Source organism: Camelus dromedarius, chromosome 11 (assembly GCF_036321535.1).
Source record: "Camelus dromedarius isolate mCamDro1 chromosome 11, mCamDro1.pat, whole genome shotgun sequence".
Classification (NCBI taxonomy): domain Eukaryota; kingdom Metazoa; phylum Chordata; class Mammalia; order Artiodactyla; family Camelidae; genus Camelus; species Camelus dromedarius.
Genome location: NC_087446.1, coordinates 69,291,161 through 69,356,599, shown reverse-complemented (window position 1 = coordinate 69,356,599; position 65,439 = coordinate 69,291,161). Strand labels below are relative to the sequence as shown.

Below are 65,439 nucleotides of genomic sequence, written 5' to 3'. Positions count from 1 at the left end.
GAAGATGATTTGTATTTGAGGATTAAAAAAAGAATATTGTGGATGTATCTAACAATTTAAATAGAAATAAGAAATGTACCTTTGGGAAAGCTATGCATAGAGAATGTTGGAGGAAATACACTGAATATAGGCAAGTGAGCAAGCTCCCTTGAGTCTGGGAAAGTGAGTGCAGCACATTCAGAGAGTCTATGAAGTTATTACAAGTCACAGAAAGGTATGCAATTAAAGTGTCTTCCTAAGCAAAATATTCTTCTTCAGGAATTTTTATCTTGATATTTCTATGGTCTGTGTGGTCACAGGAAGTCAAAGTTATGGTGGTGGCTTAGAAGTTCTTTTCTCTCTGTGTGTAATTTACAGGGCAATGCTACAGATGGGGCAGCAGAGATCTGTGGTAAGCTGTTCCATAGGGTGGGGGAGCGGTTAGAAATGATAAGGTCAGAGATCTAAAAGACTTTTAGACCCTCCCCTCCTAACTGGCAGACCTTTAAAGTAAACTAGCACAGGTATGTAACTAAGACAGTGGATGAGAGGCAAATTTATAGTCCCTTTAGTGTTACTGCTCAGTCAAGGGGTAGGGACCACTCTGGCCAGGAACGGCAAGACAGTGAATGGGGTGGATGGGTAGGAGGAGCTGACATTTGCTTCTGACCTGAGAGGCAGGCGTGTGTTGCAGAAAAGCCGACAGTGCTGGAAAGATGCAGTAGGTCCACAGCCCAAAAGGAGCTGTCATATTCAGGGAGGTCAGAGAGAAAGAACCAGAGTTAGTGACACCACAGGGTCAGCAGCGTGGCAGCATTGATGTCAGTATCTGTGTCCATAACCCACCTAACCCTACATGAGCTCATCTGCCTACGGGGGCAGGTAAGTAGCAGAAATGCTTGGAGTGGGTGCAGCCACTGGCAAATTGGCAAGTGGACATCCTAAGGAAACGCAATGCTCACCATCACCATATTGGAAATAGGGCCTCACAGTGTCAGATCTCCTTCTTATTCAAGAGAAGCCAGAAATTAAGAGTTTATTAGCAATCAACCCAGATCAAAACCCAGAAAAGATATCATTTGATAATGACAAAGCAGGCACAGCCTATTCAGAAATAAATTAATGAAAAATATTAAGAAGATTCTGATAAATGATTTAAAAAAAGAAAAAAAAAAGATGATTGAATGAACAGTAGAATGCACCACCCTCTTCAGTGGGCAGACTCAAATTTGGGGGACATAGAACATTTTTTCTCCAAAATAAATTTAGTATCTGAATGCAAATTTAGTTAATATTCCCAAATGGATTTAAGAAAAAAATCTGAAAAGTGATCCTAAATGTATTCCAGAAATATACCTATATATACAAATAAAGTAATGAGGAGGGATGTTTGAATTTGTAGTATTAGGGATATTCTGGAAAAGGATAAAACAGGACCAACTCTAGGAGGTATTAATCTATGTTCATGGAAACAGTATAGAAATAGTGCACTGAGAGTATGAATGAAATACATTACATTTCAAGAATAGACGTGGATATTTGTGAGATTTTAGTAATATTATAAAACTGACACTTCAAATCAGTGGATTCAAGTTCTGCAGTAATTAGCTAAATCATTGGAAGGCCTGGTAGACTGTCCTCATTTATGACATTAAAATAAATTCCAGATAATTTTTTAATTAAAAAATAAAACACCAGAAATAACCCAACATGATTAAATGTGTTCAGATTTTCAAGCGAGAAGAACTTTCTAAAAAGCTTTTGGAACAAAGACCAAAAAGAGCAAAGGCCTAGCAACTCAGCAAGGCCAGAAACACCCACTGTAAAACAAAACGAACCCTGGCCCAACCCTCTCTCACGGCCCTGTATTGCTCTCTGATATGTTCTACACTTTCTTCTTCCCTTTAAAGTCCAGTTTCTTGGAGAAGTACCTGCGCTGAAGACTCCTCAGGGCTCAGAGCCCTGCATCCCCCACGGCCCTCATCGCAGCACTGAGACAGGAATTGTACTGCCGGTGGCTGCGTGTTTCAAACTAGTCAGCATTTTCAGCTCGTGTTTATTTGATTACCAGTTAGCTTTTTCCGTGGACAAATATTTTCCTCTCAGGGGGATGTTTTCCCCCCTTAATTTTTGTTTTATTAAATAAACTTAAAAAGCCCAGACAGAAAAGTTTGTGTGCACATATGCACACACACAGATACACACAGATCTGTTTTTTAAAGTCTACCTAAGTATAGTCCTCCTCCTCCTTTTCCCCAGGCTTGGCAATTAAAGGTGGGCTTTAGCTCTTTCTTTATTGCCCCACACACCCCCCCCTTTCTCACTATGCTCCTTTTAGTCAGTGTTCAAATCCCTCTTAAGCCAGGTTACAGCCTTCTCTGTGTTGCCTCAACTAGTTTCTCCCAACAGCTCTGCTATTCTTCTTTCTCTTGGTGGATTTCTCTTCTCCCATGTGCCATGTACATGGCCATTTTCCCCAGGGCCTCGTCCTCAATCCTCCACTTGGCAGGAATGAATCGCCCCCACGGCCTCACCCACAGCTCCTCTGAGCTCCTGACTGTTGAATCCAGCTTAACAACGGGCATCACTCCTCAGATGTCCCATAGACATTTTGAAATCAAAATGCCACACACAGAACCATCTCCTCGAATGCATCTCCTCCCCTTACACTCCCACTGCAGATCCACTCTCCAGATGGGTCACTGGAAAGTCACCTCAGCAGCTCTGCAGCCCGCCGCCCCGGCCCTGTAGTCCCCTCTGCAGCAGTCACCACTTCTGCCACCCACGACTCTCTCCCTCTGCCCAGGGCCTCTCTGCAGGCGTGTGCCACTTGTCTGGATTACCTGGGGTGGCCCCCGAAATATCCTTTCCCCCCAAAATATGGGCCTCCCCCCAAAAATGTTATTATCCATTCTGCTGCCAGTATAACCAGATCTAATTTAACATAATCATTATACAATTCTCTTGCTTACATATATTCCAATATAGCCCTGTTTCTTTAAGGATACATTCAAGTCTAATCACACAAGACCCATCGTGACAGTGGCCTTGTGCACCTGATATTCCCACCTGTGGATACTTTGTTCTAACCCTACTTGTTGTTCTTCAGTCTGGCCAAGCCGCTTCATGCCGTGTACTCTTATATGTCTCTACCTCTCTGCATGAAGTGTCCACTCCCTCTACCACACATTAGAGAGCTAACTTCCTTTCACCTTTCAAAATTCAGTTCAAATATTCCCAGCTCTATGAAGTCCAATGTGTGTTCACCTGCTTAGGAATCCATCAACTACTCGCCAAGTCTCGCCTGCCCTGCGGAGTGCAGACACCAAGTCTTACCTGTCTTGGTCTCCTCAGCAGTTGATACAGTGTTTGGCATAGCAGGTGCTCAGTGTTTGTTGGATAGATAAATGAATGAATCAGTAAAGGGATGAGAGGTCTACAATCCCCCCCAGTTACTCAGCTGCCATTTTGGAAAGTTCATTCTGTGGAGTTAAGGAAATGTCAGTGCAGGTGGTGGGCAGACAGAACAGAGGTGAGGGCGTGGGGGAGAAAGGCCAGGTCCTGGAGAGCGCAGGAGAGGCGTGGGTGGGAGAGCACTGGAGAGAGAGGGAATGGAGGGGGCGTGTGCAAGGAGATGTTGAAGAACAACTGATATTAACTGCAGTAAATTAAATGGAGAACATAATATATGAAGGGAAGATCAAGTTAACACAGCAAGGGTGGAAAAGGCAGTACCAGAGACGAAGAGCTCTCACTTCATCACTCACTGCATTTCACTTACGGCACCCGCCCTCTGGGAAGGCAGCGCCAAGTTCTTGAGAGACTGGTGTTTGTGCTGTGGGTGCTCTAAGTACAAAACGGTATCTTATGGCTTCCAGATTTTAAGACTGATAGATTATTTCTCTTATGTCCCGTGTCTGAGTTCTGAAACAGCAGGATCTTTTGCTTCTGGGGGTGAGCTATTGTGGTTAATAACTCAGGGTTACTCCAATAATCTCAAAGGACAGTGGGGAAATCACTAGAACAAATAAAAGAGAAATTTCACTCAGAAAAAAACATATGCCCTATAGAAACTTGTGGGGGCCTTGGGGACAATGTTACCGCCAACTCATCTAACAGTTGTATGTGAGTGCATTGAAACTCCAAGCTCAAGTCACTTAAACACGTATGAGAACCAGGGTCCAGGCTGTGGTGCTTCAGACATGCACGGGAAGATGAAAAGCCTGACTATTGCCTCCGACAGGATCAGTCCAGCCGGGGAGCGCAATGGACACAGACATGATCACGCACCATCAAGACAAGAATCAACTGCAATTCATGCTTAGAGAGGAGAGCAGAAAATCTCTAAAAAGTTGAGGGTTTGCTGCCAAGGCTTGGCAAGAGCCCTTCCAGGCAGAAAAGCAGAGAAAGATACTTCTGGCGAAGGAGACTAGGGATGGTGGCAGGGTGCGAGGCCTAAAGAAGCAAGGGTGGAGGGCTCCAGGGTCATCTGTCAGAAGCTGTTCCCCTTCAGCAGCTAAGTGGCATAACTAAAAAGGCAGGTGGGGTGTCATTAATGATCATGGGGAAAACTGGGAGGAGGAAACTGAGGTCAGGAGATCACCACCAAAGGCACTTTATTTGAGAGGAACAAAAATAATTCAAAAAGCACTTGGAAATTCTATCTCCCATGAACGAAAAGAACACAAAATAAGTTTCACTCCAGCGTTGAATACAGAATAACAGACTGCCTACTCTCAGAAATGGATTGAATTTTCTAATTCGTTAGGGATTATTTAGAGAATAGGAAAACGAATAAATCTGAACAATCTCTCTACAATAGCTGTTACTCCATCCTGTTATGTAGGGTAGAGTTAGGCTGAATTATTTAATTAGTATTTTAATGAGACTATAAAGTTCTAAAAGTCCTATCAATTTCTCCCAAAAGCGTACAACTTTTCCTTTCAATGACCTTTATTTGACTTAACTAGAACAATAACTATTTTCCAAGGCTTTTTTCGTGTGTGTTAAAATACCAAATGATATGCTGCCCTCAGAATGTTGTTGTTATTATTAATGCTGATAATAGCCCCAATAAGAAATATTTACAATTATGACTCATTTTGGAATAACATGTCATTGGATTAAAGTCCTTTTGAAAATAAGCAGAAAAAACGAACATAATTTCTACACCAGGGACAGGAGCTGCACCCTTAATCGAACCTGGTCACTAAGCACAACAAAAGCAAAGATGAAACTCAAATCAGACACCAGGCCACAAAGCATAGCTGATTGAAGATGACACAAAATGACCTTTCATTCACCGAGGGAATCAGATGCGTTTCTATGTATATTATATATTTTAAAAGCAATTATTATATATATAGCATGTAATTTAGGAAAAAGAAAACTCCCTCTTTCTGTAGACTTATAAACAAGAAGCCCAATGGGGTGTCTTGCAGACATGAACCGGCATGCATAAATGCAAAGCCTATTGACAAAAATACTTTCCTGTCTCCTAAGCTTAAAAAAAAAAAGTAATTCAAGGCAGTGGTGAGCTCAAAGGTCTCAGATACAAAACGTGCACATCATCAGCCTTCTAGTAGATAAAAGTGCGCCATGCATAATAGAAAAGATGAAGTTTCCTATGGAAATCTATTTTGAGATGCAACAATTTAAAGGCAACCGAGAGCTCAAAACCAAGTTCAAACAAAGAGAAACAAAGGCCAAGCAAATTTACAGAAATGGACAAAGACATTGGAGAAGGAGGGGATCTGTGTTCTACCAATACTCCAGATCAGCAAATTCATCCTGATTTCAAGCCAGTGATGTGCCATGAGGTGACTCAAGGAACCAGGCTGAAACCATCGGCCAGAAGAAATAGGAAAAATGTCAAAGGCAGGTGTGAGGTGTGGAAGGGGTGACCCTGTGACCCTTGCTGCCATGAGGCAGGATGCTCTTGCGGGCTTTCTGCACAGGCTGGCGGGCTCACATGACTCTGTTTAGAAGGATATCAGCCAACAGCTGTGCCACACGGGCTGCAGCCCGTGCTGAGTCACATCTAGTAACGGTTCTGAGTTCATCCTTAGACGACATGACCAGAAGGATCTGAGAATCAATGATGGAGAATTACCTGAATGAGTATTCCATTTCATTCCTTGGCAGTAAACCTTCAGCTTTGTACAACATAAATATTGACAAATATATACACAGGCAACCTATTTGAAAGCCTGACTGCATAATTGCATCTAATTGAGAAAAGCGGGATCCGTTTCGGTATGCTAGGTCTTTGTTTGGCTCGGTAACCGATGCTTCTGAGACCCAAAGCATATTCTAGTATAACCGACAGCACAGAAATCCCCACTGATGACTTACTCATTTCAGGGTATTCATAAAATAACCCCAGTTTGCCCGTTGGATACAGATGGTTGTCCCATTCCCATCGTGGGGTGGTCTGTTCTGCTCCCGAAACTGTGGCATCATTAGATTCATGACCCATCTGTCAAACAGATCAAATTATAAAGCAAGATATTATCAGACCAAGGTCATAAAAGTATTACTGATATTTCAAGCTGAACACATCATCTTCCCAAGAATTTAATTTCTTGTTTTCAGGATAAATTTCTTTTTATTGCTGCCTACCTACACTCAAGTATTGTGAAAACTAGTCCTGACTACGTACCTTGTGTTTACCAAAATTGTAACGACTACTACTACTTTATCTCCTACCTCCTTTTCAGGTGGGCACTTTAGCTTTTAGAAGATACCTACCCTCATTTGTTTTTTCCCCCATTTCTCTGCTATTATCCACCATGGCATTTCCAATTTGTAAATTGTCAGAGAAAATAAGTAAAAGAAAGAAATACAGGGTCGGTGAGCTGGTGATAAGTGCTGCAGAGGAAAATAAAGGAGGGCGAGGAATGTGTGGTAGGGAGGAGTGTGGATGGGGCAAGTGACCTTTGAATAAGGCAAAGACGGAGGCAAAGGTGTGGGCAGAGAGAACAGTGATCACAGGCCTTGAGGTCCCTCACGCTGGACAGACAGCATGGAGGCTGGTGTGGGCCAGAGTGAATAGGAAATAAGTGGTGGTTTTGGGGGGTGGAGCCTTAGAGGCTGCCGTGAGGATGTTCATTTTTCCCTCTGAAGGAATTGTGGAACCATGGAGGATCACTGAGCAGAAAAGTGATACTCTACCGTTGGATCGAACAGGTCCAAGACCCTAATTTCAGCTGAACAAATCAAGGGCCAAAGAAGTGACATGCCACCTCAAATTCAGTGCAGAGCTTGAAAGAAACAGCCTCGACTCGCAGCCCAGTGCTCTGCACCCTTCTGGATGTTGTCCCACAGAGCTGTCTCTAAGGTTAAATTTTTTCCTCACTCAGAGGCTTGTGGGTCAACTGAATGCTTCCCCCTTTTTCAAATGGCAATTTGTCCTGAAAGGAATTCGGAGTTGGCAGTGAAACAAGGCATGGACCTGTAGACTACAGAGCTGTTGTTCCTGAAAGCAACAGCTGGCGCGTGGTTTACTCGTGGAGTTCAGCAGAAGAGACAGAGCAACAACAGACAACTTAGCATCTGGCGGAGCTTCGGCTGACTGCACTGCACGTTTGGATGGATTTCAAATTTGGACAGTGAGGCGTCTTCACACGAAAGGCAGGTGTATACATCATACATGCCCACACGTCTGTATGCACACACACGTGGACACACACAGAGTATATGATGTGACTTGTAAAGAGCTTCCCCTGCTAGGTTTCCCACTGCCTCTGATCTCAGCGTTAACCTTTCCCTGGCCATGCTCCCAGGGTTGCTACGAGATTTCTTTGCAATGGAACATGCCCTTCGCTTCACAAACTTTCCCCAATTCTTTCAATGACATTAGGGGAAGAGCAGGGAGCTCTGTGAAGTGGTGGGGATATGGACTCGAGATACCCCTGAATCTGAATCCACACTTCATGGCTTATTTGTTATTTAACTTTATTTACATTCAAAATGCAATTGTTGCAGATCTCAGAAGTTGATTTACACTCACTGCTGTGGCAGAATGTTGCGGTCAGTAGACCCACCACTGGATCCTCTTATTCAACACGTCCTTCCAATAATTCAGATATTACTGTAGCACAAAATGCCCATTTCTATATTTTGATACCTGCTTTTCAGTATAATTATCTTCCTTCTTTATTCTCTAAATCTTATGATTTTTAAACATTTTTCTGAGAAGTGTTCCACAGGCACTTTACATATGATAAGTTGATAAAGAGATCCTGGAGCTCAAAACCACATTTAAATCCTGAGATAAACTCAACTGTGCCGTATACATGGATAGGTTTAGTCTGCTTCCTTTGTTACTTTGTTTAGTAATTTTTGTTTCAAACAAGATCCTACTGTATAGCACAGGGAACTACATTCAATAACTTTTAATAGCCTATAGTGGAAAAGTATATGACAAGGAATATATATATATATATATGTATGTATATGTGAATCACTATGCTGTATACCAAGAATTAACACAATATTTTACACCAACTATACTTTCAACAAAAATGTTGAAATAAAATTGGGAGGTGAAACTTCGACTGCCCAGGCTGCTGTCAAGATGAAACGATTCAAAGCAGGCCAGGTATTAGCAAACCCCCTAACACATCAAAACCCCATATGGGATCTTCTTTTTGAGCAACACAGGCTAACCAGCTGTGGTCACCTGTAAATAAGGTTGAAGTCACTTAGACCTTTGGCTTGGGAACGCCGTGGCCACCGGGGTGGCGGTCACTGCAGCACCTACGAGAATGACGGGGACAGCCTGCTCCTGACGCCGCTCCCCAGGCCGCAGCCCGGAGCATTGCAGTCAGGTCTGAGGTCCGGCCGGGAGCGCAAAGCTCCACAGCCACTCGGAGCCCTGCGGTGCGGGTGGAGCTGGGACCGCGCTCGTCCATCACCCTTCCAGGCACCCAGACTCGGGAGTCCCCTGGGGGAATTTTTCTCTGCCTCATAATTCCTGTCTCAGCCTCTTGTGGAATGCGGTCCATGCCCAACGGAAGCAGGGCTTTAACCCTCCGGGACCCAAATCCATCACGGTTTGGATCCAGGGTGTAACTTCCATGTTAACTCACCTGGTGCTCCCTTCTTGTGCTGAACTGCCCTCCCCCGTCGATGACATTAGGTCGTATTAGAAGTCCCGACTTGCTTGTCCTTAGCTAAGACTCTGAGCCTCTTGCTCAGTCTTCCTGACTGGAACCACTCTTCTGTGGCAGAAAAGCTTGGGCTGTCAGCAACCCATCATTGTCCTCGGTCTTTTGGGTTTTCTGTTGGTTTATGGTTCTCATGCAGGGATACCAATTTGCACATGAGAAACACCTGTAGACATTTTAAAAAATACAGACACTGGATCCTCCACACTCTCCAGCCAAGGCTGGAAGCTTTCTCCCTCTAGCAGGGGTTACACAATAATTTGCTTGGGAATTGACCACACATATTGGCATAATCATGGTAAATTGCCCTTTACTCAGTGCTTCCCACGTGGCATTTTCTACTTCATGTTGTCTTTGTACGTTCATTATCACATTTAATCCCTGAATTGTAGATAATCACCTTTTCTTTTGAGGACACTCCTACTTGCTAATCTTGAATACAAGTATCTTTGATTCTCTTAATCTATTTCATTCCTGAGTTTCCTGTTCCTGGATTTAAAGAGTGAATTATGGACACATATATTTAAGATTCTCTTAATATATCTATCTGACTCATCCTCTAACCAAATCATATCTGGAGAAGAGAGATTTTCTCTTTTAAATATTTGCATTGTCTTACTATATAGTAGTGCGTACACACGGTGGAAAATGTAGAAAGCATATAAAGTAAGAAAATTACAGCCATACATTATCTAAACACCAAAGGACAGTGCTATGTCATGTTGGGCATTTAACCATTTTTCTTAATATTTTATCATAAAATTTCCCTAGGGCAAGTTACTTAACCCTGGAATTGTACTAGACTTTTGTCAAGTACAGAATAACATTCCCAGAAATGACCCCAACATCAAAATAGTACGTGAGGCTGGGAAGGCCATAGGGCACTCAGCTTATTCTCTGAGTCCTACAAAGAATGCTGTTAATTCACTGATGTTACTCATTCGATGCCTGTGAGTCACTCACTCACTCAGCTGGCTCGGACTGAGACCTACTTTATACCAAGTGCCGATCCAAGTGCTGGGGAGACCCCAGAGAGAGCCTGGATCACGGCATCACTGTCCTTCTTCATTTGCTCCCAGAATCCTACTCAACAAACCCACATGGGATTGGGGGGTGGAGGCAGGTGAGATATGGTAAAATTCATTTCATTATGTTCCTTTAGACATATTTAAATAGCATGAAAATAGTCACTAACTTTGATAAGTTTTCTTTTCCCTTCCTATGTATTTTTGAGGATGGGTATAGTTTTGGGGCAGCAAGAGTAATTGATAGATCTTTAGTATGTTAGGATTTTATATGAAAAATTAAGAAGGAAACTGGCACCTTATACAAAGAGAAGAGGCAGTGAGGAAAACACAAGCCACCCTCAAACTTGGCTACCATTCAGAATTTCTGGTATTCAAAAAAGGGAAACATAATTCAAAATATTTTCCCTAAATATTTTAGCCCAGAGTAGAAATACATGTAGGCAAAGTTCAGCTCACTGGAACCTACAACAATGTGCTTACTTAAGCGAAGGTATAAACAGACCACAGATACTATAATGCATCCTTTACTTTAAACTAGTTAATGTGAGCAAGTTTCATTTCACATGAATTGCTCAGTACCAATTTAGGAAATATATCCTTCTTGATTGGTAAAAATAGCTCACTGATAACCAGATTCAACAAAATTTAGTGTTAAATAATTAACCTATTTCCTTCAGGAAATGCTTTTGAGTAATCTGAGTTAAGTATTTCCTCTATCTGATCTATTTCTTTTCACAGAGAAAAGTAGTATTATTTGCACATGAGCTACTTTTACTCCTCTGGAGAAATCTGACTGTGAGCTCAGGGTAAGAGTTGTCTACTGCACAGTAGGGAAAAAAAAGATTCATTTCACAGCAAAGATCAGAATCTTTTTTTTGAGGGGCATGGTGAGCTGGGGGACAAGGGAAATGCCTTTGTTTAGAGACAGACCACAGTAATCCATCCTGAAGCTGAAAGATGAAGACCTTGTGAAGAAATGCGGAAGGACACACTGACACACAAATGTGTTCACTCTGCAAAAACAGAAAGAAGGAAAGAAAAAATAATTTAACTGCCCTATAAAGAGAATGGACAGAAAATTGGTAATAAGGGAGAGTGAAGGAAAGTTAGGGAAGGGAGGAGAAACAGTGAAAGGGAACTTGGATGCGGTGGGCAGAATAGCAGGTTTCTGGAGCTTACAATGAAGGATGGTAAGAAAAAAAGTAAAGTTTAAAAAAAGTTACAAAGTTTAAAATAGTTTAAAAATTAAAAAATGAAGTTAAAAAATAATTTTTTTTATAGTGGCATGGAAGATTTTAAAATGATGGAGGTTTTTATTTCAAAATTCAAGTTGTTTGAGTTTCTCCTCCATGCTCCAAACAACAGTAAGAATTGCTTGTGTAATTGGTTTTGGGGGACACCACAGAGAGTGGTGAGCAATGCAGTTCGGTTGGCCAGGAGCAGAATGATTTTGTGGAAGGCAAGACAGAAGAGAGATCAACAGTTTCATGAGGACAGAAACTCAAAGCCAGAAATTATCTTAAAAAGCTTAGTGTGGTGGGCAGAAAAATGTTCCCCCCCCCAATATGTCTATGTCCTTATCACCAGAAAATAGGAAGAGGTCAGTTTCCCTTGCAAAGGGGGTCTATGATTTCAGATGCGGTTAACGTTGCTAACCAGCTTTCTCTAAGAGAGACGAGCTGGATTATAGAGGTGAGCCCATTGTAATCACCAGGGTCATTAAAGTAGGAAGAGGGAGACAGGAGAGGGGAGAGAGGAGAGGAGATTTGACCACAGGATCAGAGTCAGAGGCAAACAACCATGCTGACCTTGAGAGAAGGAAAAGAGGTCACAGGCCAAGAGACGTAGGTGGCCTCTGGAAGCCAGAAAAGTCAAAGATACAGTTTCCCCTGAGGCCTTCAGAAACAGCCGTGCCAATATTTTGACTTCAGCAGGCTCCTGCGTTCAAGAACCCTACAAGGTTAAATTTGTGTTATTTAGTGGAGACTATTTCTTTTTTCTTCCTACTACCATGTCATTTGGGGATACTTGTTACAACAGAAAGTGAATACACTAAGCTCCTTGAAATGTTCAGAAATTGCAGATAACACTGGAATGTCCACTTTGATATGGGATAGGGCTTATGTGAAAATCCAAAGGACAGTGTGACCTTTGCTAACATCTGCTTTTCTCATTTTTAGGAAGAGAACAGTAAGTCAAAACCTCTGTAGTTATTATTTTAGACAAGTGTCTCTTAAAACATTATGTAGCCCTGTGCCTTAGGACACCAAGGGAGTCTCTGTTCTTAGAAGAACATGAATTCCATGAGATAGGGTCTTACATCTGAGTCCCACAGTGGTCTCTTATTGGCAATGAGAACTTGGGCAAATCATTTACCCTCTTTAAGCCACAGGATCTTCATTTGAAAAGGAAGATAAGAATAAGGATTTTTTGGGTGATTAAATTGTACACACACACACACATATATGTACAACATTTAATACAGTGACTAACACATACTAGGCACTCAACAAATTCCTGTTATGGATTTTTAAATGCATGTATAAAAGGAGGAGAAAGTTGCGGGAAGTTGTGGGAAAACTTAGTTCATGGCCCCAAAAAGGGCCATCTCTCAACGGGCTCTGATCAGTCAGTCCCCAGTGATGGGCTAATAAGCAGAAACTATAGCACTTGAGGATTTAATTTAAACATAAAAAGGAAGGAATTTAATCATAATTATTAAACAGGAGGTATGTTTACACTGTTGGCTGGATCATCTTATCTGGAGAGCTTTAATAAGCAGAGAGTCTCCCCTGTTTTAGAGATGTTCATGCAGGAAAATTACTTGGATGGGTGGGCCGTTCTCACCCCAAGATCACATGACTTAGTACTCACGGAAGTAACACCTCTGTATGTTATTCCAGATGGACTGTCCTCCCATGATTATTGTCAGCTGCATCATCAGTTCAAGGAGACAGCCACCTGGGTCACACTGGAATATTAGAAAGAAAATCTCATTTAAATTTTAGATAGCTCTAACATGAAATAAAGTCATTATTTTATGCCTAAAAAAATCTAAGGAACAGAGAGTAAAGACACTCTTCATTGGGCAACTAAGAGAAAACATGAAACAGGTTAGACTGTCAGAACACAAAGCTGTATTCACACGTCTTCATTTCTGTATTTTCACAGCCAATAGACCAGATCTCCAGGATAAGTCACAAATCTGCCCTTAAAGAATGTGATGTAGAAACACGAGGAGTAGTATTTGACAAACTGGAAGAAGAACACCTTCATGGCTAGGTTGTTCCCACAGTCAGTCTGGTCCTTGGGATCTCTGCAGCTAGAATAAAGAAAAGTTAAGTCTGTAAAACTGTGAACAGCTTTGAGACCATAATCAAAGCCACGGACACATGAGTTAACAAGCTAAATATGTATATATATATATATACACAATTCACACTTTTTTCATATAAGCTGTTTTGAATTCCTTAAAATAGCTACTATGTTAATTCCAACTGTACACACTGTTGTAAGAGTTTCTCCCACTATGAATGCAATATCACACAAGGCAAAAAAAAAACAAAATCACCCGTTCCTTAAAATTTATAAGCACAACAGTATCCAATGGGCAAGAACTGTCCTCTGTCAGGTGTAAGTTGAAAGAAAGCTACTTCTAAACATCCTGCTAAGAGAAATTCTCTTGTCTCCCTGAACGGCAGGAAGGTAGGACTATTGAAGAAAACAAACAAAACACGGGGCAACTTGCTAGAAGCATTTGGGGAACATAAAACATTCTCCTAGTTCAAAATTTGAATTGGTCTTAGTGTTTTCAGAAGATGACCACTGAGCAGACAACTGGGAGAACGACCCAGGCACATGCAGTGTGTGGGAAGCAGTTAACTAGGGCCCCTAAGCCGCTGGCTGGGATACAAGCCAGAGACAAGAAACATTTGTTATAGAAGCCACAGCTGATGAGAATGGAGCTACACTAACAGGAACAGCATGGGGGGAGGACACATGACAGTGTGATTACTTGTCCTCTCCGTAACGCACAAGCAAATCTGCCACTGGAACCACGACCATCTTCCACTTATTTGCAATAGAGAGACTATTTACTTTCAACAATAGGGTACATGATCTAATGTAATTGAAATTATTATTAAGCACTGACATATTTACACAGAGCTTGGACATTCTAAAGCTTTCTTTGTCCCTTTTACTAATGCATAGCTGCAGCTAATTCACTTCTCATAAAAGCTAGAGAAAATACGTTTACACTTGAAGTTTTCTAAAGACTGTAATGTACTGGAATTGAAGTGCCTAAAAGATAAAGTCTCTGTTTTGACCTGGTTCTAAAACTGGTGTAGAAATGACCTCAGCTGCAGAAGGAGCTTAACAGACTCAGTCATCTTGATTGCCACTTTCTCATATATGGCGTTCAGGGTCACGATGATGTTAAAACTGATGAGGGAAGCAGTGATGGGCGTGGCCCACCTGCAGTCAGGTACTTCTGGATTGGGTCTCTTCCATTCAGGTTCTTGGGAAGTTCTGCTGAAAATACAATGAACACTGAAAGTCCATAGACAATGATCCCAATAACTGAAGCAATGGTCAACAGGACCTGACAACCCAAAAGCCCAGCAGCATAAGGCTCACTAATGATCATATTTTTACACAGAAAACTTGCCCCCAATCTACGCTTAAACAGACAACATGCACGTGCTGTAAACCTCACATAAACCTGAGAAGTGATGTAAATCGCATGTAAATGCCACAAGAGACGTGAATATCCGGCATGTTAAAATTTAGGGGAGGAGGAATGAAGGATGTCAAAAAGAATGAGTGCATCCACTAATGTAACATGCTGACAGCAGGAGCAGCTGTGTGCAGGGCATAAGGAATATATGGGAACTCCACTTTCTGTGAATTTTTCTGTAAACCTAAAACTGCACTAAAGAAGGAAGCCTGTTAAGTATATCTTTAAATGGCTGAAAATGGAGTAACTGGTGGCATGTTCTTTTGGAGATAAGTCTGTGATAGCAGAACCAATGAAAGTATCCCTTCTACATCTATAGAATTATTTAGGTTATGAACTAGTTGTAACCCATGAAGGGGATATGCTTCCTTTCAAGGGAGAACCTATCACTGATTCAGGGTTCAGCAGGTGCTAGCTGTCATCTTCATTCTTAATAGGACAAGTGAAGCTGTGGACATGCCCTGAGGGAAATAGTGGAAGTGACTGCAGGTCTCTGCTGATGAAAGCTTCACATGCTTTTCATACTCCTTGAGATCTTAAAATGGCAGGTACTCCTACTCCCTGCATTTGCACAAGATTCATGTCCCTGATCCATTGTAGTTCTGACTGTGTGGACTCAAGGGCAACGGGAGTGTCTGAAGCATAATTTGCACGTGGCTGGTAAGGCTTCAGTTCCTCACTAGGCAGGTATTTTTCTGCCCACTGAAGAATGCACATTAAAGGTCCCATTTTTAAACTGTTTTCCTTCCATCTACCTTCTTGGTCATAGTCCAGAAGCATGTACTCAGGGTCCCTGGCTGCTCCTGATGGCTGCCCCAGAGAGAAAGCTACAAAGAATGTGAATTTCAAGACTAGGTGAACCACATCATGTTATTTACAGTAACAGCGGGAGGCTGGCTTGCACCTGCAGGGGAGAGCAGATGGAGTGTTTACAAGCCCCTCCTGGAGCCACACTCCTGCATCTGGATCCCAGCTCCGATGCTACCTGTGGGGCCTTGTGCAAATTTCTTAACTTCTAGGGGCTTCAATCTCCTCACCCATATAATGGGGGGATAATAATAGCAATTTATAGGACTATTGTGATGAGTCAATGATTTACTAATTGTGAAAACAATTAGAACATTAACCACAGGCATGTGAAAAACTATACCTAAGTATTAGCTATGAATATGGTGACCAAAGTCTTAAAAAGGTGTTTTTCTTAGTTTTTAAGCCATCACTTTGTAGAGAAAGCATTTTATTTTCTCCTCTACTCTCTTTCATCATCCTTTTCTTCACAGTAAGTCTTCATGATTGTGAAAGGAATAACTTTTTGGTGTGTGTGTGATTAAATGTGAAAATTAGTTAAGGCTGTGAAAAATGTATTATACAAGGTATATTAAGCCTTCGTCTCTTGTACAGCACATATAGGCTATTTAAATACTATGCATTTTTAAAAAGTCTCCATAATAATTTTTTAATTATGTATTAAGTAAACTTAATAGTTAAGATTGTTTAAATGCTTACTATTGATTCAGCACACATCTATTTTTCTAAATCCTCACAATCACCCTGTTGGGAAGGTAATATTATATCTCTTTTACAGATGAGGAAATAGAGCCACATAGAGATGATGCAATTTGCCCCAAATGAAGCAACTATTAAGTGAAAGAACTGAAATACTCAAAGAGCCCAAAGACACACTAACTGTAGAGCACTGTCTACTACATGGTCTGTGAAATTAATTGTAATTCATTTCAGAACTTTTACAAACTTGACACATTTCCATTTTTCTTCCAAGCACTTAATGGGTTCAATATTTCTTATGAAACAGGAAAGCTTTCCATTATCCTTCCTCAAGTTTCTTCTTATTTATCATCTTTTCTGATCATAATTTTAACATTTGCTCATTAAAGATAATTTGAAAGTACTCAGTACTGGACAGAACTGTTGTCCTGGATCTGTCCCCAGTCTTAGAAGAGGGCCCAGAATTTGCTTTAGGATAAATAACCTCCCTTTTGTTTTTAGTCCTGTGATTTAAGCTCGATTAACCAACTCTTTCTGAAGCACCAGAGGTAGATCTCAGTTGGTTTAAGACAAATAATACCCCTCATTGTATTGGCCTCACACATGATTGGAGAATTGGCAAATAACCCAGTAAGAGCCACTATTATGTGAGGAGATAGGTGCTTGTGCCCATGTGAATGATAAGCTTCCTCTATCAAGAAAGGAAGCTGCCAAAGAGACCTCTCTTGGTTTGGATGGATGATCTGGGATGCTGAGTGCCTAGAAGCAGCATGCTGAGACATCATTGGACACAGAATGAAGACAGGACAAGACCAGGCCTTGACATCATCTGGGCTAGAGTATCTCTCCTTGACTGAAGCCAGACCTCAGATCTGAGGTTTTCATTTACAGGAACCAATAAATCCCATGCATCCCCAATTTTGGGTGTTGTTTAAACACATTGGAAATTGATTTTGTCACCTACAATGAAAGGACTCCAACTCTGAAAATGAATAAAAAATAAAATAAGGAAAATGCTTCTACCTATAGACATAATTCCTTCAGAAGGGTACATTGTTTGTATATTACAAATCATTTTATATATTAATTTTATTCTCAAGCCTATCGTAAGTGTAACACTTTGACATGTCATAAAATATTTTCATGGACACACTTTTTCATGGCTGCAAACTATTCTACTTTGTGAACGTTTGGAAGAATATTTTGGCTGAGATTTTATATATATATATATATATATATACATATAAAAATATGTCTGTGACTTGCATCCGTACTTACTTTTCCCTGCCATTTTGAAATACTTCCTGATTAAAAGTTTTTCGAAGCTGAATTAGTTGATTAAAACATAGGAATATTTTTGACTCTTGATATCAACTGCCAGACTGCTTTCTAAGAAAGCTTTAGGAGTACACCAGAAATTAACACAGCATTGTAAATCAACCATACTTCACAAAAAATATCCAGTAACCTAGGCATGGGATTGGTGATCACTGGCATTTCATCCTCATAAACAGAGCTGTGTCACTTGAGAGGTGGAAAACTACTTCATTTTGATGTGCACTGAGTGAATTACCATTGGAGTGTGACATCTATTTTTCTTTGTGAATGTGTGTTCCTTTTCTCTGCCTTCTATGCTCCTGAGATTTTTTGATGTTACCTTTGAAGTGATCTGAACTCTCTATGTATTGAAGGAATTAGCCCCTTGTTGGATTTGTAAACAAATAACATCCTCTGGTGATTTGTTTAAAATTAGGATGCTTCTGATGCATGGAAATCTTTGTATACTTTCCTCAGAAACTTACTGTTCATCTAGAGTTTGTGTAAACATCCATATTTATTTCTAGTATTTTTCTAATTGTGTTACTTTTTAAATGTTTCTGGAATTTATCACAATATATGGTTCACTGTATGATTTCAATCTTTTCTTTTCCCCCCAAGTAGCTAACGAGTGTTCCATTCACTGAATAACCTTTATTTATCTCCCTGATTTGTAATGCCTTCCATCTCTTATATTAAATTATTATTGATATCAGAGCCCATATCTGGACTTCCTGTCCTATTTTCTAATCTGGCTATTCTTGAACTACTAAAAGTCTCATTATCTTATTAATTATTATATTACTAATATGATTTTATTCACAATAAACCCCAAATCAATTTTATAACTTCTGATATTTTGGAGATATGATCTTTTAATCTAGAATCATGTGATTAAAGCATCTTTTATATCTTTCAGTAGTTTTTACTTTTATTTTTTGATAGTTCCTACTATCCTTTTCTTAGGTTATTCTTAGATATTTTACCTTGGTTGTTACTCTTGGAAAATTTTAGAAATCTTAATGCCTCCATCTGGTCTCTTAATCAGACCCTGGAGAATCCTAAACCACTGATCTGATTTGAACAAAAGAGGTGAAAAGAATAGGGGGAAGCACTGTGAGCAGAAGAGACTGTGGAACCTCCAGAGTGGCGCCCTGCATTGGCTCAGATGTTCTCTGGAAAAAGTTTTCTCTATGAGACTTCATAGTTCCCAGCTTGATTTTCAGTTTTCTCAGGATTTCACATTAGATTTTAAAAAGTCTGTGGCAGGTTCTTACCCAGAAAAAGAGCACTTGCACAAAGGGTTATATGTATAAACTTTCCCCAGGTGGTAAATGGAAAACTCTCTTCTTCCTAATTAAAAAAACAAGTTAAGTCAATCAAGGGATTACACCAATGAAATGACTTTTCTCCTAATTGGTCAATAAATCCTAAACATAATTTAAAAAAATAATTTTCAGACATAGCCTCATTATTTGTAATTGCATGGATTTTTTCCTTTTTTTTGTTCTTTTCTTTTCCGTTAACGATGTCAAACAAACAACAAAATACGTACAGTGTTCATTTTAATACTATTTTTTGAAAATGCATATGTGAACAGTAAACTATTTCCCTGCCATGGTCTGAGCTTGGGGGTCTGGGTACCTGACGAGGCCTGAGCTTGCCTTAGATTTCAGAAGTGACGGTAGTGACAGCATAGAGTCCGTGCAGGACAGAATGTTTCACAGGTGTCGGCAGCTAACTGGTCTCCACTGTGTGTTTCTTGGTTGAGCTTTATGTGTTAATTAGCTACAACTATGAAGTTTTAGAGTTTACATTTTAGAGTTTATATTTCGAATATTTTTAAGAGATGAAATCAGTAAGAATCAAGGTTTACCTGGATTATAAAAACAGATATAGTATAATAATAGCTGTCCCTAAGTACATGGCCCTTCCTCTGTGCCAGGAAGTCTTCCAAGTAGATTCTGTACATTACTTTGACCCGTCATTGCCACAGTCATGAAGAAGCAACCCTCTTATTCTTATTTTATAGGAAACTATGGCACAGAGAAGTTAAGTTGTCCAAGATCACTCAGGAAGCAAGCTGCTGTGTTCAAATATGAATTTAGGCAACTTCATTTCCAAGCTCTCACTACCACAACGCTGGCCTCTCTAAACAATGGAGCATACTTTCGCAAGTAAAGTAAAATGCTTCAATTAAAAAACTAAACAAAAAAATATTAGGCAATTTTTTAAAAAAGGAAGTACGATAAAGTGAAATGAGTTTTCATCTTCAATTTTTCAACAAGCATGTTCTAATGAAAATTTAAACTTATTAGCTGGCAATTTTAAATTTAAAATTGGCAGTTTAAATGACCAAAAAACTTTTCTTCAGTATTTTTTGTATGCTGCCAATATGATACGTTTTTGTTTTTCAGGACTCAAAAGCATTATGAACATCTAATTTTGTCTAAGTTTCAGCTTTCAACTCTGAATGTACAGTCTTTTACCAACATATGCTTTGACCCCCATCTTCAGTTGTAAACAATGGGAAATATTCATAATGGGGATTATTAGAAGCTTATTACATTGTAAAAGACAAATGTCACTTTCTATTGGTAGCTGAACCTCATTTTTTTCCATTTATAAAAAGAGGAGTTTTACCTGCTCCCTCCAGAACTTTTCAGTGCCAACATTCTGTAGATCTGTGATTCAATTTATTAAATCTATAGTTGGAGACATTTTCAGATGCTCCTAGTAAAAGCATTTTCTTTCCAAGAGTTATTCATGTTCACAACATACTGTCCTGCTGCTGCTGACTGCAAGTACCATCAGCTCTAAATTATCTCAGCTGATGGAAAGAAGCAATAATACAGATGACTCAAAAAATCATCTTTTCATAGCTCTGGAACGTTGATACAAAGATATATAGTTTTATTTTTTTAATTTTGCAGCAGGAGTGGCAGCAATAAATTTACATTTCCAATTATATAAAATGCCTAGCTCAAACACTGCTCAAACACTGATGGCATCTCAACAAATGTTTCCCTGCTTCTCCTAACCTTTCTCTGACTTTAGGATGAGAGTCATGCTGCTTTGTGCACATCCCAACCGGAAGTGGGAGCAGTGACCGGGACTTAGTTAAAGACAAAGGGGCACCTAGTCTACGATGAAAAGGAGGCGGCAATAATGAAGGCACATGTGAAAAAATGGGAGTCAACAATAAAAACCAATGTGTCTTTCCTCCTACATCTATGTCATAGCAGCTAATTTATATTTTGCATTTATTTATTGGTGTTATGAAAGGATAAAAGTCAATGCCTCTTTTCTTATACACTTATACAAGACTTTTTCTTTTCCCCCTTTTTACTGTTACTATGAATGAAGGACCACACTTCTCTTCTGTGTACACCATTCCAGTCAGTGCTCCTTCAACTTGGCTGCACATTAGAATAACCAGAGGAGCTTTAAAAACTTCCCTATGCCAGAATGCACCAAAGGCCACTAAGTACCATCCGAGTTAGCAGTGATGGAATCCAGGCACCAACATTTTTTAAGGTCCCCTGGTGATTCCAACATGCAGCCAAGGCTGACAAGCCCAGAAGTAAACAGACTAAAGTGCATCTAAACAGCGCCCGCTTTTCCTGGGTAATCTCATCTGTCTCCACGTGTGGACACCGCGCCTCCTATTCTGGCTGGACTTGTTCTTCCTGTTCAAACGTGTCCCATTTTTACTCAAGTTCTGCCTGGCGCCGCTTCCAGAACTCCAGAAGTAAGGTGACTAACAGAGAGAGAGAACAGCAGAATGTGGATCTTCAGTGATGACTGATGCTTCAGAAACCAGTACTTAATATTTATTACCGTTAACACTTTGGTAAACGGTTAATAAAATCACATTTATTTATAGGCGATACTAAAGAGAAACATGAGTTAATGCCTTTTTTTAAGAAAAAAGAAAATGTAGATTATTTATTGAACTTTTGGAAACAGACTAGCTCTCTAGCTCAAGAAAAAGTTATTAACGTGATGGTCAGACGCAGGTGACTGTGTCTGATGCTAAAGTACCTGCTACCAGCACATTATGCCCACTAAAAACACAAATATCAGGGGGATGGGTATAGCTCAGTGGTAGAGCACGTGCTAAGCATGTACAAGGTCCTGGGTTCAACCCCAGTACCTCCATTAAAAAAGAAAATTAAAAAAAGTAAAATTAACTGTCACAATTTAAAAGCAGTGCACGGTCCACCATCCAAGCCTTCTCCTCACATCCCTGTCTCTTCTGTCCAAAGGACCTGAGGGTGGGGAAGGGGATAACAATGCTTTAGTAACCCTTGCATTTCTATTTTCCACCACCCCAGTCACACAAAATTAAAATAATATTCTTAAATATGGAAAACTGCCATTTTCCTCAATCTTCGGTAAAGTAATTTTTAGAAATCGTCAATCTGTTTTAAGACTCGTAGCTTCAAATAGTAGACAAAAACAACATGAAATGTTTATTGAAAAATGTGGCTTCAGGGAAATCCCCTAAGCCCTTCTTCCAACCAGACTGTTACCCCTAGGCCCTAACTCTAGAGAAATTCCAGAATAACCACTGTTCCCTCCACCATTATACCTGAGTCTCTACCATGCTCTGAGAATAAAGAGAAAAAAGACACAGTCCCTGCTTCCGGGAGCTCCTAGGTGCACAGGACTCATCATGAAATGATGGCTGAGGAGGCTTGTTAAGACGGCTTGGATAACAGTCAGCAGTGGGTGCTCGGGGCAGAGAGCCGGAACTGTAGCCAACACTCTCCCAGAGGAGGGAACCACTGTGGTGAGTTCTGAGATGCCCTAGAAGTGATCAGGTGAAGTTATAATGTTAAGGCCATTTCTCCCTGGGGAGCTGCACATGCAAAGGAGGGAGGCCAAAGAGAGCCAGGTCACTTCCAGGAACTGCAAATAGTCTAGAAGTGAGAACAGGGTGTGGGAGGCAGGTGAGGCAACCAGGTGGAGAGATCACAGGTGCACATCACACAGGACTCTGTGTGCCTCCAAGGTAAAGGAGACATGCAAAGTGATCTAGAAAGGAAAAAGATAGAGGCAGGGAGACCTATTGGCAGGTTCATGTGAAGGCCTGCTGAGGCCCCGCTAGGAGGAGAGAGAAGAAAACATTTCAGCAGGTGGACGGATTGGCCACAGATGTGATGGAAGGGCAGGAAGAGGTCAAAGATGCCGGCCAGCTTTCTGGCTTTGGCAGTGTCCTAAATTATAGTGCCATTTCCTAAAACAAGAAGGGCAGGAAGAGGAGCAAGTCGTGAGAGGAGACAACTGATTCAGTTCTGGCTGGGTGCCTGTGGGCTCCAGGAGAGATGTCCAATAGGCAAATAAAAGTCTAGAAATCGGGAGAAAGTTCTAGGCTGAGCCAAGTAGTTTTCCTGCTTCAAGAGGCTAATGGTTGTGAGTGGACAAGCTCACGAGAAGAGATGTAGAGGGGTAGCTCTCACCGTCCTGCACATGGGAAGCATCTGGGAGCCTTTAAAACATAGTGCGCCCCAGCCTGGTGTGGGGCCTTTGTACTGTTTATTGTTTTTTAAATACTTTCCTTTTTTGGGGGGGTAGTTAGATTTATTTATTTTAATGGAGGTACTTGGAATTGAACCCAGGACCTCTTGCATGCTAAGCAAGTGCTCAGCCACTGAGCCATACCCTCCCCACCATTTTTTTGTTTTTAGACATTAGCTCTACTGAGCAGTCAGGGTTGAGAATCAACCTGTAGAGAGCAGAGAGCCTTGGGGTAGAGATCAAGGAGAAGCTTCCCAGAGCCCTGCAGACCCCAGCAAGGGCAGCCGGAGATGCAGGGAGCCTCGGATGGGCTGTGAGGAACGTGAACTCAACACTCCCCAATGACAAACATGTTTCAAGCACCCACTTCCCAGCAGTGTTTCTTCTGAGTTTACTACTTTTCCAGTAATACTGGGTGAGAATAGAAATAATCTGGACAAAGGGATCAAATTCAAATGCTCGTTCTGACCATTCTTAGCTGCGTGATTACTGATTAAAAGGTTACCGGTCTGCCACGTGTAAACTGGGGGACCTAGAACCGTGCTCGTGGTCTGCTGTGAGCGTAATGAAATGACAACTATAAAGGCACTCCTGACTCTCAGAGGTAATTGCTACTATTGTCCCCATTTGGGACACCAAGAAACAGAGTCACAGAAAGCTTCAAACATTTGCCCAAGATGAAGGTTACTGTCTGGAATCAAGCCAATGACTTCGTGGATCCAGAGCCCAGGATCTTCTTACGAATAACACGGCACTGCCCAGGTTCCCTGCTCCAAAACCCGCCTCCCTTTGGCTCAGTTCCATGGGCCCTGCGCTGCACAGATGTCGTCACTGCCTGCCTGCCCGCCCGGTGTCTGACCCCGGCACTGCTCCCTCCATCTCACACACCGCTTCCTTGGGCACACCAACCCTCACGAGGCCATTGCTGTGGGTACTCGGATGTTTACACGGAAACGCAGGTGACAGCCCAGCTTTTTGCTATAGATGCTGCTGTCAGTGGAGGCAAAGAGCTCACAGTTGGTGGCGGAGGCCATTTCTGGTATCCTCCTTGGCTGGAGAGCTGGATGGAATCCAGTTTCCCTCTGCAACTTAGACATCCAGCATGAGAGTTATGTAAGGCCATCTGGCCTCTCAACATAGAAATGATGCCCCCGCAGTCGTACTTAATATTGTAATCTCCTGGCTCCACCAGGGAGCAGAGGCCATGGCCTGTTGTCCAACAAGTTTTGCTTCCTTACACGACAGCTACAATGGGGTGAGTAAACACCGGACCAGAAAATCTACAAAGCCCTCGTGTACTATTTCCTGACACTTGCAGGTCACCCAAATACCCCAGATCCTCCAAGTAAACAACTAGTAAGAGGAACTGAGCTGGCTCGTCTGTCAGATCCCTGATGGCAGGACGGATTTGTCCTCTCCTGCTCTCGGGATCATCCGTTCTCCTTCTGTGTGCCCTTCCCCGATTGAAGGAGACTGTTCTTTGTTTATGGGCTATGGAGTATTTGTGGCTGTCTGACGAGAACCTTCGAAACTAGAGCTCTTGGTGAGAATGGAAGCATGGCACCCACGTCTCATGAGCTCAGCTACCGAACAGCCTCATCTAGCCAAGACTGTGGCCAACACCAGGGGTCCACGCTGTTGAGTGTTGGGTCTGGAGAGCAATGCCTCCACCACTGAGAAGCTGCCCCACCACTTGTGCCCTTGTCCCCATCCAGGGGGAGGTGACGCATCCATGGGGTGAAAGCCTTGAGGGCACTAGGTGACTGTGGACCAAGCTGTGACTGGCTGGTCCTGCCCCCCAAGTGACCCATGTTACCCTCACATGCAGAAAATCCCCAAAGAGACCCCTGCTTGAGGGAATGGGTCACCTATAAGCCAACTGTCCTCGGGCCACCTAAGAAGCAACACAGTATACACAGTGAGCCACCCACTCACTACAGTATCCAAGGCTCACAGTTCCCTCATGTGACACCATGTACCCCCAGCAAAAAGAAGACCGTTACTTTGTAATTGACTTGAGAATTCTACTGAAAACACTGCCTTCCACCTTCCACTTATGAAGTTCTTTCCACTGTGTCCCCTGCTCTGCAATTGTGCAATCAGTCCAGAGCTCCCTCATGAGAAAGGAAGGAAGGGGCCGGGCAAATCCAATAAAGGAATGGCACAGCCTTTAGCACCAAGATGGTGGAAAAGTCAACTCCCAGTAGATCTTGAGCTTCAATACACACTCACCGAAATACAGCAGGATGTTAAATGGCACTCCCACAGGTCCCAGGACAGGTTCAAGGCTGACCATAAAATGTCTAAGGGTGAGTGATGGCCCAATTTCTGGGAATCCCAACACCTTTCCCAAAGCTGTTGGAATATTCCTCCCACTTATTAGCATATGAAGATACTGAGTGCATAAAATCTAACAATCCCACACCTCGTGGTTGCTCTCTCTGCTGAGATAGACAGCCCACACACTGTCTGTGGAGTGTGTATCTACTTTTACTTTAAACTGGAGCACCCAACCCCCATGCCTCATGGCCTTTCTGTTGCCTTCTGAAACAGCCCACTCTGTCTAGGGTGTATATATCTCTCTGAATAAATCTACTTTTACTGAACTGTGGCTCTCAAATTCGTTGCTGGGCAAACCAAGGACCCACACTTGGTGAGGTGCATCCCAGGGACCCAAATACGACCTGGGATATGGCCATCCTCTCCCCCACATTTTCCTGTATCATACATTCCTTCCCAAAGGATCTCACCTTGTGCACTCCAAAATAGACAGCACTCATGTGTCCTGACCAGGATCTGCTCCTGTGTGTATCATTTCTTATTTCCACTAGAACATCAACTTCAGGAGGACAAGGATTTGGTTCTGTTCACAAAGGAAGCACCAGCACATCACAGGTGCTGGAGAAGTATTAGCTGAATGAATGAGCTGTGGGAAGTCCTGGGATTTCCACCTGGAACTCCTAGCCTCTTGGGTCCCAGCTGACTACAGGTGCTCCCTGCTACTCATGGCTGACCTCTTGCCACCACTATCTGCTCTGCCATCACCTGAGCTGGGATGAGCTGAGATGGGCACACACCCCGGAGAGCATGGCGCATGGTTCATGCCGTTACAACACACTCGCCCCTTGACTGTTAGAGGTTACTTAGGGTGGACAAACTGAAGGCAGCACCATGTGCACCGCCCTACCCCACAACTCACTTGAAGCACCAGGACTGCACACAGGGGAAACGCTGGCCCTTTGCAACCTAAGGAGAGGGACTATGGGTGAGAAGAGGGTCTCTGTCAACTAACAGTCTCTTTAAAAGCCCAGTCTTAGGAAAGCTCTTTAAAGATACTTTTTGTATCATCCTTGTGTTTCTGTAATCCCTCTAGATTTTGTCATTTTAATCTACACATCAGAAATACAGATATTCTTGAAATCTCTATTGATTTTCAATGAAGAAAATCCTCAATTTCCTACACTGCTAAGAAAATTACTGCACTTTATTTAAAAAAAGCAGCTTCCTTTCATGACTTCCTATCTTCAAACACCTAATTTCACAAGAATCAGTGAAGCAGGACATGAAAATCATGCTATGCTTTATCACCTACAGGTGGGCAGGGATGAAATGAATGAGTACTGATCTCATGAGATGGATGAGGGTGAGGAAGGACCAAGGATGAGAAACCAACATTTTCTAACCCATTTCTCTTTTTCAGAGTCCCAGACAAAACAGTGTGATTGTATCAACTAAAACAAGAATATCTGCACCCTTCTAAATGCACGCTACAACTTTACTACTACACACGGCACTCTGTCACTGACCTAAAGGCTGATGACAGCCAAGAAATTTGCAGGGATCTTATTCTGTGCTCATCCCTTTTTGTCTTTGGAACCTCAGGATATTTGCCTCCTCTCCCTGAGTGTCATTTTCCTCATCCTTCAAATGGGAGTGTAACAGTCATTCATTTGCTCAGGGTCTATTTGACAACTGGAGACGGCTTATGAAAACAACAAAAACAAAAAAAGCAAAACAGAAATTCTGATCTGTGCTGTCTTCCTCCTCCTCCCTGAAAATGAATGGCATCTTTCACTGAATCCCGAACTTAAGGAGTAGTTCTGATGAGGAAGTCACAGGACTGCCGTGTAACTGAGAAATGACCTGATGTAAAAGAATGAATTGCCAGCAAATCCTCAAAACCCATAAGGGTGGAAACCCTGGGAGCTACAGGCATGGGTGGGAGTTCCTTAGTACCCCATTTCACAAATGGGGAGAGTTTTGCAGGGTCCATGAAAGACACAGATAGCCCAGTAAAACCACACCATGTTTTGGAGTACACCAGGGCCACGTCGATGCTGACCTGTATTTCTTCGTGTCCCAGAGCAAGGGCCCTGGGCAGGGGTGACTGTGCTTGAGGCTGGACAAGAAATTTCAGTTCTGTCTCTTTTGCTCTCTCTCTTCCTGCAATAAAACAACTGGTAGGACTCTGGTGGGGAGCAATATACCCACATTCTCTGGCAAGCCACACACCGGGCAGCTCTAGCTGATCTGAGAGAGGACTCTTCAATGAACATATATACATCAAAGTCAGGCAGAAGGCTGCCTGTGACCTTGGGAATCCAAACCAGCTTGTCCTCTTAATCAGGATATTAGACATCTAAAGAAAGTGTGCACCAGATGAAGACGATGCATTAGACAGCGTTGGTGGTTATGGCCAGCAGTATCTAAGGACAAGTCATGCTCTGGCAGATGGGAGCATTTTGGTTGCTTTAAGAGTTTGCTACTGAAGGGCTGGGACATTTCATTGGGCCTTGAATCTCCAGACCTCTTTACTCACAAAGGCAGACAAGTTAGGTGAGCCAGCTCAGCCTTTATTCCAACTTCCTAACCAAAATGCTATGAGGTTGAAAATATATTTCTCAGACTCTTCTGCAGCAAGGGTTCCAGATATGGCTTTAAAAATGCCCATCAGAGATTGAGATTTACAAATATTAACTACTATATATAAAAATAGCTAAAAAAACTAAATTTCTTCTGTATAGCACAGGGAAATATATTTAATATCTTGTAATAACTTTTAATGAAAAATAATATGGAAAGGAATTCATACATATATATGTGTATATGAATGACTGGAACATTGTGCTGTACATCAGAAATTGACACATTGTAACTGACTATACTTCAAATAAAAAAAAAAATATATATATATATATATAATGCCCATCAGCAGCTTCTGAGTGTCACTTAAAGCAGAAACCCAGATGATTGGAGGCAAAGGTGGGTAGAGGAGCTACGTTATTTTGCTGGGGTGGATGCAGCGGGCCTGGCAGAGATCTAGAAGGAATGCTCACAACAGCCACTTACTGATCTGCAAGTGAGTTTTGGTAATAGCTTCCTGAAATCCTCCCCACCCCTCCTGATGAGCCAGGTGTCTGGCGTTTCTCTGGAAATCACTAGGCACAGCCTGGGACTCAAACGTAAAAATTAAAAACTGCAGTAAGGTAGCGAAGAGGCTGGCAGGACGTGTTGGACAAAAGTAGGTCAGAATCAACAAAGAATGGGGAGGGGATACAACGTGGGCTGAGGACCCTGACTACAGTTGTGGATTGTCTGTGTTAAGGACTCTGAGTCAGTATGAGTAGATGGATTGGTGTGGACTAAAATGGTGGCCATTGTTCAGATAAATATGTGATTTGGACTTTATTAATTAGAGGAGGGATTTTTTTCCCCCTTCAACATTGATCATTCCTAGGGAGCAGAAAAATACTCTGCCACACAACATCTAAGTGCAAAAGAGATGCTACGGGATGGTGGTGGTGTGAAAAATTTCAGTCCCGCAGTTCCAAGGTTTCCTTAATGAGGTTCACAGCAGTTGGTACTTAAAATAAAATAAGGTACTTATAATAAAGACATCATCATATGTACATATCCTTAAAGATACACATATGGTGCTATACGTGGGCCTGAAATGTGTTCTACATTCTAAAATCCGATGAAATAAAATCAGTAGCTCAATATGCCTCTCGGCTCTATAAACATGATGTAGCTAATGATCACAGAAAACAAGATCAGCTAGTAAATTTGAAATTTGTCTTTTCCAGTGTCAAAGATAATATTTTTTGCTTTACTTAAAAAGCATTTTTTTAATTAGGACTGTCAGTGTCCATTGGTATATGGGGTTCAGTAGATATGTTCAGATGTTCTAGACAGTGACTCAGAGCAAAGACTGAGGTTTAGACAGTAGTTAAATGCCTCACCCGTGTAATCAGCATCCACATATTGCTATACTGAAAATCCTTAAAACTGAGAACTTCATTAAAACAAATAAAAGAAAGGGAAAAAAATAGCCACAGACTAGTGGAAGATTTGTAACGTGTAAAAATGACAAAGGGCTATTCATGAGCATATTCTTAAAAACCCCTACACTTTAATAAGTAAAACAACAAACGGACAACAGGTTGCACACTTCTCCCTGTAGGAGAAGCCATGCAGATGGACTCTTATGTGAATGGGGCTGGAGCTGTAGAATTAGTTACTCTTGCAAGTAACTCAGTTAAAAACAAATGCAAATGGGATACACTTCTACAATATCTGAGTAAAAATCTTGGAAAATTTACTCCTCTGTTAAGCAATGACAATGGCAAAATTTGTTAAAATTAACCTCTGCAGAACTCTGGAAATTTAACCAAGGCTTCCAGCAATAAGGGGAATGTTTATTTGAGAAAAAATCACAGCTAAATCTCCATAAAGATAATCAGTTTTGTCATATTGTAACTTGATCTACCACATCCGAGAATCCTCACCTAAATTGTGGCCTTTAAAAGCAACAGTCTCACAATCAAGGAAGGGGCAGAAGTGATTTGAAGTTACCCAAAAAATCCGCCCCCAGAGAGCTGTCACTAATTCACCTATCTCAAACTCATGCTGTGCAAACAGCCTGTCCCCAGAATGTTTGTGGAAAACAATCAGCAGTGAGTAACTTTACAACTGCATGAGGCAGTGGTACCAGTACAGGCTAATTAGATGCTGACTAGGAAACTTAGAAGGCAAAATTGAGTATTGAGATTTTCTGGGGGTGGAGGTAGGGTTAAATAGCTCCAAAAAATTCTGAGAATTGTAGAAGTGCGTACACATGTGTGGCATATGGCAAGGAAAGATCTGAGAAAATCTTAAGCCTTCAACTCTGGCTGAACTTGAGGTTCTGCATAAGCAAGAACTAAAGGCTACAGAATAGCTGCAGACTGCCTGCCGGTGCTGAGGGCATCCCTCAGCACGCAGGCACACAGCCACCTGGCAACAGCTCAAACGATTGGCTCCAGGCATTGAAAGAATTCACTGTCCAATCATTATTACAGTGATGACAACTAGGCTTTCTGCACACATACAGATCTCATGGCCATGCATGATAAAGAATACAGACTTTACAGAATTTGTTCAGGAAAGTAACTAAATAAATATCTGCAGCAGCAATGACAATGGAAACAATGATAAACCCTGGAGATGAGGAAAATCTGGCTTTCAGATCTGCCATATTGTAATATTTTAAATGTCCAGTTTTCAACAGAAAATTACAAGATGTACAAAGAAACAGAAAAGTTTGGCCATAACACAGGGGAGAAAGTAGTCAATAGAAACTCCCTGAGGAAACCCAGACACTGGACTTACTAGACAAAGACATAAATAAGGAATTACACATATGATCAAAGAGCTAACCGAAACTATGCCTAAAGAATTTAAGTATGTGAACATCTAATTGTACAGAGAATATCAATAGATAAAATTTACATTAAAAACCAACTGGACATTCTAGAGATACAAATATAATGACTAAAATGAAAAATTCAATAAGAGATTTCTCTGTAGATATGAACTTGTTGAAGAAAAAGTCAGTTAATTTACAACTACTGAGATTATCCAGTCTGTGGAACAGAAAGAAAAAGGAATGAAAAAAAATGAACACTGTGTCAGAGATATGTTGGACACCATCAACAATACCAATACACATATAATGTGAGCGCCAGAAGGAAGGAGAGAAAAAAAGGGGTAGAAAAAGTATATAAAGAAATAATGGCTGAAAACTTCCCAAATTTGATGAAAACATTAATTTGTACATCCCAGCAGCTCAACAAACTCCAAGTGGTATGAACGTAGAGACATCGAAAATAGGCACATCAGACTAAGTGTGTCAAAAGAGAAGAACAAAGAATCTTGACAGCAGAAAGAGAAAAGAGGCTCAACATATTCAAAGGCTCCTCAGTAAGACAGTTGATTTCTCATCAAAAACCATGGAGACCAGAAGGCAGTGGGATGGTATCGTCAAAGTGATAAAAGGAAAATACTGTCACCAAGTATTTTATAGCCAACAAAATGATTCTTCAAAAAAAAAAAAAGAAGAAATTAACACACTCCTACAAAATCTGAAAGGATCAATTGCTAGCAGGCCTGCCCTACAAGAAATACTAAGGATAGTCCAGCAGGTGTAAATGAAAAGACACTCACCTGAAAAATAAAGAGCACTACTACATGAGTAAGAAAATAAAACAGTATAAATACAGTATTACATGTACGTGTTTTCTTCTATTTGATGTAAAAGACAACTACATAAAACAATACTTATGAAACAGTGTAGATGCACTTATAAATGCATAAAGGTGTAACTTGTATGACAGTGACAGCATGAGGAGGGGGAGGGAAAAGATTGATATCAAAGCAAAGTTTTTGTGTACTATTGAAATTAAGTTGGCATTCATGTGAACTAGATTGCTTTAAAACAATATGTTAATAATAATCTCCAGGGCAATGGAGGAGAAGGAGGAGGAGAAAGAGGAGGAGGAGGAGGAGAAGAAAAAGATAAAATAAACAACAAATTAAAATGGCACACTTGAAAATGCCTACTTTGTACAAAAAAGTGTAGTAATAGAGCATTGGGGAAATAAAATGTCATATAGAAAGCAGATAGCAGATGTAACTTCAACCTGATAAGAAATTACATTAATGTAAATGAATTAAATATTCTAATCAAAATAGTAAAGGCAGAAATAAATGGAATAGAGAATAGATGAATAACAGAGAATAATCAACAAAAAGAAAAGTTGGTTCTTTGAAAAGATCAAGAAAATTGACAAATTTTTAGCTAGTACTGAAGAAAAAAAGAGAGAAGGTTCAAATTACTAAGATGAGAAATGAAAGGAAGGATGTCACTACTGCCCTAACAAAAATAACAAGGAATATAAGGGAATACCATGAATACTTGTATAGCCAATAAATGAGATAATCTAGATGAAATGGATAAATTCCTAGAAGGATATGTGACTAAATCTAATTCAAGGAGAGATAGAAAACTCAAATAATCCTACAATAAGTAGTGACTGAAACAGTAATCTAAAACATTCCCACAAGGAAATGCTAGGCCAGTATGGCTTTGCTGGTGAATTCCATCAACTACTTAAAGAAAAAACAAAAACAAAAAACAAACAAACAAAAAAATGCTTCACAAACTCGTCTAAAAATAAAGAGGTGGGCACACTTCCCAATTCATTCAATGACACGAGTATCACACTGATATCAAAACCAGACAAAGGCATCACAAGAAAACTAAAGACTATCTCTTATGGATATAAATGCAAAAGTCCTCAACAGAATAAAAGCAAATCCAATCCATTAACATATAAAATAGACCACAATTCAGTGGGATGTATCCAGGTATGCAAAGGCACTTCAACATAAAAAAGTCAATTCATGTAATATGCCATATTAATAGAATAATAGATAAAAACTAGGAATAGAAGAGAACTTCCTCAACTTGACAGAGAACATCTATGAAAAACCTGGAGCAAAGATCATACATAATGGTGAAAGACTGAATTATTTCCTCCCAAAATCAACATTGTACTAGAGGTTCTAGTCAAAGCAAACAGACAAAGAAAATAAAGCCTCTAGATTAGAAAGAAAGAAATAAAACTATTTCAATTCCAGATGACATGATATTATACATTGAAATCACAAGGAATCCACAAAGAAAAAAGAGAGAGAGAGAGAGAAAAAAAAAACTATTAGAATTAACAACATAGTTTGACCAAAATTGTAAGACACAAATCGATATATAAAAAAGTAATTATATTTCTATACAACAGCAGTGAATAATCTAAAAATAAAATGTAGGAAACATTTTCATTTACAATAGCATCAAAAAGAATAAAATACTTAGGAATATTAAGAAAAATATGTGGAATACTGAGTAAAATGTCTGAAACTTGTATATTGAAAACTAAAATACTACTGATAGAAGTTAAAAATGACCTAAAATAAATGGAAAGCTCTTCTGTGTTCATGGATCAGAAGCCTTATCATTGTTAGGATGGCATTTGTCCTCAAAATGACCTATAGATTCAATGCAAATCTGGCTTTTTGGGAGAAATGAGCAAACTGTTCCTAAAACTATGGAAATGCAAGATACCCAGAATAGTCAAAACAATCTTGAAAAAGAACAAAGTTTTGAAGTTTCCAAATTCAAAACTCAATAACAAAATGGTAATCCATACAGTGTGGTACTTGCATAAAGGACACACAAATAGATTGAGAGAAAAGAACTGAGAGTCCATAAACAAACTCTTACATGTAGCCAGTTAATTTTTCGTAAAGGTTCCATGACAATCCAACGGGAAAAAAGTAATTTTTACAAAAATGATGCTGGGACACCTGAACATACACCTGGAAAGAAAGAAAACTGAACTTTTATCTTAACACCATTTATGAAAATTAACTCAAAATAAATCACAGACCTGAAATTATAAAACTTTTAGAAAATGAACAATGAGAAAATCTTCAGGATTTTGAAGTACAAATACTTCTAAGATATGACAGCAAAAGCACAAACAACAAAAGAAAATATATCAAGTGAACTGGACTTCAGTAAAATTAAAGACTTCTGTGCTTCAAAGGACTTCATCAACAAAGTAAGAAGACAATCCACAGAATGGGTGAAAATATTTCCAATATTTTCCCTGATAAGGGACTTTTTATCCAGAATAGACAAAGGAGACTTAAAACATGAAAATACAAAGACAAATACAATTAAAATGGGCAAAGAATTTGAATAGATGTTTCTCCAAAGAAGACATACGAATGGGAAATAAGCACATAAAAAGATGTTCAACATCAGTAGGCATTAGGGAAACAGAAATCAAAAGCACAGTGACATGCCACTTCATACCAAATAGGATGACAAATATATATGATATATGATATATAAATATGTATCTATAAACTCGGTAATAAAAAGTGTTGATGAGGATGTGGAGAAACTGGACTCCTCATACATTACTACTGGAAATATAAAATGGTGCAATCACTTTAAAAACTACTTTAGCAATTCCTCAAAATGTTAAAAGTAGAATACATCCCAGCAATTCCATTTTTTGATATATCCTGAGAAGAACTGAAAATATGTGTTCACACAAAAACTTGTCCATGAGCATTTACAGCAGAATTATTCATCATCAACTGATGGATGGATAAGCAAAGTGGTGTATTTATAACAATGGCATATTATTTGAACACAAAAAGGACTTTGGGTACTGATATATGCTACACCATGGATGAGCCTTGACAACGTCACACTAAATGAAAGACGACAATCAAAAAAGGCAGCATACTGTATGGTTCTACTTATATGAAATGCCCAGAACAGGCAAATCCGTAGAGACAGAAAGTAGAGTGGTGGCTGCTGGGGTCTAAGGGAAAGGAAGTTTAGGGAGTGACTTACTAAAGGGTACTGGTTCTTTTTGGGAGTGATGGCTACAAAACCCTGAAATGTACTTAAAATCCTAATGCACAATTTCAAAGGCTGCATTTTATGGTATGTGAATTATATCTCCATAAAGCTGTTACTTTTGAAGGTGAGCCCATATATGGAGCAACTGTCCCAGCACTGACTGCAGCATCTGGAGGGGGAGTGACCCACCCACCCACCACAAAGGAAAGGATCACCTGACCCAGTGTTGGAGGGGTGCAATCTTCTTGCCGAAAGACACTGTGAGTAGCACAGACAAGGGGGCAAACAGAGCAAGGTGAGTTTGTGAAACAGGGCGAAGACACAAAGGCCTCTCAATAAAACCATTAAGAGCACACAGTCTCTAGGAGAACAAATCTTTGTTTTTAAAATCTTTTTATATCTGTTTTATTCCTATTACATTTTTAATCTTTATTTTTAAACAGTCCTATATGTTTACAATTCTTATTTCATTTATATTCTCTTGGTTTTGATCTGTTATTTATTAGTCACAGGTTTCAAATATTGTATTTTGAATTTTCTCTTCTTTTTATTAAGATTCTTAAAAGATATCTCAACTCGATTCCTATTCTGCTTCAACTTGCTCTTCTATTATTGATTATACACTCTTTTCAAACCTTCTTTTCCTCCATTCTTTTAAAATTCTCTCTCTCTCTCTTTTAAGTTTTATTCCCACATAGGCTTTAGATAGATAAATAAATAAACTCCTTTAAGGACCACAATAGATAACTGATACTCCAAAAGCCACAGGGCCAGAGAGATATGAGCAGAATGAAGAAGCAGAGGAAGTCCTGACAATTAAAATAGCAAGAGAAATCCCCTCAAAGAACGATCAATAAAATAGACATTGATGGCCTACTAGATCAAGATTTCAAAAAAGAAGTGATCAAATTACTGAAGGAACTAAAAGAGATAGTCTTTAGAGACATAAAATATATCAAAAACAAAATAGAAGCTATAAAGAAGAGCCAAGTAGAATTGGTAAATTCATTGGCTGAAATGAGATCTGACCTAAAGGCTGTACAAAGCAGGCTAGATAATGCAGCAGAACGAATAAGTGACCTAGAAGACAGGACAACAGAAAGCACCCAATCAGAACAGCTGAGAGAAAAACAAATATAAAACAATGAAAACAATATAAGGAACCTATGGGATAATATAAAGCATGCCAATCTATGCATAATAGGGGTACCAGAAGGGGAAGAAAGAACAAAGGGGATGGAAAAGGTAATTAAAGAAATCATGAATGAAAACTTCCCAAACTTAAAGAAGGAAACAGACACCCAAGCACAGGAGGCTCAGATGGTCCCAAACAGGAAGAGCCCAAAGAGAAACACGCCAAGATATATCATAAATCAAGATGGCCAGACTGAAGGATAAAGAAATGTTCCTAATGGCAGCAAGAGAAAAACAAAGAGTGAGTTACAAGAGAAGGCTCTCAGCTGATTTCTCTACAGAAACACTACAGGCCAGAAGGGAGTGGCAAGATATATTCAAAGTCCTGAATGAAAAAAAAAGATGCAGCCTAGGATACTTGCTCCAGCAAGGCTATCCTTTAGAATAGAAGGAGAGATAAAGAATTTCACAGAGAAGCAAATACTAAAAGAATTTAGCAACACTAAACCCATGCTAAAAGAAATATTGAAAAGTCTACTCTAAATAGAAAAGAAGCAGGATGCTACAGAAATGAGAATTCATGACTGTGAGAGTATTTTTCCTTTCTTCTTTTTTTTTTTTTAAATCTTGTTCTCAGTAGGATGGGTTTGAGATTACATTAATATCTGTTTAGTACACACAGTTACAGTAATTGGTTAACAGACTTACAAAAAAGTGTAATCACAAGCCAAAAACTTACAAGTGAGTCACAAAAACTAAATACAATACAAAGGAAAATTACCATACCACAAAAGGAAGAAGAAAGGAACCAAGAAGAAATACCATATCAACTGCAAAAATAAGTTGAAAATAGCAATAAACTCTCATCTATCATTAATTACTGTAAATGTTAATGGTCTAAATGCTCCAGTCAAAAGACAGAGTAGCAGACTGGATAATAAAGCAAGAACCTTCAATACACTGCATACAAGAGACACACTTTAGGGAGAAGGACACATATAGATTGAGAGTGAATGGACGGAAAAGGATATTCCATGCAAATGGAAATGCCATAAAAGCAGGTGTAGCAGTATTGATTTCAGACAAAATAGACTTTAAAACAAGGGCCATAAAGAAAGATAAATAAAGACATTTTATAATGATTAAAGGATCAATACAAGATGAAGATATTACAATCATTAATATATATGCACCCAACATGAGCACCTAAGTACATTAAACAACTACTAACAGAGATAAAGGGGGAAATTGATGGGAATACAATCATTGTCAGAAATTTTAACACCACATTAACATCACTAGACAGATCTTCCAGACAGAAAATAAATAAGGCAACAGAGAAATTAAATGATACAAGAGAATAATTGGATTTAGTGGATATTTTCAGAGCATTACAATCCCCCATAACAGAATAAACAATCTCTTAAAATGTGTGTGGAACATTTTCTAGGATTGATCATGTACTTAGTCACAAAAGAAGCCTCAACAATTTTAAGAAGATAGAAATTATCTCAAGAATCTTTACTGACCACAATGCCATGGAAACTAGAAATCAACTTCAGAGAAACAAAGGAGAAAGAAAGGAAAGCATTGAGATTAAACAACATGCTATTAGAAAACCAATGGGTCAATGATGTAATCAAAGTTGAAATTAAAGAATACCTTGAGACAAATGAAAATGAAAACACAACCACACAAAACATATGGGACACAGCAAAAGCAGTGTTAAGAGGGAAGTTTAGGGTAATGCAGGCCTTCCTCAAAAAAGAAGAACAATACCAAATAAACAATCTAACCCACCAGCTGAAAGAACTAGAAACAGAAGAGCAAAAACACACAAAAGTCAGCAGAAGGAAGGAAATAATAAAGATCATGCAGGAAATAAATAAAATAAAGATTAAAAAAATAGAGAAAATAATCAATCAAACCAAAAGCTAGTTTTTTGAAAGAATAAGTAAAATCGAAAATCCTCTGGCCGTACTCACAAAGAAGAATAAAGAGAGAGCACAAATTTGCAAAATAAGAAAGGAAAATGGAGAAATCACAACAAATAACATAGAAATACAGAATATCATATGAGAATATCATGACAAACTACATGGAAAAAAATGGATAACCTAGTGGAGATGGACAAGTTTCTGGAAACATACAGTCAACTAAGACTGAATCAAGAAGAAACTATCCACTTGAACAAATGGATCACTAGGAATGAAATTGAATTAACAATAAAAAACCTCCCTACAAATAAAAGTCCAGGACTGGACAGCTTCACCGGGGAGTTCTACCACACATACAAAGAAGAACTCATACCAGTCCTTCTCAAACTCTTCCAGAAGATTGAAAAGAAGGAATATTCCCAAACTCATTCTATGAAGCCACTATTACCCTGATACCAAAACCAGGCAAACACACCACCAAAAAAGAGAATTACAGACTAATATCACTGATGAACACAGATGAAAAAAGTCCTTACCAAAATACTAGTAAATAAAATCCAACAGCACATAAAAAAGATAATACATCATGCTCAAGTGGGATTCATCTCAGGGACACAAGGGTGGTTCAACATATGAAAATCAATCAATGTAATACTTCACATCAACAAGAGAAAGGACAAAAACCACATGATCATCTCAATAGATGCAGAAAACTTTGATAAAATTCAACACCCATTTATGATAAAAATTCTCACCAAAGTGGGTATTGAGGGAACATATCTCAACATCATAAAAGCTATAGATCACAAACCTACAGCCAGCATAACACTCAACGATGAAAACCTCAAAAGATTCCCACTAAAATCTGGGACAACTCAAGGATGCCCACTATCACCACTCCTATTCAACATAGACTTGGAAGTCCTGGCCACAGCAATCAGGCAAGTAACAGAAGTAAAAGGGGTCTAAATTGGAAAAGAAGAGGTAAAAGTGTCACTATATGCAGATGACACGACAATATATATAGAAAACCATAAAAGGTCCACACAAAAACTACCAGAGCTGATCGAAGAATATAGCAAAGTAGCAGGTTACAAGATTAATGTTCAAAAATCAGTTGCATTTCTTTACACAAATGATGAGTCAACAGAAAAAGAAAGTAAAGAAACAATCCCCTTTAAAATAGCACCCAAAATAATAAAATATCTAGGAATAAATCTAACCACAGACGTGAGAGAATTATACACAGAAAAATATAAACCATTGGTGAAGGAAATTAAAGAAGACTTTAAAAAATGGAAAGGTATCCCAAGATCTTGGATTGCAAGAATCAATATTGTTAAAATGGTCACACTGCCCAAGGCAATCTACAGATTTAATGCAATCCCTACCAAATTATCCTGGACATATTCCATAGAACTAGAACAAATCACAATAAAATTTATATGGAACCATCAAAGACATAGAATTTCCAGGGAATAACTTAAGAAAAAAAGAAAGAGGCTGGAAAAATAACTGTCCCAGACTTGAGACAATACTATAGAGTTACAGTCGTCAAGACAGCATGGTATTAGTACAAAAACAGACATACAGCCAAATGGAACAGAATAGAGGGCCCAGAAATGAGCCCAAATACTTTTGGTCAACTAATATTCAACAAAGGAGGCAAGAATATACAATGGAATAAAGATAGTCTCTTCAGCAAGATAAACATAAGACAAGATGCAATAAACCTCCTAGGAGAAAATACAGGCAAAATATCTGACATACATCTCAGAAATCTTCCCCTAGGGCAGTCTACCCAAGCAATAGAAATAAAAGCAAGAATAAACAAATGGGACCTAATGAAACTTACAAACTTCTGCACAGCAAAGGACACCTTAAGTAAAACAAAAAGACAACCTACAGAATGGGAGAACATTTTTGCAAATGAAACTAACAAAGGCTTGATCTCCAGAATATATAAGCAGCTCATATGACTTACTGAGAAACAACCAAATAACCCAATCCAAACATGGGCAGAAGACCAAAACAAGCAATTCTCCAAGGAAGATATACAAATGATCAATGGGCACATGAAAAATGCTCAATATCACTAATTATCAGAGAAATGCAAATCAAAAGTACAATGAGGTATCACCTCAAACCAGTCAGAATGGCCATCATTCAATAATCCACAAATGACATATGCTAGAGAGGCTGTGACAAAGGGAAACCTCTGACACTTCTGGTGGGAATGCAGTTTGGTGCAGCCACTGTGGAATAGGTATTGAGTTTCCTCAAAAGACTAGGAATATAATTGCCATATGACACAGGAATCCCACTCCTGTGCATATATCCTGAAGGAACCCTACTTCAGGATGACAGCTGCACCCCAATATACATAGCAGCACTATTTACAATAGCCAAGACATGGAGATAGATTAAACGTCCATCAACGGATGACTGGCTAAAGAAGTGGTATATTTATACAATGGAAAACTACTCGGCTATAAAAACTGACAATATAGGGCCATTTGCAGCAACGTGGATGCTCCTGGAGAATGTCATTCTAAGTTAAGTAAGCACCGTAACAAGGAATAAAGAGAAGTTACCTCTAAGTACAGTTATTTTGATTAAAATATACATACAGAAAGCAAGTCACCCCCACGACTGCTGCCAGGAGGAGCATCTGAATGTAATAGCCCAGCCCAAGCAAAGTAGATTCCGACCTTCTCTCCGTAGAATTTCCTGCAGAAAGACAGAAGGTAGTTTCAGAAGAAACACATATTCACTCTGTAGCTTCATCCTCATGTTAATTTCTTTTTTCTTTGTTTTTTGGTGGGGCATAATTAGGTTTATTTATTTGTTTTTTAAATGGAGGCATTGGGGATTGAACCCAGTACCTCATGCATGCTAGGCATTCACTCTACCACTGAGTTATACCCTCCTTCCATCATACTAATTTCTGATTCTAAATCAAGGGGGCTTTAAGTTTAAACCTCTGACTCAATTCACACTTAAAACATATGCGTTTTCACAGCAGCCCCCAAATTCTACCGTGAAATAAGAAGTATTTTACGTATCATAGAAATACAGATCACTGGTTCACCTGCTGAAAAGAGATAAATGAGAACAGAGCAAAGGAGGGGACGAGGCCGACTCCGGAGCAGATGCAGGGGATCATCACCACTCACTGGACAGTCTGGCACATTCAACAAATCCCACCAAAGATCATTCTTAACAGGCTTGACACAAGTGGACTTCAACTACTGGCTCAGTCATCTGCGTCTGCCTTATCTCGGGAACTTCCCTGGAGCAAATGCAACGTAAACCACAGATAATAAGGAAATGGCTGATAATGATAACAACTGGGAGTGCAATGTCTCTCTGACAAAATATTTATAAAACTCATGTGGGAATGGGAGAGGGCAGGAGGGATGTAGCTGAGTAAGGAACTGCCCTGTATTCTTTGTATCTAGCACGTCGGCTGTTCCTAGGTTTCAAAAACCCTTCAATGTTACTCAGTTAATCTGGAGTAGACGGAACAGGCCAGGGAGGCAAGATTAGAAGAAAGGAGGCAGGGCACGAAGCGGTGTCATGCTGGTCCTGAAAGGGAGACAGACACAGACAGGCAGACACAGAGGGCTTAGGGATGAGGCGGAACAATGTGGCGGCGGCTCAGGTGTGTTTGCTGCTGCTGATACTTCCCTCAGCTGGAGCACTGCTGACGCGGCAGTGCTGGGTAAATCCTGTGACTTTCCTCAGCTCTGAGTTCTCTCGGAAGCTTCCGGCTCAGTCTGGAGCTGAGATGAGCTCCGAGGGCCTAGCCTAGGGGGGACTCAGCTCTGAGAACAGCCTGGAGTCCTGAGAAACTTCACGCAGGAACCCCTAGGGCTGGACCAGCGCTCACAGGGCTGCTGTGAGACCAGCTCCATCGTCAGAGACCTGGGCGTGGACCATTCCATGGGGAAAATGGCTGAGCCCGATGCCAAATCAGATAGGAGGGACAAATTGTGTTCATTCTCATGTGACTGGTCTTTGTGGCCTGGCTCACAGATGGCAGGCTCAGGATGGTGTCTGGCAGAGAAAACCCTGGCAATGGGTTTGAGATGTCTTGGACTCTTTCTTGTTAAGCTTTTTGTAATACATTCTTATCAACTGTCCATCCTGAAAATGCCACATTCAAAACTGAAAGAATGTTAGAAGTTGCTTGCTCCAACTGGCCAATGGTAAACACACCCTGCTACAGTTAGAGAGCTGGTCAGGCAGCCTCTGCCTGCATATTTACAATGACGGAGAGTTCATTACTTCCAAAGGTTACATGTCGGCAAGAATGTCAGAAAGAATTTTTGAACCTTAAACAGATGTCTGCCCCCTAGTCCTTGCTGAAAGGCTAGAAATAATGAGGATCCCTTCAAATGCAGTTTTGTCTGATTGTTATCTCTCTCTGTCAAAAACACCCCAATTCTTAACATCAATTTTTCAAAATTCAGCTTTGATTTCTTTTTATCAAACTTATACCATACATTCATTAAAGAGTCAAACAGTTCTCGAACACCGATTGTAAAAAGGAGCAGTTCCCAACAACCACCCCATTTCCTGGTCAGAAGCAACAATGTTCAGCTCCTACTGCTGACTCTTGGAATAAAAACTCCCTATTTCTGACTAATATCCTTGTAACACAGCCTACTGACTTTTTCAGCTTTATGTATCACCTATTTAACTTTCTATTTTGGAAAATGAATATTAAGCTCTCTTTCAAACCACATCTCCTCTACACACTCAAACCTTCATTCTTCCAACCTTTTGATACAAATACATTATAATTTTGATCAGCTCAGTATCCTTGCTTTACATTATTAGGACTCTGTACAGACTGTTCACAGCTGTAGCAAGTTGTCTGCTAGGCTTACTTTTTTATTCCCTACTTTGTTTTTCCTGGAGTTAATAATTGTCTTGGTGGTTCATAGCTTAGATTTCTCTGCACTTAACAATTCAACCCCATACCTTCTCCTAATGAATAACTTTCTCAATACTTTCCAATTCATTGTCTACAAATTTCATCTCCTTGAATAAATCTCTTCAGATCTCCTTCAACCTGGATTAACGACATGCTAGTCTTGTCACAGAGCTCAAGGGGCCACTAGTGGGAAGCAACAAGGGAATACATGGACCAGGAGAAGGGAACAGATCAACATAATTTCCTTCACAAAACATACTTAAAATAGTGGGAAAATTGTTTTCTTTACAAACACAAACACACACACCAACCCCAAAATCCCATAAAGAATGATTAAATAGCCATCAAACCCATTGCCCTGCCATCAAATTCTGTATAACATAAAACAAAAATAACAGAAGGAATATATCATATAAATATGAATCTCAAGGGGGATGGGGTACACTCAGTGGCAGAGTGTGTGCTCAGCAAGCATAAGGTCCTAGATTCAATCTTCAGTACCTCCATTAGAAAAAAACATTAGAAACAATAGAAAAATGTATCAACTTTAAATATTTACAAATATATAAACTTCCTCTTTTAAAACTGTTCTACAGGATAATCCGGGTTAATGAGAAAGTGCCTCTTCATGACTGTGATCCTGCTGATAATTGTGGGAGGAAATTAGAGTATGACCACATGAAATAAAATCCCTTATGAAATAATGATCCCGGGTGACAATCATTATTGGCTGCTGTCATCACAAAAAAGAGAGTCAACTGGACATTATGTACCTTATGACAGGAGTACAAAACTTCATATAACAAATATTCTTGCACAAATTTGTACCTCGTTCAGATCAAGCTTTTAGGGGAGGATCAAATCACTTAGCTAAAGCCAATACATAGGATGGAGAAATAAGTCTAACCACAGGGGAGAATGAAATCAACCAAACAGGAAATAGAGAAATCCCTCAGCAATTTCAAGGAAAATGAGAAACAGGAAAATTATAGATTAGAACCCACTTGAGAGATATGCTAGCTGCAATGTGTGAACTTAGTCTGGATCCTGATTTCAACCCCAAAACTGCTTAAAAGTGTATTTTTGTGACAATCAGGGAATTATTTTGTAACCCTAAAAAAATTGAATATTCCAATTGTATTTGAAAGAGACCTTGTCATTTCACTAATGAAAGGTTAAGCTACGTAGGATTGCCTTCAAAATGATCCCGAAGTGGGGGAGGGGAAGAGGTGGAGATGAAAGTTGCAACAACAGTGACTCTGAGTTGATAATTCTGGAGATGGGTGACTGATACAGACAGGCTGGCTGTGCTGTTCTCTCTACTTCTGTACGTGTTTGAATCTTTCCATAAAATGTGAAACAAACAAAAAGACTTCAGTGATTTAAAACCCTCACTTGGAAGGTTAAGAGGTTTGCCCAAGTAGGTGGGCATCTGAATGGGGCACTGAGATTAGGAAGATCAGGCACCTGGCTCCAGGCCGACCTGGGGCTACCTTGACCCTTCTCTTCTCCTCACCATCCACAGCCAGCCCATAACTGCATCCTGTCAGCTCCACTCCCCAAACGCATTCTCCCTGGCTCCCACCATCTCTCATCTGGCCCACTCCAAGAGCCTCCGACCAGGCCTCCCTGCTTCCTGGGTCCCTGCAATTCATTCTCCACATTATCTTTGCAAATTGTGAGAGAAAATTACCTTAGTGCTTAAACTATCATGACTGCTTCTCACTGCACTTAGAGTCTACACTACTTTCCGTGCTCCTGATGCCCTTCTAAACCTCGCGTCTCATCACTCTCACCAGCGTTGGCTCCAGTATCTCCTCAAACCTGCTGAGCACATTTGTGCCTCGGGGCAATGGACAAGCTGCCTCTATTCCTGGGGTGACTTATCCCAGATCCTCAAAGACCAGCCTCCTTATCACCATCTCAGCTCACATGTAACCTTCTCAAAGATAGCTTTCTTGACTCCATTTCCCCCAAGTCTCCCATCTCAACACTGTATTATTTCCTTCATTTCAATCTGAAATTGTTTCCTTATTAGCCCGATTATTTTTGTTTGCTCAGTTTTTCTTGGCCTCCCTCCTCCCAGCAGCCTTGCACAAACAGCATAAGCTCCCGGGGAGCAGCCGGCGCTGATGCTCTGAGAATACACATGCTGAGCGCGACATTACAGTCACGTGGTGTAGTGAAACGGTGTCGAACAGCAGATAGAGCTAAGCAGTGAGAATACTTCTCTTATTTTATAATTTAAGTGAAACCTAACATTTACTCCTGTTTAATGAAGAATTTGGTAGGTCTTTGTTCCCAGTTCCTGGACGGCAACCCCTAAAGCCTTGAAATTTCCCAAGATAGGAGTGTCTTTACTATTCGTGGTGGACCCTTGGATGGCTTGTGTTCATGAGATAACTCAGGATGGGGACTGGCCAGCCAGAGACACCAACCATGTGATTAGAGGAGTGGGGCTTTGAGCTTTGTGACAAGTGACTGACCATCAGGAGAGGTAGGGGCTCAAATGTTAGGGCTTTGACTTACAGTTAGTGTTTGGGGTAGCCATGTCAGTAGTGACCTAATAAATCATGTCTTTGTAATAAAGTCTCCAGTAAAAACTTGGGGCAACAAAGCTCAGAGCTCCTGTGAGCTTCCTGGTTGGTAACACTCTTGGAGGACTGTCACACTTAGAAGCCATGAGGGCAACCCTGAGCCCTTCCCACTGGAGTGCTCTCCACAACAGCTCACCTGATGAGATCTAAGGGCTGCTTCTTGTCTATGCTTCGAGGAGGAGCACATTCCCTGTACAGAAAGCCCTGTTCGCTGGGGCAGCTGAGGTCCTCTGATGGAGGCTGAAGTTGCACTGGGAAGCAGAAGCAAACAGGTGAGCGTCACTGTCACCACGTGTTCACATGTTCTGCTAATAAAATGTGGTGCTAACACTTTGTGGTCATTTGTAAATAAGGGGCCCTCCTTTGCTAGAAGGGATGGAGGTACCATATAATTTTTCATAATTCTCACCAAGGATTAATACTAACCCCTTGAGGGTCATTTGCAAACGTGGCTGGAAAGGAACACTTGGATGTTACAGTCCTGGGACCACCGTGGGTACCTGGTGAGGGCCTTGCAGATGCTTAATGTCCTACTACCGGGCCAGTCTTCCACAGCAAAAAAAAACTACGCCACCCAAGTGCCCAAACTGCTTCAGTGGAGGCAGCAGCCCCCTCCTTGGACACCCAGAGGAACCTGGACTCTGGCTGTTTAGGGGCAGGGTCAATTCTAAAACCCAGGCTTTTTTGTCCCCACAATTCAGTAGTTATTCGGTGACAGCACATGGAATATAAACAATAAAGAAACTTGACATGATGTTATATATTTAGCTTACTCAAGAAACAAAATTTAAATCCAGTCATTCTCCTTCCCACCTGACCTACTTTCCTTTCTCCTGTACTAGAACCAGATTATTACCCACCCAGTCTTAGCATGGGTCCTGACTCCACTTACCTCCCTCCCAAACACCACATGAGATGATTCCTCAGCCTGGATGTGGAACCAGCAATTACAACAGGCTTTAGTGGAAAAGAAATGGTTGTGTGCAGATGCCAACTAAACACTGTAGAATCCTGGTGTCCCACATTAGTAATCATGACAGCTGTTTGCAAGTGTCCCCAAAGTTCATTTCAGACTCTCACTGCTAATTTTGCTGGGATATAAATATAAAACATGTGGACTGCTGGGCTGGACTGCTATGCTGAGTCTCTGATCCAGGAAGCTCAGTGTCTGCTCCCTGCAACCAGCTCCCTGTTCTGTTCATGCATGTGCATCAAGCAGCTGTTTAGTGTCCATTTTAGTATCTTAGACAGTGCATTTCAGTATGGTCTTCATCCACAAATACGTGTACCACACAGTAGTAATGATCAATCTCAGTCTTTGCTTTCTTTTGTCTTAGAGAGTCAGATAAACGGATAGCAAGGTAACAAAGTCATAGAGCGCTATAATATAGTATTTCCTTTATTTCAATGACAGGATTTATTTAAAGAGCTTAGATATAACATCTTTGCATTTATGGCATCATTTAGCGTCTGAAGCTCTTACATTTTACAAACTTCATTTCATGCGAGATGTTGTCAGTTAGAGAAGTGCTTCTGAATTTGAGGGGTTGCTGTCATCTCAGATGGAGTCCCTAAAAAATGTCAAAACTCTGCAGTATTGTCATCATGACAAGAACTCAGACAGATGAAATTTGGAAAGCCCTGTGATTTACTAGTGCACAGACAGAAAATGGTATTTCAGAGGGAAAAAGCCTGAATTACAGAAAATGATAAATGAAATGGTCTAACATGCATTTCCCTTACAAAGAACTAATACTTCTTTGGTTGATAATAACATCTGTCAGTAATTATGAAAAGAGCTGGCAAATGCATAGTACTTACTATTAGCCAGGGCTGTTCTAAAATTCAAGCAGATTCATTAATCCCCATAGCATCTCTACGAGGTGGGTACTATTATTATCCCCATTTTATTGATGAGGAACTTGATAAACACAGAGGCTAAATGACTTTTACAAGGTAGACAGCGAGAAACCAGCACAAGTGTTCCAGCCTGAGTCTATGCTCTTGGCCACTTCTACATTTTATTTTTTTTTTTTGGTGGCAGGGAGATAATAAAGTAATTCTGGTGGGGGGTGGGGAGGTAATTAGGGTTATTTGTCTATTTTAGAGGAGGTGTTGGGGGCTGAACCCAGGACTTTATGCGTGCTAAGCATGCCCCCCATCACTTGAGCTGTACCCTCACCTCTCGAGTCTATGCTCTTAGCTGCTAATCCACACTGCCCCACATGGTAACTCTGGGGGAACTACAGTTCATTCATTCACCCACTTGTTAAACTCAGCCTTCCTGGTGCCTGGGATTCAGCAGTGAACAAGACAACATGGTTCCTGCCCTAAATGGGCTTGTCGACTCCTGACATATTATCTTCATTTTACCCAGGAAGTAACAAGGTCAAGAAGACTCACCTTTTCCTGTTAACACCGGAGGATACATGAAGTGCTTTATTTCATTTCTGCCATTTGACTTACACCATGGGAAGGGAAAGCTGCCTTGCAGATCCCGGAGCTCACAAGCCAGTTAATCCTGAATTTTTTTTTAAAACTGTCCCTTACTTGATACTTGATCTGAGAAAGGATGAAGTAAACCTAAATAGATTCTAAGAAAGCGTGTGGTTTATACAGGGTAAATAACCAGCCACTGTTTACTATCCTAACAGGAATCTGTAGGCATATTTCTTTTCTTTCTCTTTTTTCATTTTTATGGGCAGCTTTTAAAAACCAAACCAAACCAACAAAACCAAATCACTTATAATTCAACAGCAGGTTCTAAATCACCCCCAAGACAGCAGCTAAACTCGGTTTAGACTTACAGTGAGGCTCCTGGTGGTTGGATTGATGAATGTATCTCTATCCTGAATATAAAAGTCGTTCACGCAGCTCTTCTCAAATAGGGCAATGAAAAACTCTTGTTCCGGTTGTTGATACTTTCATCCACTTGGAGGACTTTCATAAAACAGCTGAAGGTATCAAAGGCTGAGGACACGGTTTTCAGATGATTGGGATTCAGAGGCAATTTTATGTACAGTATCTCAGCGTATGTACAGAGCACCTCCCACAGGGTGTGTACATTTGCAAATACAAGCTTGTCATCCAAAACCTATATTGGGAGAATGAAAACACAAACCAGGAAACTATTTTCACATTTTTAGTACACAGATTTTTCTTACATTGCTGGTAGTTAAAGCACTTGTGCAAACACACACAGATATGACACTGGTAAAAGTGAAGATATAATGAAAATAGATTTGCAAACCATCATACATTTTTGCCTTAAAGTTAATTTCTTTGTTGAAATTACTGAAAAGTTATTTAAAATCCTTACAATTCATTCATAAAATAACCAATGTTTTAGATGAAGAAAAGTAAACTTGTTAACTTTTAGTCCAAATTAGTAACTAAAAATAGAAACACGAAAAAATTCTTTGCAGGGGCATTGTAATGACAATTTTTTAAATTTCTTAAACCTAGGACTATTTACATATCTGTTCAATATAATGTTAAACAGCCATTAAAAGGGATTTAAAAGAATTATATTTATTAATATGGAATATATAATAAAAGGAAAAAGAAAAAAATGTGAAATAATAATTTTCATTTTTGGAAGGGAAAAATATCTACATTTGAACAAAAAAAGTTTAGAAGGATTTTAAGATTCTTTATGTATAACTAAGGTACAGATGATTTTTAATTCCACTGTTTTTAATTCCATTGGATTTTAATTCCAATGTTCTTTCATTTTCAATTTTGGGGGAAATTTTTATAATAAAAAAACTCTAAAATTGTTCTTGCATAAATACATTAATAGATATATTTATGACTACATTCTCTGGCTATTAAAAAAGATCTCCTAGCTTTGGATCTGAAACATACATTCCATAATGCAGATTCTGACTGACTCGCCTCCCAGTCCAGAGCGAAGGCACGGCTAGGGTGACATGTTTCAAATATCATTCCAGGGAACATGCAGGCTCCCAGCCAACGGCTGCAAAGGGACTGACACTGATCTGCTTGCTCCCAGCTGCAGACCATCACAGATGAGTTTAGATTCATAGGCTCAAGTTTTCTCTGTCAAAAGAAATCAGAAAATGTTAGGCTTTTACTTTCACCAAGGGAACAAGAAGTTGTTTGATTTCCTTTTATTAAAAAGAAAACAACAAACCAATTTGAACCTGAAGAAAAGACATTTGCTCAAAATACCACAGTAGCAATGAAGGTGCTCTGGCTGGCAGGGACTTGTTGGATTCCTGTGAGTGCTGGACTCCTCACATGGAATTCCCTTGGCACTCCAGAAGGCCTGTGGTTGTCCCCATGGGTTTGTGGCCATATGTGGTGCACAAAAGTCTCTGGCTTTGCCACAATTTCAAAGCCTTTTTTGGCTTATGAAAGGCTTTGCACTCAAATGGAGTTTTCTTGAGTCCACTCACTGATGTCATTCACCAGAGTTATAGTCCAGATCTGACATTCTAGACTCTTAAAATCTTGCAGACATTCAAATGGTTCAGGTTTGGATGTGTATTCACCTCTGCAGGCCTGGACCAAATTCCATAAAGCCACCCGGACAAGTTCAGCAAAATGCAAAGACATTTTTCTTTCTGCAAGACTGAAATGTCTGTGAAGCTATAAAAACTTCTGCATCTACAAAAATAGGGAACCAACTCATCAATAACATATCTATCCATAATGCATGGACATTTGAAAAAATACTGTATTTACTCCTATTAAATTCTATCTGGCTTTTGCCAAATTGTGTCCTAAACTGTAAGGAAAGTATATAAATGTAGAGAATTTTTGACCTTTTAAGAGAAAAAGGAACCCTCCTACTCGGTTGGTGGGAATGTAAATGTTGCAGCCACCATGGAGGACAGTATAGAGTTTCCTTAAAAAACTGAAAATATACTTCCGTGTGATCCAGCAATCCCATTCATGGGTATATGTCTGGAGAAAAATATAATTCAAAAAGACACATGCACCCCAGTGTTCACAGCAGCACTATTTACAATAGCCAACACACTGAAACAACCCAAATGTTCACTGGCAGATGACTGGATAAAGAAGTTGTGGTATATTATATATATATGTATATTTACATATATACACGCATATACACACACATATATACACATGAACACACACACACAATGGAATACTGCTCAGCCATTAAAAAATTAAATAATGTCTTTTGCAATAACATGGATGGACCTACAGGGTATTATGCTAAGTGAAATATGTCAGAGAAAGAAAAACAAATATTCTATTTATTAACTTATATGTATATCTAAAAAATAAAACAAATTAATTACTATAATAAAACAGAAATAGACTCACAGGTACACAGAACAGACTGGTGGTTACCAATGGGGAGAAGGAGGAGAGGGAGGCAGGAAGGGGGTAAGGGATTGAGAGGTAAAAAGTACTATGTATAAAATGGATAGGTTATAGGGCTGTATCATACAGCACAGGGAAATATAGCCATTATTTTATGGTGACATTAAATGGAATATAATATATAAAGATGTTGAGCCTCTGTGTTGTACACCTGAAAATAATATGATGGAAATCAACTACTCAATTATAAAATACTTAATCAAAGTTTTTTTCATATTATTTGCAATAAGTTAGAAGCCAGCACTGTCAATAGAAACATAGTGCAAGTCACAATTTTCCAGTAATCCCATTTAGAAAATAAAAAGGAACAAGTGTACTTAATTCCAGGAATAATTATATTTATCCCAAAATATCCAATATACTATCATTTCAAAAGTGTGATTAACACTTTGAAAACTTATTAATAAATATTATACATTATTTTTGTTGTACAAAGTCTTGAAAATCTATTATGTATTTTCCACTTATAGAACATCTCATTTCACAATAGTCACATGTTGCTGGTGGCTACCATACTAGACAGAGCAGATTACACCATTCACACTTCTGATAAATTACCTGATCTTATTTATTTAAAAAACTTCCAGAAAAGGCTTTAGATATTCCCTATATCTAACAAAGCAACCTTGACAGGTGAGGAATATCTTCATTATAAAGTGAAAAATAAAGGTAAGAGAGCCATGGTTACATGTAAGTTAATGTAACAATTCCTTCTTAATTCATTCAGGACTTTACAATCTTTCTTCATATTCCAAGGATTCACTGTCACTGTGCAATTTTTTTCACTATAATCATCTTTGGAATTGAGAGGCTTCTGATGACCCTGCTTTGTGCATCTGTACATAAAAGAAAATAACAAAACAGAGAAAAAGACCTTATTAAAGATAATTTAGGGGGGTATAGCTCAAGTGAAAGATCATATTCTTAGCATGCACAAGGGCCTGGGTTCAATCCCCAGAACTTCTTACAAAAATAAAATAAATAAAAACATAATTACCACCCTCTGCAAAAAATTAATTAATTACTTTAATTAAAATTTAAAAAAAGATAATTTAGAGAAGCCTTATCAGGCTACAAGAGCTACAATGAATGCCCCTCCCCCATTAATTTAGAAGAAGTTTCACAATATTTCCCAACATAAAGGCTAAAATATAATTCGGAACACTTCCTGATGGTCAGCATCATTTTAACAAAAATGTAGATAATTACCTCCCTGGTGTCAAAGCTCTGTCAGAGATGGGCACAGAAAATTTAGTAAAAATTATTTTGCAACTACCTTTGAAAGAAATGCTGAGAAATGATCTTTTCTGTTGGAAATTAGCCTGCTTTTACATTCTGCAGTAGGCATACGTGTTTACAAACCAGGCAGGAACTGGGTCATATTTTACACATACTTTAGAAACTGATTTGAATTTTGCTCTCTACCTGCAAGGCTATTTCTTAGGTAATAACATAAGCTGGCCACTATACTAAATTTTGTTTCCCTGTTTGCTTAATCCTCACAACTCTGTAAGCTGCTATTATTACACCCATATAACAGACATAGAGCTTGAGACAGAAAATAATTTGGGTAACTTGGTAAATGGTGGAGCTGGGTAATATCGCAGCCAGTCTGACACTCAAGTCCATTCTTCTCACCGATGTCTGATACTGCTGCCTACATTCAGCAATGACTCCTGATTTCATATTTAAGTGTGTCATTTCTAAAAGTGCAAAGCTATATTAGTACTGCTGTGTAAATTATTCTTTTCAGATGTGATTGCCAAAAAAACAAAAACAAATAAAATCAGGGTGCCACTGAGGGGAGGGCGAACTGCATATGGATGGACACAAGGGGACTTTATGAGGACACAGTTGCACAACTCTAGAAATAGTTAAAATGGCTGACTTGTACAATTATAATATGTGAATTGTATGGCCTGTAAATTACACCTTAATACAGCTATTAAATTAAGAAACTGAGATACCAAATTAAGACTAAAACACATATATATATATATCATACATAGTACAACAGGCAAATATCATTATTTACTGCACCATTTTCCTTCATGCAGCTTCCTTTCCTCACCTGTTAATGAAAGGATGATTCATTTTTAAAATAGCCTTTTAATTTATTCAGCAAATAATTTTTGACGCCCTACAATGTACCCAGGACTACTCTAAGCACTTGGAATAGATCAATAAACAAAACAAAAGTCCTGTCCTCACGGAGCTTGGTTGGAGTCTAGCTGGGGTGGGGGGTGGAGATGACAATACACACAACAGAGCAGCAGAGGAGGTGGCATGCTAGGAAAGAGGAACCATGGAAAAAAGTAAAAAGGGCAAAGTAAAGAGAGTTGAGGGTATAGGATGAGGGTGATGTTGTATTAAATACCAGAGCAGGGAACACTGTGAACTGAGGTTAGAATTAAGACTAGGAGGTGAGAAGTCCCAGGAGGACAGAATAACCATCACCAAGGCCAGCGTGACCTCGCATGTTCCAGAATGGGGGCACGGCTGGAGCTGCGGAGAAGGGTCAGTGCAGATCCTGTATGGCCTTGGAGGACATTGTAAGGACTGTGGCTTTTACCCGGAGTGAAATGGGGAGGCACTGCAGAAGGACGACACAATCTAACTTAGGTTTTCAAGGCTCACTTGACTGCGGGGTGAGAATAGTGCAAACGGGTCAGAGATGAAAGGTGGGAAGCTACTGAGAAGGGCTATGCAGGAGGAGAGGACAGTGGCTCAGGGCAGGGAAGCAGCAGTGGAAACAGGAGCCATGGTGAGAAGTGGCTGGGCTCTGGATATGTTTTAAAGGCAGTGTCAAACCAGATCTATTGACAGAATTCATGTGGTATGTCAGTGAAAGTCAGAATAACTCCAAGATTTTTGACCCAAGCAGCTGGAAGGATTAAGTTTCCACTAACTGAATGGGGGAGGCTGCATAAAGAACCAGTTTGGGGGGTAGGAGGACCAAGAGCTCAGTTTTTACACATGTTGGTTTTAAGATATCAGAGTTCCAAGTGAAGATGCCAAATCAGCAGAATATTATAAGAGTCCAGAGTTTGAGAGAAAAAGTCTAACGGGAGACAGAACTGTGGGAATCATGGGTCACACAGGTGGTACAGGAAGCCATGAAACCCAGGTACTCAAACATTAAGATACCCTGGCATTAACCATAGAAGTTATCCTTGAGGGCTTGCCTACTAGATGAGGATATCAGTCCTATTTCCCGACCACTCGAGTTTTAAAAAGGAACTTACAAATTAATTCGTGCAAGACACTGCCTCCAGTGTGTGGGATCAGAGCTGGAGTCAGAGAATGGGATGGTGCACGCTACTCCCTACGGCACATTGTGTGTGTGTGTGTGTGTGTGTGTGTGTACGCATATTTGTGTGAGCAGGGGGATGAGTTACACCTGTCTTAAGAAAAAGAGGTAGAAATTCAAGAAGCCGAAAGATGAAAGAACATCCAGATCTGGTAGAGGGAACAGGGGAAACACTGTGTACTGTAAGACATATCCCCATAATGCCATTTCCCACCATTCTTTTATCAGGAACACTGTTGGAACCTGGGGAATTATGTAGATACGTGTGATGTACACACACTTTCTGACTATGTAACACTAAATATCTACATATGTAGCAAGTTAATGATATTTATATCTCCTTCAAGTTTAATAACAAGTTCACAACAGAAGGAAAATAAAATATTGAGGACTGGTAGAAATATCCTTGAAGGCCTTTCAATGCTCAGAATGGAAGCAAAAGCGGCTTCACCCCACAAAGTATGTCATTAAGAGTCAAGAATGTTTTTTATTTGCTTAAGAAATTGAGAGTTACAAATTCCTGCTTTAAAGAGTTAACTTTAAGACAGATACCATACTATAAACAACATCTATACTGGTGCTTTCTTAAAGCTATTTTTAGTTCCTGCTTGTTCTGATGTACTCCAGAATCTCTGCAAAGAAAACCTATTCAAAGGCTTAAAGGAATAAAAAAAGAAATAACACCGCATTCTTTTAAGTGTTCTCTGCACTGAAAGTCATTTGCAAATGCAGCACTCTGCCACATACCTACATTTTTAACAATAAAGACTTTTGTGCAATTTTTCAATTGCTATGTGACTTTGCGTCAGTCTCTCACTCAGAAGCAGAATGGAGTACCAGAAAATGACACATCATGTCTAAAACTACAGATGTGGAATATGAACTTACACCAGGAAACAGCTAAGTGGGAGGGTAAGGTTTACCTTTTAAGTTACCGTAAGTGCAGTTACACTTTCTCCCTGCTTCCCCTGTGAAGTGAAGAACTAGTCTTTTCCAGGAAAGCTCTCATTCTGAGTACTGTTTTCTTTAAAATATTTGGAGATTCTTTTTTAAGGTTCTTTCACTTTTAAGTCTTTCCCCAAATCTACATCCCATAACAAGTGTTAAAATTATCCAATAGCCTATTGTTACAGAACATACTCTACAAAAGCTGAGGTTTCCCAGGGCTTGGATCCCACAACTCTGCTACCAGATAATCCTAAAGCCTTCCTTCCATAACTGACTCTTCTACCAATTCCCAGCTGCGGGCAAATTCGGCTTCTCAGCCCAGTTAACTTTCTAACTCTGCCTACGAACACTCTACTGCCAGTAAGGGAAATCTAAGGGAGCCAACAAAGCCCCTAGTGAGGGTTGCCTCCTTCAAACAATCAAGAGGCCATCACCAAGCAAATATTTAAACCTACTGCAAAACTTCTGAAGACATCTTACAAACAATATAGTTTATATAGATTCATACTATTTGCTCTGGAATAGTGATTTCCAATGGAGGGAACAAAGGACCACATGACCCAAGCAATTATTTAAAACTGCACATAACTATCCCTCTTCACGTGAGGATTCAGGTAAGCCTGTCTTATAGGTCTAGGTGTAACAGAATGGCAGCACCCCTAGCAGTAGTGTGAAAAGCAGCGAGGTAGACTTTTAGTGAAAGGGAGTGATGTAATAGGACCCACCGCCCACTTACCTCCCACCACAGGACAATCATCTCAGATCGAGAACAAACACTTTGGGAAACAGAGGTTGTTTATGTTTTTATGGTATCTGGTGGAAATAATGCCCTGAGTCACGTGAAGTTGTGGCTGCAAAATTGAACAGGAGACCAGACATTTTCACATTCAGGACACAAATAATCAGCCCCCGAGTGGTCACCATATCTGCTCTCCCCTTTGCCTGTTCACCCCAAAAGCTGCAGGACTCTCCTGCTTGCAGTGACACCCACCATTTCTCACAAATTCCTGCCAAGTTCACGTCAGCAGCTGGTGGTGTCAAAGTCAACATTTGTACTGCTCTGAAGTCTCTCCATTACTTTATATCCTTCTATTTTCTCTGTTGTCTTCCTAGCTACCCTTGCATTCAGAAGCTGGTTAACGCACTAACATTGACTCTGTAATCAGTCCAGGATATAGGAAGCAGAGATTCAACTGTAACCAGTCCCAGAATACTTGTCATGCCACTCTAGTGTCCCAACAAAATACTCTGGCATCCCTCATCTCACCCAAAGAACCACTGAATTACTTAGAGGTTGTAAAAGAAGAGGGTTTCTCTACTGGGAAACACTGGCTTGTGGTAGAGCCTTGATTTCAGTTTTTGCAACTAGTTACAGGCAAAAAGACATGGTCCGCAAATTTTCTTCAAGTGTTTGGAATTTAAACTTTTATTAGATACAGAGCCGGCGGACTAACCGTAATCTATGAACATATGGTCATATTATAAAATAATGTCCATGTCTGCCTTACAGCCATGTAAGAACTTGAATTACACCTGCATCCTGTAGGCCTTTAGAATTGGATGTGAAGCATCCTGTGTTAAAAACCTCCTATCCAGTCCCAGAACACCTTAAAGACAACATCACATTAATGCCACTGAATACATTAGTATAGGACTTGTATGGTTAAGTTACATCTCCAATTTCCCAGAGCTGGAAAGCAGATGCCTAGAAAGGCTGGAAAAGCCCAACTACCAAAACAGCTCAAAAGTTGAAGCAGACTCCTGCACCTCCCAGGGCGGAAGGCGGAGGGTGGAGGGGGCATTGCCAACCACACTGTCCTCCCCCAGGACGTGGCATGTGGGGAAGCAGGCAGGAGTGGGTGGCTGGGACTCAGAGGTGGAGAGGTGATGAAAGCAGGAGTGGAACTGCTCTGGTCCTAGAACAACAGAGCTGTAAAAAACTCGGCTTCAGTTCAACCCGCTTCATCTCCCACTTCCCCTCCCACCTAAGTGACAAACAGAGCACAGTCAGGCACTTTCTGCCCATGACGGTGACTACTAGCAGGAAAGGGACCAGGATAAAAGCATGTCCTACAAAAGATCAGTCTGATTTTAAAGACTGTGTTATAATCAATGAACAGCAGTGTCAGAGAGGGACACTTGTGAGGTGCTCAAAAAGGGAGGAAGAGGCTGAGGATCCATTTCCAGCACTTCCATGTCTTTTATCACTCCTATTTCTGAACTTTCCTTTGCCACGTTTTGTAGCACTGCCATCACTGGCAGGTAAAGGGGCAGCAATGGACTTGGCCGTTTGGCTGATGGGGCTACATTTCCCAGCACTGGAATGAAAAGGCACTGGAAGAGGAGCAGCTGGAAGATGTGAACCGCGGTCCTGGCCTGTGCCAAACACTAACCAGGTGACCCTGGGTTAGGCTGTTAGTCTCTCTGGGCTTCCGGCTGTTTACTTATAAAAGAAGGTTTTGTCATTGCACAAATATATCCAATATGAAATGTAACGTGAAAGTCAAACATAATGACAACTCACCTGCTTGCCTCAGGGAACTGTAAAAGCACTGAACACTATGTGAATATAAACACAGAGTTAAGAAAACTGTTGAGGTAAAGCGCTAAACTGAACATGGAGATAAAGTTTTATGGATTTTCTTGGCTTTCTTTTTTAATTGCAACACTGAATTAATAGTTATTAGCTATACTCCAAACCACCACCCCTGCGAATAAAGTAGGTTAGCACTGCCTGGATGCCTGCTATTGCCCGATGCTAAGCAGGGTGAGGGTATAAAGGAGGCTGAACAAGGGAGTCTTCTCCAGTTACCAGCTAAGTGAGGAGACACATTGGAAACCAACCGGCAATGGTACCAAGTCAGTACTCAAAGACTAGATTACAGGCTACCGATCATGAACAGTGCAGAAATACAAAGAGGAGCTAGAAGTATTTGGAGTAAATAGGGAAGAATCAATGAAGGGGATGGGGCTCCAACTAGTTCTCAGGGCAATTCTAAGCTGTTTTAACTGAGGACTGGATAGGAAAAGATTGGTGACTCCTGGATTTTAATAAGGCACAGGTTACCCTAGGAGGCTAAGTCACATAATGATTGGAACAAATAAGGTAAGGCCAAAGTGATTAAGGGTCGAGACTACCTGGCTGAGATCTGGTTGTGGTAAGTCTTTGACTTGACTCTAGATGTTGGAGGGTCAAAACTGAAGGTTGACTGAAAGGAGGGGAGAGAATATCCAAGAATTCAGCAGAAGGAAAAATTCTTGTATCAGGGATGAACGCTCTTCATCAGAGTATCAGCAATCAGAATAGACATTTGAAACCAAAAACATACAGTTCCAGAAGCCAAGAATATGTGGAGGGTGGTGAGAGAAATATAAATCAAAGACCATTCCAAGCCTTTGGGTATTCAAGACTAGAAGAATGATTATGCCACTGAATAAATGGATACGCTGCAAGAAAAATGATTATGAAATCAGCTTTAGACATGTTGAATCTGACATATGAGCTAAGAGTAGGTGTTCTCTAAGAAGCTCAAAATTCAAAACTGAAGCACAGATCTAGAGTACAGGCTTAAGATGCAGATGGACAAGACATGATAAATCTCCTAAAAGAAAACATACGCAAAACATTATCTGACATAAATCTTAGCAATGTTCTCCTAGGGCAATCTACCCAGGCAATGGAAATAAGAGAAAAAAACAAAAGGGACGTAATTAAACTCATAAATTTCTTCACAGCATAGGCAACCATAATTAAAACAAAAGGAAACAACAACCTACGAATGGGAGAAAATATTTGCAAATGATACGACTAACAAAAAAGCCTTAATTTTCAGAATATATAAACAGCTCATACAACTTAAAAACAAAAAAACAAACAACTCAATCCAAAAATAGGCAGAAGACCTAAACAAGCATTTCTCCAATGAAGACACAAATGGCCAATAGGCACATGAAAAAATACTCGATATCACTAACAAACAGAGAGATTCATATCAAAACTACAATGAGATATCAGCTCACACCAGTCAGAATGGCCATCGCTCAGAAGTTCATGAATGATAAATGCTAGAGAGGCTGTAGAGGGAAGGGTACCCTCTTACACTGCTGGTGGGAATCCAGTTTGGTGTAGTCATTATGGAAAGCATGGAAATCCCTCAAAAAACTAAAAGTATACTTACCCTATGACCCAGAAATCCCACATCTGGGTATATAACTGGAAAGAACTCCAATGTGAAAAGATACCTGCACCCCAGTATTCATAGCATCACTGTATACAGTAGCCGAGACATGGAGGCAAGCTAAATGTAGCAACAGATGACTGGATAAAGAAGTTGTGGCATATTTATAGACTGGAATATTACTCTACCATGAATAGGACAAAATAAAACCATTTGCAGCAACATGGGTGGAGCTAGAGATCGTCATTCTAAGTGAAAGCAGCCAGAAACAGAAAAATACCAAATGATATCACTCATATGTGCAATCTAAAAAAATAGAGAAAAAGACACTGTGAACTCATCTACAAAACAGAAACAGACTTGCAGACTTAGTCAACAATCTTAAGGTTACCAGGGAAAGGGGATGGCAAGGGATATATTTGGGAGTTTGAGATTTACAAATGTTAGTCACTATATATAAAAATAGATTTTAAATAAAGTTTCTTCTGTATAGCAGAGAAACCTATGTTCATTATCCAGCAATAACCTATAATGAAAAAGCCTATACAGCCACCAACTGAGGAAGCAAGAAAAGAAAGGAGAGTTAGTTATGCTGGGCTAGAGCCCACTTCCAAAATCATTGTCAGCCACTGAGGCTGCCCCGAGGGCACTGAGCACTCCTCCCAGGGACAGACTGACATGACATGCGTCCTGTGAACCTGGGGCAGCAGAGGCCGTCCACAGATCTGGCCCTGGGGGAGATGGGAGCAAGTCCACCTGATCCCCTTGAGGCAGCACCCCTCCCCGCAGACCCCGCCTCCTTACTGCACCGCTCCTGCCTCTCAGGAACCCACTGAATTGAAAACAAGTGATCCACGAACCTGGGGCAGCGGCAGGGAGATGGGCAGCGACCTGGCAGGCTGGTCGACTTGCCCCCTTCTCTCCCACGGCCTGTCCAGGGCTCGGCTTTTGCTGCTCCAGGCACGGCCCGCAGGTCAGCCTGCTTCTGGAAGGAGGGCGCGGTGTGGTCGAAGGCAGTGGCGGGTTATGGGGTCTGCCCATGAGAGCCCGTGGATTGGCTTCAAACTCCACAGCGCATGGCCTGAGATTGGCCTCTGCTGCCCCAGATTCGTGGAACTCAGGTTACAGGCCAGCCTGCTCCTGGAAGGCAGGTGCTGTGCTGTCAGGGAATGGCGGCGGCTGCGATGGCGGTACTGGGGCTGCCCTGTGAAAGCGCGGGGTTTGCGACCATTTCCCGCTGTTGCTGCAGCCATCCCAGCACACTGATCACACTGCGCCCACCTCCCAGGGGCAGCCTGACCTGTAACCTGAGTCACAAGAACCTGGGGATTTAGAGGCCGCCCCCAAGGTCAGGCCGCGGGGAAGATGGGAGCAAATCCAGGGGCTCTCATGGGGCAGCCCCCATTGCATCCGAGGCCCCGCGACCGCACCGCACCGGCCTCCCGGGAGCAGGTCATGGTCTGAGGGCCAGTCAGAGATGCTTCGGAGCCGTCCGGTGCCCTCCCACCTCCCGGGGCAGTACCTGCTCTCCTAAACCCGGGTATAAGCGGCGGCAAAAACGCGGGGTTCAGGAACTACTAATAGCGGGGTTACCACTAACCACAGCGGCGGCTGGGAACCGCCTCAGGGTCCTAACGGGACGCGCGGCCGTGACCTCACCTCCGCACCCCTCCCTGTGCGCCTCCTCAGTCGCACAGCCCAGGCGTCACCCGCCGGCTTCGAGCAGCGCGCCCCCACCAGCGCCCCCTTAACTGCCCGGCAGCGGCAGCCAAACCAAGGGCAAGCGGCGGCCCAGACCCCAGGCCGTGTTCCTCTTCCAGGAGCTGGTCCAGGAGCAACCGGCTGCCGCCAGCTTCCACTCGTTCTGGGCGGGTTCCGGCGTCCGCGCATCTGTCCGTCAGCGCGTGCGCGCCCCTACTCCTCCTCCTCCCTCCTGCAGCGCAAACTGCTCGGATGGGTCTCCTGCTTTACCAGACCTGGCCACTGGGGCCGGGAGGAGCCAGGTGGTGCCCCTCCTGCTCGTCCCGCCGGGTCTCCATCCCCAGAGCCTTCACCCCGCCACCGACTGTGTCCTGGCACTGAACTAGAACCACGACTGCCCTGGGCCAGGCCACACCCCACCAGCCCCACTTCCCCTGCTCACCTTCCCCTCCCTGTTACTACCCTCCCACCCCTGGCCAGGCCCAGTCTCCCACCAGACCTTAAAGACAGGGCTTCTTCTCCTCACACCGAGGTCTGTGCCCTGACACTCCGTCCTGCTTGGTCCTAACCTATGGCCCCTACACCCTCATGCCTCACCACAGGACCCCCAAAATCCTGAAACTATACTCCTCACCTCTCAGCCAGGTCAGTTCCAATCTGAGTGGCCCCACACTCCTCAACCTATACCCCCTCACCATGGGATCCCCTTCACTCTGAGTGCACCCCTACCCTAAGCTCACTCCCTCACCCCTAACCCTGTGGTTGGGGTGGGGAAATCTGAGCTCCAGTAATGATGACTACTGCCACCAGCGGGGGATCCAGCCTAGTGTGCACCTTCATAGTTAGTGTCTGAGGCTACAGGGCGAGGCAGGCTGGGCTGAAAGAGGTTCCAATTCCCGCCCTGGCACCCTGATCCCCGCACCCTGTGTCTCATCTGACCCGATGGGTCAGGGTGATCCCAGGCTGCCAGCCAATGGCCTGTGGGCCTTGGGTGGTTGATGGTCCTGATGGTGATCTGGACCCCTAGGGCGGAGGCACTAGGCACGCGGACCTTTGGGGTGGGGGAGTTCAGAGGGTGCACTTGAGCCCAGGGGTAGACAGCAGATGGTGGGCTGTGTGCATGGGGCTGTGTGCGTGGCCTGGGCTCAGCCCAGGTGGGTGCAGGTATCTTGTTCATTCACACCAGGCCAGAGGGAAGAGGGACGGGAGCTTTCAAAGCATCAATTTTAGGAAGCCAAGGCTGGAGAGAAAAGTAGGAATGTGCACTGTCCAGGCCACCATGGATCCCGCCGTGACGCTGGTCTCTTGCATCAGGGGAGACTGGCAGTTAACTGGCCAATGAGACATCCCCTGCTGTGGTATAGTTTACAGGCAATTGAAGGGATTTTGACAGGTAATTTTAATCCAATAATTGTCACTTTCTCTGCGGGAGATCAGGTCCAAAGTCATGGTGAATCTGGCAGGGACCCTGCCTGAACTGCAGCCTGGGACTGTAGAGGACCCACCCAGGAGTCATCCTCTTAGCTCTCACCCAAAGGCACTGTAATAGAGAAGAACAAATCTGACTCCATATTGGATCTTTTCCTTTCCTTTAACCCTCTGCCGTGTTTTCTAGGCTTAGTCTTGCTAGCTCTGCAACTTTTGTAAAACAATGTTGCCTTTAGGCTGAAATAAACAGAAGATCCTATTCTCAAAACTCTGACCTTTAAGGATATTAACACTTTTGCACTCTTATAAAGATAACAAGTTGCAGAATAGAAAAAGTTTGTTTTGTTGTAGGTGTTACAGGAACACGGTGATCTGATTCACGTGGACAGCTGCAAAGGATTCAAAGGACAAAGAAATCCGACACCAAGAAGTTTGCAACAACCAACCACAGCCCCTCCCCTATTTACTAGAAAAGGAGCCTGAAGTCTGACTTGGGGAAGATGGTTCTCCAAGATATTAGTCTGCCATTATCTTGGTCTGCAGCTGTCAAAGTAGACCAGGTCATAGGGCCTCTGTAAAACCTCTAACAAAGCAAAAGTTATTTTCTATTCTGCAACTTGCTGTCTTTATATAAGTGCAAAAGTGTTAATATCCTTAAAGACCAAAGACTTGAAAATAGGCTTTCCTGTATATTTCAGGCTAAAGGCAACACTGTTTTACAAAAGGTGCAGAGCTAGTAAGATTAAGCCTAGAAAATAGGGCACAGGGTTAAAGCCAAAAGGACAGATCTTCTATGGAGTCAGATATTTTTCTTTTCTATTATAGTATATTCTATTTTTGTTTTAAGTTTACAAGAATAAAGTTTAGCCTTTTCCCATTTTAAATTGTGCAATTTTAAGGAGCATTAAGTGCATTAAAAATGTTGTGAGACCAACACCACTGGTTTAGACAATTGCCTTCCTCAAAATAAAAGCTTGTATACAAAGCGCACCCCACATCCTACCACCCCCAGCCAATGAGAAGCATTAATCCCCTTTCTCTCTATGTCTTAACCTATCCTGGGTGTTCCCTATCAATGAAATCATATAAAAGGTGGCTTTTTTTTCTCGCTGCCCTCATATCTTAAGTAGGGACGGGTGAATTTTTTGTTTGTTTGTTTTCATGTGAATTAGCATTTTTGTATTTTGAGAGGGAAATCCAGATGGATTAAAGATGAGACGTACCAAATGAAGCCCTTTTGGTAACTCTGTGCATAATCTCGTGGTAGGCACTGCTGTTCTAAGTGTGAAACCAGAGCCAGAAGGGAGATGCTTAGCTCTTCTTGTGGCAAAATAAAACCAAACTAAAGCAGAAAACAAAGGCCAAGAAAGACAGATGGAAAGAAAAACCACAGCCTGGAAAAAGCTTTCCTCATGACCCAAGGTCGGAGAAAAGCTTCACATCGCTGTGGTGCAAAAACCTCTTGAAGCCCAGTGTTCTGAAAAGAAACAAAACACACAGAGGCAGTTCCAACGAGAGGCAGTGCAGGTGGCCAGTGTGTGCTAGAGATGCTCGACCTGTAAGGTGAGGACATAGGCAGATGGACAGACTGCAGAGATAGCATTGGCCACCATCACACTGGCAGGTCTTTAGCCCGGTGACAACCAGCCCTGGTGACAACGTGAGCAGGCAGAGGCCCCAGGAGGTCCCCTGGAGGGAAGAGCAAATGGACGCTCCTCTCCGGCAGAACAAGGTACAGGATACATCAAAGTGCCACAGGAACATCACTTCCCTAGCAGTGCTGGTCCTTAGAGAAGATTCCACCAAAGTGCTTGCACAATTTTCAAAGATAATTTTTCTTTAGTAACATGAATTCAAAATAATCAATATATCATCAAGGGATTTTCAGAAGTGACCTGCCCTGGGCCCGAACAATACACACACATAAATACACACATATACACATAAATATATACACACATACATACCGGAAAAGAGACAGACAGACTGAAACACAGAGAAGCAGGGGAGACAGAGAAACAGAGAGAAAAGACAGAGAGAGAGGCACTGAGAGACAGAGACAGAGAGAAGGAAAACTGGAGCTGGGAAGGAGTGGAACTCACGCACATTTTCACAATTCAGTCTGCATGTCAGAACCTGGTCTCAAAGTCCATCCATCCTCCAGGGGAGGGTGTGGGGATCACAAAAGGGCGTGGGAACTGAAGGCAAAAAGTATGAAGACATTGTGGGGCAGTCCACCACAGAGGCCGAGATCAGACACTGGGCCTGTATGTCAACATGACAGAAAGACCTAGGAGGTTGTTTGCCAGAGCTGACGACGTCAGAGTTGTATTTAAATTTAGTCGCACGACTGGGAGCTGGGAAGCAAGCAATAAGGAAAGTGACTTTCTCCAGACCTCAGGGCAGACCCAGGCCTGTGTGGCATCTTCTCTGTGCTCCGCCAGCCCTCTGTGGGGTCATTCCTTTGCTAAGTCTGTGCACGAGCTCCCTGTGATGCCAGCCCATGGGGGTGACAGATGCAGTACGTGTTTCTAGGTCTAGAGACAGGATGGCTTCTCTAGGAAGCAGGGGCCAGAATGGTCCCCACTGTGCTGACGGGAGATTGGGGAGACCCTGAGAGGCACGTGGCTTTTCCATGGTGATAGCACTGTTGAGTGGGGGGAGCCATGTCTGAACCCAGCTGTATCTTCAGAGCTGCAGCACTGGCTGCATCCAGGCCTCCCCAGGGCTATGAGGGGGGCTGAGTTGGTGTCACTGTGTGTGGACATGGCATGGAGTGAGAAATGATAGATCGGCAGCCCAGAAAGATCCTTGGGGAGCTATGTGTCAGGAGGAAGCTTGGGTAAGTGGACCCCAGGAAGTG

General features: G+C 41.1%; 2 long non-coding RNA genes across 5 annotated transcripts; both read right to left on the bottom strand.

Moving 5' to 3' along the window:
- Window positions 1-6,229: 6,229 nt before the first annotated feature.
- Window positions 6,230-45,828, bottom strand: LOC135322432 (uncharacterized). 2 transcript variants are annotated; one of them, XR_010383012.1, is made up of 5 exons: window positions 45,766-45,828; window positions 40,721-40,820; window positions 13,052-13,148; window positions 9,072-9,315; window positions 6,230-6,457 (listed from the first exon to the last, which is right to left on the bottom strand). It is a non-coding gene; the product is annotated as an uncharacterized LOC135322432 (long non-coding RNA). The 2 variants fall into 2 exon arrangements; XR_010383013.1 differs by lacking the exon at window positions 9,072-9,315.
- Window positions 45,829-46,520: 692 nt separating this feature from the next.
- Window positions 46,521-60,374, bottom strand: LOC135322431 (uncharacterized). 3 transcript variants are annotated; one of them, XR_010383009.1, is made up of 3 exons: window positions 60,308-60,374; window positions 49,497-49,691; window positions 46,521-48,723 (listed from the first exon to the last, which is right to left on the bottom strand). It is a non-coding gene; the product is annotated as an uncharacterized LOC135322431 (long non-coding RNA). The 3 variants fall into 3 exon arrangements; XR_010383010.1 differs by lacking the exon at window positions 60,308-60,374 and adding an exon at window positions 51,700-52,731; XR_010383011.1 differs by lacking the exon at window positions 60,308-60,374 and adding an exon at window positions 49,786-51,239.
- Window positions 60,375-65,439: the final 5,065 nt, after the last annotated feature.